Consider the following 72,089-nt stretch of genomic DNA (forward strand, 5'->3'; position numbering starts at 1 on the left):
TTAGTTTAAAATTTTTTTATTTTAAGAGACATTTAGCACTTGTGATCTTTAAATATTTATTTTTTATCTGTTTGTACCTTGTTTGGCAACTCCATATTAAATTTTTGTATTATTATGCTACTTATGTGAAGTTATATAAACATATTTTTCTTTATAAATATCTTTTCTCAAATAAGTGCGGGTAATGGGTACAAAATAGGTATGCGGGTTTCTAGAGGGTACGGATACAGGAATTAATGTTCATACTCACGCGGGTATGGGGCTAGATACGGGCATTTTTTTAAAACGCGGGTATAGGGATGAGTACTATAGTACCCTACTCATTGTCATCCCTATAAGGAAGTAATCATGGTCGCTCTCATAAGACTAATGGTGATTGTCGCTAACATTTTAAGTGTGGCCTAATGGGACCCCAAATAGCAATGAAGGCCTCTGGAATACAAGCCTTACAAGGCCCACTGTGTGGCGAGTCTACTCCCGTAGGAAGAAAGCCAATAATCAATAATTAGAAGTCTGTTATTATTCTGTTCTATTATTATTCTGTCTTTAGGATGCTATTTTGAATCTGAATAAGTCAGTTAGGATATTCTATTATTAGATTAGGTTTGAATAAGTCAATTAGGATATTCTGTTATTAGATTAGGTTAGTTTCATTGTTCTTTATTTAAATTGTTAGTTTGAGGAATTGAGGGGAGAGTTTTTTGGCTAGACTTAGGAGAGGAGAATAACATTCTCTGAGAGGAGCTTTGGTTCGAGGGATTATTGTAATCCTAATTCCTATCATAATCAATAAAATATTATTTCCTTTTTCTTATATTACCTGAACTTAGATTCTGGACCCTAACAATTGGTCCAACCTGCCGAATCACCTTTCTATGCACATGAGATCAGCGGAGAGGATGGAGGCATTAGAGGCAAGAGTTCAGGGCATGGAGACAGCCTTTGCAAACTATCGAGCGCTGATGAGAGAAGAGATGAAAGAAAGAGATGTGAAGCTCTTGGAGGACATACAAAGGTTATTCCAAACCAGAAACGAGGAGGGTCCGAATCTGAATTTGCGTCCTCCCAGAATTGTACCCAGTGACGGGACGATTACCGAGCTTCAATCAAGAAGGTAGAATTGCCTCAATTTGACGAGGTTGACCCCGTTGGGTGGATTTGCAAGGCTGAAACTTACTTCGATGCCCATGGCACTTCGGAGGAGATGAAAATTCGCCTCTTAAAGTTGAGCATGGGTGGTAATACTATCCATTGGTTTGATCTATGGTGTGATGAAGAAGACAATGCAATGTGGGAGCGCTTGAAGAGGTCCATGGTAATAAGATTTGGGGTCAGGAGGCTCGACAATCCCATTGAAGAGTTGGCTGCGGTTAAGCAAACCGGTTCGGTTGAGGAATACATAGAAGCCTTCGAAATCCTTGCGTCACAGATGTCACCACCATTATCGGATATTCATTTTTTTGGCTTCTTTATGATTGGTCTCCGGCCAGAAATCTAGAGAAAGGTGCTGTTGCTGTCCCCAACCTCCTGGACAGCCATGATACGCGTTGCTCGCTGGGTGGAGGAAGATCTGGTCACTAATGGAAGGTTAGAAGCGCCAGAAGCAAAGAACAGGGGGTATTATGCACTTACTCCCTCGGGGAATCGACTACTTAATAGGGATCGAAGTATCACGCTCTTCGTCTGTGACAACCTCAAGGTTGGAGAGAATCTGCATGCAAGAAACTCGATGATGGGGCCCTTGGGTTCCTTGGGAGAGCCAAATTCAAAAGGAAATTTCATGCACGGTTCCCAAACAAACGGGGGACGATCTCGTGGTGTAAGACACCTCCCTTTGGAGGAATGGATTGTAAAAACAAAGGACTTTGTTTCCACTGTGGAGAGAAATTCAGCCCTCGCCATCAATGCCCTGAAAAATCGTTGAGGGTAATGCTCTTAGATGAAGGAGAGGACGGTGTTGTTGCGACTCTGCTAGCGGAAGAAGAGGAAAGTGAGGCCCCAATAACGTGATCGTCATCAAAAGTCAGTTTCCTTCATTCACTCTTGAGGACGAGAGTGGAAGTTCAGGGCAATGTTGTCAAGATCGGAATCTTACCTAGGATCGGAAGAAGGGTAAAAAATCGTAAATCGTGGGATCGTAAGATAAATCTTAAGATCCTTTAGAAAGTGTAAAATTATACTTATATATATAAACTGAGAAAATTACATAGATATAAACTTAAAAATCCTATATTTAAGATTCAATATAACACAGTTAAACTATCCATGCTAAGGTGAGAGAACACATAATAGAAAATAAATAGAAGAATATTTTTTTAAAAATTAAAAAGATCAACAAGGTATCCAACTTATAATACTTTGCAATAAATAATATTAAAGTATTAGCTATAGTTAACAGTGTTTAGATTTATAGTTAAATACGTGAAACTTAAATGCTTTATAATGTTTAATAGGTTTTTTATAAAATATGATATTCATTAATTTTTAAAAAAATTAGAAAAAATAATTTTATACCATTTTACATATAAGTTAATGTCTTATTACACTATTTTATTTTAATATATAATATATTATTAATAAAATTGAAAATTAATTTTAATAAAATTATTTTTAGGTAGTAACACTATTAAAATGTTTATTTAAATTAACCTCACTCGCAGGTTTATATTGAAAGGTGTATTTATTACAAGACATAAAAATTCGTCTCTACTGGGAAACAAAACTGAAACAGTAGCTCACGGTATATCTAGAGAATAGAAAACACTCAAAAAACTTGAACCACCAATTAAAACAGGCAAACAGCAGCTCAAGAAACACCAAAAAAGAAAACGCAAACCACCCACGTAGAGAATGGAATGATGGGTGTCGCAGAAGAGAGAGAAAATGGAAGGATGTGTGTCGCGGAAGAGAAGAGAGAATGGGTGTCGAGGATAAGAGCATCAGTGGGGCGGAAGAGAGAAGAGAGAATGGGCGTCGCGGAAGAGAGTGGGAAAGAATTTGGGGAAAAATAACCTAAATAGGTTTTTTAAAATCGGGTCAGAAAAACCCGACCTGGAAACCCAACCCCCCTAGAAGCCCAACCCAAAAAACCCAACCCAGAACCGACCCAAAAAACCTGCCCCTTTGATCAAATCAGATCGAAGATCCTGCGATCCTGACAGAAAAGATCGGGATCTCATCCGATCTTCCATATAAGCGATCCCAAGTTCGATTAAGATCGTCCAAGGGGTATAAGATCGTAAAATTGTACGATCCTGTGATTTTAATCGCGATTTTAACAACAATGGTTCAGGAGGTGGTATTGATGAGACCCCAAACAGCAATGAAGGCCTCCGGAATACAAGCCTACAAGGCCCACTATGTAGTGGGTCTACTCCTGTAGGAAGAAAGCCAATAATCAATAATTAGGATATACAATACTACATAATAAACAACAAAGATTCAATATACAATACAACATAGATCACAAAATAGAGACTAATTTAATTTGATAGTAATTATAATTAGTTACCTTTTCTTAACACCATTAAAAGCAATTTGAATATTCTCTTTAGTTTGATCCATTGCTTCATAAATAAAGCCCATAGTTTTCTCATCTGAATCAACCATTCGAAGATCTTTGATAAGAGGAAATGTTGCCTTCAAACAAGTGATTATATTCTTCCAAAACTCTTTATCCAAAGTCAATTCTTCTATAACTCTCCCATCCTTTGTCTTAGCAAACTTAGAGGATTTCCATTCATTAGATGTGAACATTCTTATCAAAGCAGCTATATTTTCTTGAAGGCACCCTAGAGTCAAATAAAATGTAACAAAACGAGTAATTCCTAACCTTATCAAATCTTTGCCTTTGGTAAAATGTTGCAATAGAGAAATAAGACCTGTCCTTGAATAGATGTAGGTTATAATTTTTCTACCTTTTGGAATTGTCTCTTCATGAATCTGTATCTTCTTCTCAAAGTACTCCAACATCAAATCAATACAATGTGCTGCACAAGGGGTCCAATACAAGTGTTTTCTTTTTTGCATCAACATCTCCCTTGCAGCCTTATAATTTGCTGCATTATCAGTCACAACTTGGACTACATTTTTCTCACCAATTTCTTCAACAACATCATCAATCATTTTAAATATTTTATCAGCTGTTTTTTCTATATGAGATGCATCAATAGATTTCAAAAAAATAGTTCCTTTAGGACTATTCACCAAGAAGTTTAATATTGTTCTCCTCCTCTTATCAGTCCACCCATCAGTCATTAATGTGCATCCAACAGAATTCCATTCAGCTCTATGTTCTTCTAATCTCTCCTTTGTTAACTCTATTTCCTTTTTCAAGTACTTTACTCTAATTTCATGATAGCTTGGTGGTTTAAATCTAGGACCATGGCTAGCAATTAAATTACACATAACAGAAAATTCATCACTTCTTGCCACATTGAATGATATGGCATTATTATAAAAAAACCTTCCAATAGCTTGACAAGCCTCCTCTCTTCTAGTTTTGTTGAATATGTTGTTGATTGTTACTTGAGTGGTCCTTCTCCTAAAAATATTTCCTCCTCCAGTCACCTCATTCTCACTTGATTTTCTTTTGCTTCCATCACTTGTATCTAAAGTCTCTCTCTTAGCAAAGGAATTTGATTTTTTATTCAAATTTTCTTGCATGCTTATAAGTAAATTCCACATTTGATTTTTGACCTCATCTGGAACAGATTTGCATGCTCCAACATCTTTGGCTGTTTGAGCCAAGTGATGCTTCAATCGATAAGCACCTCCCCTTACAATTTTTTGACAATATTTGCATTGAAATTTTTTTGTACTTTCAATTGCAATCCCATGTTGCCATGCTACATCACTTTTGTTTCTTGATGCATTCTTTGGTAATGACTTGGAGGGAGGAGCTTGACTACTACTTGAAGCCATTTTATCTAATGGTAGTAGACAGCAATAGCACAGAAAGCAGAGAACAGAAGCAAAAAAAATGAACAAAATCCCAATCACACGCAGCAGCCAAGATGATGAAGAAAAAAACAGAGCACAGGAAGCAGAAAATCCCAAACCAAATCAGAAACAATTCAGTCGCCGAAGCTAAGCCCAGTTGCCGGAGCTGAATGAATTGCAATCGTCGGAACCAAATCACACTCGTCGGAGCCTCGCAGTCGCAGTCGTACAACAGAGACGCAATTGTCGGAGCCGAATCGCAGTTGTTGGAACCAATCGCAGTCGTCGGAGCCTCGCAGAGAAGTCGCACAGAGACGCCCAATCTCCCAGAACAAAGTGAAGAAGAAAGGAAGAAGCACAGTGACGAGTTATGGGATTTTAGGGTTCCAAAAGCTTAGATGATGCCGGGTCGGGTCGCGGGTCGCTGGCTCAAACAGCCTTCTCCTCTGCGCGTCGGAATCGCACGTCTTCAACGAGTTTACGACCCAGCACGTACGATCCCACCGCTTCAACCAATTCGCGTTCCCAGCACCCACTCAACACGGAAGCATGGATGGAGATCGTAGAATCGTACGATTCTACGATCCAACACGCGATTTTGACTACCTTGCACCAAAGGTCCCCCCCTCCTCTAGATGACCATCCTCTCCATTTGTTATAGGTGTACCATTGTCAACCACCAGCTTATTCTTCAACCACCATTGACATACCATGTGACCGTCTGTCAACTTGAATGCATGTACCTCCTCTCACCCTACCACCTAACATTGATCTCCTTATTGCCCTTCAAAAAGGTATATGTTCCATTTGTAACCCCTCTCCTGACTCCTCTCTATGCTGCATTATCCTATCATTGTCTATCTTATTCTTAGCATACGTGTCTTTCTTTTTTGTCCCTTGTTTCTATTCCTAAAAATATAACATATACTCTCATATCCCCGCTTGGCATGAAGCAATATTTGATGAAATGTGTGTGGTTCATAGAAATGGCACTTGGGACCTTATTCCTTATTCCTCTTTCTTCAGGAAAATCTATTGTGGTTTGCAAGTAGATATATACAGTCAAAGTTTATCTTAATGATCAAGTGGATTGCCTTAAAATTCCTCTTGTGGCCAAAGGTTATACTCAGATTTTTAGCTTGCATTATAGTGACAATTCTCTTTGGTAGCTAAAATGACTTATTTGATCTTGTCCATAGCTGTCATTCGCCATTGGACTCTTCATCTACTTGATATTAAGAATGCATTTTTTCATGGCAACCTCGTTGAGGAAGTTTATATGGAGCAACCTCCTAAATTTGTTGCTCAAGAAGAGTTTTTAGGATTAGTTTGTCATCTTCAAAAATCCTTGTATGGTCTTAAACAATCTCTAAGGGTTTGGTTTGATAGATTTAGTATTGTTGTTCAATCGTTTGGGATGATTCAGAGTGAAGTTGATCACTCGGTCTTTTATCACCATTCAGCCATTAGATGCATTTACATGATTGTGTATATGAAAGATATTGTTATTACTGGCAGTGACCATCACAGCACTACACAATTGATGAACCATTTATGTCACTAGTTTTAAACAAAAGACCTTGGTAGACTTTGATATTTCTTGAGAATAGAGGTGGCACAATCTAAGTTTGACATTCTTAAAGGAGGTATACATTGGATATATTAGAAGAAACAAGTTTAATGGGGGCCAAATCTATGGATATTCCTATGGATCTTAATTCTAAACTTCTACTAAGTCAAGGGGAGCCTCTTGCTGATCTAGAAAAGTATAGGAGATTGGTTGGAAAACTGTGAACACCCCAGGTACCAATGAGAGTGGTTCCTGGCTGAGTATGTGATATCCTAGGTGCTGATGAGGTCGTGAAGTAATCACCGGTACAATGAGGCATGAACAAGGAGTGACTCCTAGCAGGCTTCCAGTAGAAGGAACATATGAATAAATTGAACATACATCAGAATAAGAGAGATCCAAAGGCTGTATAGATATGGGACAATATAATTGAGAATAACTTAAAAGAATTAATTAGTAGTACCTATACCAACAAAATGTTTTTACTTTTTGATAGCCTATCACTTAAGAACTTCAAGGTTAAGTGTGCTTAACTTTGAGCTATTATGGGATGAGTGACTTTCTGAAAAGTTCTCAAGAAGTGTGTAAGTAAGGACAAAACATACTGAAAAAGTCTTGTGTTGGTTTGTGGGGACAATAGTCAATCCCAATGCAGGTTACACATGCTCTCATAACAATAGGTTCATTTTTGGTTATTGTATTTGTCAATTCAAATGATCATCTAGCAGATGTGTTTACAAAGTCTTTAAGAGGTCCTCGCATTAAGTACATATGTGACAAGCTTAGTGCATATGATTTATATGCTCTAACTTGAGGGGGAATGTAAATATATATAAATATGCTATTTAGGAAAACAGAATCTGTATAATTATAGTAATTAGGTAGCTATATATTTACTCTTGATTATGTAGCTATGATTGTGATTACCTTTCTTAATATAAATATACAACCCGTGGTGTAGTTGAAACACAGAATTTATCTCATGGTTTCTAATTTTCTCTCATCTTAACATTAACTATGAAAAATATCCTATCTTTTTTTCAAGTGGTTTAACTTTATCCTCAGCCCCTGCTGTGCTTAAGTTGATTTCCTGTGTTATTCATTCGAAAAGCAGTTCCAATTTTTTGTGCGTTACATGGTGTAAGTACTTTGTCCTCAGTCCCTGCCGTGCTTAAGTTGATTTCCTGTGTGATTTCATTGCTGTTGCAGATAACAGGACTGGCTTTCTCAGCAATTGATCCTGACTATATCTATATTCAAGGGGTTGATTATGAGGTAATATTTTTCTCATTTTTAAGCAATGTATAAATATATTGTCAATCAAGATAATGGAGGCATAAGAAAATGATGGATGGGTGGAGGATGTGCAAGCTTTACATGAAATTATGGGAAAGAATAATTGACTGTATATTGAGACAAGAGATCTGTATATCAAAGTATAAAATTTGGTTTTATTCCATGGAGTTCAATTACGGAGGTTATATTTGATAGGGTAATTAGTTTTGCGTATAGCAGAATTTTTTTAAACCTTGATTTGCACCAAGGGCTAATTGGATTCCATACCTTTCTATCTTGTAATTGGACATACTTAGGACTCATTTGGATTAGCTTATGTAAAAATCGTGTTTTTAGTAGTGCTATTTTAGAGGGGAAAAGGTAATTTGCACTTGAATGCAATATTTAAGAAATAGTTATAGCTACAAAAGCACTCTTTAGTTTGTTTGGATAAAAAAGAAAATAAGTGCTTTGTTATAATAAAATTACTGAGATGGAGTTCCAAAACAATTTAAAAAATATTATGCTAAAATAATGCATAGGTGCATGAAACATGCTATAGCATTCTTAGACCCTCATAGAGATTTATTTTTTACATTTGTAGCCTAGAGAATTCTATAACTTTGAAGAAGAATTTAAACTCTAGAATGTGCCAGCATTGTAGAACTTCTATAACTTGCTGGAAGCTTATTGCGTTTTCATGTAAATATCCTGGATGTTTAGAGTAAAGAGGTGAGAATCTGAAAGCATGACATCAACCATTATATGACAGTAAAGTGAGACAACTTGCAACTGCAACATCTAAAGTGCTAACATATATGCTGTTAGAGACCAACGTGCATTTGGGCCTAATGATCTGCTAGTGCAAGATAGTGGACCTGGCCCAAAACAATGGGTAGTTTATGTGAGAAAGAAAAAGAGAGGCACGGGATATGTGGGTGGAAAAGAGGGTGAGATGGCTAGTTAGTTATGCCAAAAGAGAGAGAATCGTTTGTTATATGGGGGAATGATTTGTTTAGAGGGGTATCTTTTGCAGTTAGCCAATTTGTAAAAATGGAGAGCCTCTAAGGTTCTTCAACGGAACTAGGCTCTGAGGGTAGGGAGAGAGTCTCTCCTTGCATTTCTTCTTGTTTCAGTAATTAAATACAATCTTCCAATATTTTTCTTCTTTCATTTGTTGCTGCTGTTCTGTGTTTTCTATTCTGATTCTTAACAATGGTCCGACCTGCCGGATTCTAATACGCCGGGAAATGACAAACAACAGGAAAGGGGGAAATTCGAAGAAAGGAGGATCAGCGACATCGGTAGACATGGATGACCGAGTAGAGGAGGTAGAGCGTGAATTAGCTCTGGTGCGTGAAGCGGTGGAAACTTTAAAAACCAAAACAGAATAGAGTCGTATAGCTATGGAGGTTATGAGACGTGAGAATGCGGAAAATCAATCCAAGATCCTTTCCCTTTTGACCAAGAATTCTGAGAAGGAAAAGGGTGCAGACGAAGGGTCAAAGAAGTTTTCGGAGGAAGAGGGAGATAATTCCGGTGACCCAAAAACACTGTGGAGCAAGACACGGAACTCCATTCTGCACAAGCTTGATGGCAACGCGTTGATGGAATTTCATCAGTCCGTAAAGAAAATCGAACTTTTGATGTTCAATGGAGAGGATCCTGCTGGGTGGATATCTCGGGCAGAGGTATATTTTCGTGTCCAAGAGACGAGCGATTCCGTTCGGGTAAATCTGGCGCAACTCTGTATGGAGGGGGGAACCATCCATTTTTTTAACGCGCTGATTAATGAGGAAGAAGACCTGTCTTAGGAGGGTCTAAAGAGGGCTTTGATCGAAAGATATGGTGGCTTTGGTGAAGGGAGTGTGTGCGAACAGATTACGTCGTTGTTTCAGATAGGAAGCGTAGATGAGTACATCTCCAGTTTTGAGTATTTAATAGCGCAAATGGAGAAAATCCCAGATGAGCACTATGAAGCCTTTTTCCTTCGCAGGTTGAAGGATGAAATTCGAGGTCGTGCGCGTAGTCTGTTGGCAGTGGGTCCGTTTTCTCGCGGGCGGTTGCTGAATGTAGCTCGCTCTGTAGAATCAGAGCTACGTAACAAGGAGAAGATGACGAACGCATTTGGAAGAAGGGATTTCAGGGCCGGATCGGGATCGGGTACAACTTGGACAATAAGGTCTAACCCGATTCATCAAACCTGCAATTTGGTAGGTCAAGAAAAAGGGTTTGGGCAAGGAAATGGGCCTGTTAAGGGGGGTGTTAATGCTAGGCCCAATTTCCATGATGGAGTGATAGAGCAAAACAAATATGGGCCTAGAGACAGGGGAGTGAAGCATCTGTCATACCAACAAGTCTTAGAGAGGCGCCAAAAAGGCTTGTGTTTCAAATGTGGGGGCCCGTATCATTCTATGCACAAATGTCCTGATAAACAATTGAAAGTTATGATGATAGATGATGAGGATGAAAGTGACGGAGGTGTGGATGAGTCACCAAACCCTTACGCTGAAAACATGTTTGACGGAGAGTGCAGTACTCTTTGCTTGCAAAGTCTAGAAGAGGGCAAACGGGAGAATCCAAAAACCTTGAAGATCGCGGGTTCAATTCATGAAATTCCTTTGGGCATGCTGGTGGATAGTGGGGCAACTCACAATTTCATCTCTAAAAAGCTTGTTGACGCTATGGGATGGAAAGTAGAGAAGACCCAAGACCTGCGAATCCTAATGGGTGATGGACATAAAGTAGTCACGCAAGGGGTATGTCAGAATCTGCCGATGCAGATCGAGAATGAGGTATATCTGATTGATGCCTATCTTTTTTATTTATCCGATATAGACATAGTATTGGGCGTGTCTTGGTTAGCATCACTTGGAGAGATGTCGGTGGATTGGCTCAAACAGAGCATTCGTTTTAACAGATATGGTCGCGAGGTGTTGTTGCTGGGAGCGAAGCAACGTGAAAGATCCCCATTTTCCCTTGAGACCTTGGTACAAATGGTGGAAGAAAAATCAGAAACGGGAGAAGAGTTGCCTGATAACTTACAGAGGGAGTTGGAAGCTTTGCTTGGAAGATTCAAGGTAGTCTTTCAAGAACCAAAGGACCTGCCTCTCAAGAGGTCCAACGCTCATGCAATCACTTTACTGCCAGGACAAGGGCCGATAAATGTTCGTCCATACCGTTACCCACACCACCAGAAAGATGAAATTGAGAAACAAGTGCGTGAAATGCTAGAAAATGGGTGGATAAGGAGAAGCAACAGCCCCTATTCAAGCCCGGTAATTTTGGTGAGGAAGAAAGACACTTCATGGAGAATGTGTGTGGACTATAGAGCTCTAAACAAAGTCACAGTGCCTGACAAATTCCCTATTCCGGTGATAGAAGAACTCCTTGATGAGTTGAGTGGGGCTACCTTCTTTTCAAAGTTAGATCTAAAATTCGGATATCACCAACTCAGGATGCGCGAAGAAGATATTTTAAAGACTGCATTCCGCACACACGAGGGCCATTATGAATATTTGGTGATGGCTTTCGGATTAATGAATGCGCCATCAACTTTTCAGGCTTTAATGAATGACATCTTCCGTGAGTTCATGAGGAGGTTCGTGCTTGTATTTTTCGATGATATTTTAGTATATAGCACGGGCTGGGAGAATCATGTGCAGCATTTGACAAAGGTACTGGAAGTTCTGGAAAAACAGCAACTATTTGCCAACAAGAAGTGTCAATTCACATAGAGGAAGGTGGAGTACTTGGGGCATCTGATATCCGAGGAAGGAGTGTCAGTGGATCCTTCGAAAGTGGAAAGTGTTGTAAAATGGCCAATACTTACAAATGTGAAGGGTGTCAGGGGTTTCTTGGGATTGATAGAATATTATCGTAAATTTATTAAAAATTATGGGCTGATAGCTAAGCCACTCACGGAGCTTACAAGGAAAGACGGATTTCACTGGACTGATAAAGCACAATCTGCTTTTGATGAGTTGAAACAAAGATTAACTACAGTTCCTGTATTGGCACTTCCGAAATTCACTGAAGAATTTGTAGTCGAGTGTGATGCATCGGGATTGGGTGTTGGGGCCATTTTAATGCAAAATCAACGTCCTGTGGCTTATTACAGCAAGGCTTTAAGCGAGATGAATTTGGCCAAGTCTACGTATGAAAAGGAGTTGATGGCATTGGTACTCGCCATTCAACATTGGAGACCGTATCTCATTGGGAGGCATTTCACAATTCGTACTGACCATCGAAGCTTGAAACAACTTTTACAGCAAAAAGTGTTGACGGAGAATCAACAGAACTGGGTGGCAAAGCTCCTAAGGTACAGTTTTGATATACAGTACAAGCTTGGGGCATAGAATAAAGGAGCCGATGCTCTATCACGTCTTGCAGAAGAGGGGCAATTGTTTTCCTTAGTCTATTATCCTTTTTGGATGGACATTCAGGCAGTAGTGGCAGAAGTTCACAATGATCAGAAATTGCAGAAAATCATATCTGATTTGCAGCAAGGTACAGTGATTCCTGCTGAATTTTCGTACAGAAATGGAATTTTGTTGTTTGAGGATCGATTGGTGGTATCTGATACCTCTCCGTGGATTGAAAAATTAATGAAGGAGTACCATGAAACACCTCAAGGAGGTCATTCGGGGTATTTTCGAACTTACAGGAGATTGGCTGAAAATTTGTATTGGAAAGGTATGAAAGGGTCAATACAGAAATTTGTGCGTGGTTGTGATGTGTGTCAAAGGCAGAAGTACTTGACTTCTTCCCCCGGGGGTCTTCTCCAACCCCTTCCTATACCGGATAGAGTATGGGAAGACATATCAATGGACTTCATCATTGGTTTACCACGATCCAAGGGGTATGAGGCAGTATTTGTAGTGGTGGATCGTTTGTCTAAGTATAGCCACTTTATCCCGTTAAAGCATCCTTACACAGCTCGGTCGTTAGCTGAAATTTTCACCAAGGAAGTGGTGCGTTTACATGGAGTGCCAAGCTCAATAGTGAGTGATCGTGATCCGATATTTATGAGCAACTTTTGGAAGGAATTCTTTCGTTTGCAAGGGACTAAGCTTCAAATGAGCACCGCGTATCATCTGGAAACGGATGGCCAAACGGAGGTCATTAATAGGTGCTTGGAAACGTATCTTCGTTGCTTTATAGCGGAACAGCCAAAGGGGTGGGTGAATTGGCTGTCCTGGGCTGAATATTGGTTCAACACAACATTCAACGGGTCAATTAAAATGACCCCTTTTGAAGCTGTTTACGGGCGCAAACCACCTACTCTCATTCATAGCATTAAGGGAGAGATTCGTGTTGAGGCGGTGCAAAGAGATTTGAAAGATCAAGATGAAGCATTGAAGCAATTAAAGACTCATTTAGCCAGAGCCCAAAACAGGATGAAGGCAATTGCTGATGGCAAAAGAACTGAGAGGAGCTTTGCAGTTGGGGAGTGGGTATTTTTGAAGCTTCGCCCACATCGACAACAGTCGGTAATGACGCGCATTAATCAGAAACTGGCTGCTCGTTTCTATGGTCCGTTCGAAATTCTGGAGCGTGTAGGGGCTATGGCCTATCGTTTGAAGCTACCTGAAAATGCGAAGATACACCCGGTGTTTCACGTGTCTTTACTGAAGACGGCCATTGGTAATTATCAAGCACAACCAGAATTACCTGAAGATTTGGCAGCAGATGGGTCTGCACCATTAGAACCGGAATGTCATTTAGCTTCAAGGAAGGTTGTGAAGCACGGGGAACAGATTGTGCAATGCCTAATACAGTGGAAGGGAAAATCAAGCGAGGAGGCCACTTGGGAAGATGAATCTCAGATCCGTAGTCAATTTCCTGAATTCTGTCTTGAGGACAAGACATTTTTTGAGGAAGGTGGAATTGTTAGAGACCAACGTGCATTTGGGCCTAATGAGCTGCTAGTGCAAGATAGTGGACCTGGCCCAAAACAATGGGCAGTTTATGTGAGAAAGAAAAAGAGAGGCACGGGATATGTGGGTGGAAAAGAGGGTGAGCTGGCTAGTTAGTTATGCCAAAAGAGAGAGAATCGTTTGTTATATGGGGGAATGATTTGTTTAGAGGGGTATCTTTTGCAGTTAGCCAATTTGTAAGAATGGAGAGCCTCTAAGGTTCTTCAACGGAGCTAGGCTCTGAGGGTAGGGAGAGAGTCTCTCCTTGCATTTCTTCTTGTTTCAGTAATTAAATACAATCTTCCAATATTTTTCTTCTTTCATTTGTTGCTGCTGTTCTGTGTTTTCTATTCTGATTCTTAACATATGCACATATAAAATAAGTTATGAAGTTGTTGAACTCTTACCCATTGATTCTCTAATCAATAGGTATTGCTGTGAGCCAAATCCTTCAATAAGAATGGGCTCTGTTTGGAAAAGGCTTCTAAGTTAAAGAGGAGTAAACAGTAAAAGTGATGGACTTAACTGTAGTATTGGAACTCAGGATAGGGCTTTCTATCGTTAATGATTGTAACTTGCAAGAAACAAAATAGTTGGTAAACTATTATTCTGTACTACAACTGATTTAGTAAGAACTTATCACAGGGATACCTTCACTATTATTAGAAACTTCAGACATAGCTCTTCCATGAAAAAATAGAAATGTTTAATATCTAGTGTAGCAAATGTATTTGAGCACTTAGTACAGAGATAATATTGCGACTCTTTTTAAACTGAATTTGCTTTTTATGAAAGGGTTTTGTTAATGTGTTTCCTTTCGGAACAACTTCAGATATTAAAAACAAAAAATAGTAAATGAATAGTTCATGCATTTAATAACTTAAAATTCTAAAAAGTACACTCAATACTTTAGTCTTTAAAATAATTAAGATGAGTAACGAATGCTTATTTTGTTCAACAAAATATTTTTTGGATTATATTTTTTGTTCATATTCATGTAGATGGTAATAATGCTCTTCAATTTGGAGTAACCAATGCAGGTTTTTTGTGGACAATGGAAAGATAACATTAAATCATTTTCATTTAGAGGAGACTCAAACTGGCTTGGGTTTAGTAAGGTACTGTATATAAAGGTCATATAAAGATATGGATTGCAGATATGAATGCATTTGTGTTTCTTGCCAAAATTTCATTTTCCTCCTACTGTAAAATATTCGTAATGATGACATATATATTCTTGTTTAAGAAAAGGAATCTCTCGTATTTTTCTTGTGTTTTCAGTAATCCTTTCTTATATTTGCTAGAGTTGCATATTTCAGGTCTATATTTAACCTGTTTATGATTTGTCACATCGGTGCGGTATCTAACCGATATATAAATGTTGCTTTTGGGTCTGCTTTTACATAATATTTTCAAATTTATTTAAACTAACTTTTCCATATGAATGATGAAGTTTGCACTTTCTGCTTTTTTGTAACTTAATTGTGCAGTTACTTCATAACAGTTTTTATCTTGAGTATATCCACTGATAAAAGTATATTTCTACAGCTTAATGTTGATTTCATTTTATAAACTTCTAAAATCACCTATATTAGTGTGCCTTTGGCCATCACTATCCACTTGTAGTCCTAACCAGATATATTCAAGTCAAATAATACAGCTTTAAAGTATAAAACCTATCTTGTGTCTTTACCTAACAGCTTAAGCTTTGAGTAGAGTTGTTCTTTGACATGATATCAAAGCCTATGTGACTAAGTGATCAGTAGTTTCTTCCTTACTAATTCCTTTCTGTTAAGAAAAAAATTAAATTTCAACTCTTATATAATGTGGGCTAGATTCTATTTTCTTCTTCCAAAGCTTCCTCTATTTTATTTCTTTTCAGTGTTACCGATATAGCTTTTAATATTTTTGTATGTTACATTGCAGTGCTCCGACAAAGATGTATTGGCTGGATGGTGTGATACGGGTAGCATATTTGTAGCTGATGTTGTGAATGAAATTGATATGCTAGTGTCTGTCCAGTAATCTTCCCATCTTTGTAGATGTTTTTGATACTTCAACGTATGTCTGTAACCATGCTTGAGTCTTATCATGTTTGAAGGGAAAAAGAAAAATGGTAAAATTTTTGTGTGGATAGATTCCATATGGCAAACATGTTATAATGCTTTTAGCCTCAGAACATGAGTTCAGATTATGGAATGCATTATCTTTCTGCGCTGTATCAATCTTGTCATGCTCATTTCAAGTTTCTATTTTAACATATTAATTATTGAATATAAAGCTAATTCTATGGTGTTTACAAAGAGGGCCATTATAGTGTTATAGCATTGAACATGATCATATGATCATTCAATGAGCAACTGTACTTTTGGTACCCAAGATTCTAAGATTTTCTGGCTTTCCCTTGCATGTTTGTACTTGGTTAAACCTTTTGCATCTTGTCATACTTTTGTCATGATATTGATACTGTTACCGCGTTTCATGGAGCTTCTCGCTCCTCTCTCAATATAGCTTTCTTGTCTCCCATGCTTTAATTCCTATGGAAAAGGAAGCCTAAATTATTGTGGAGTTGCCATGGTCGGTGAGATTCCGTATTTTGGGCTTTTCCTTTTACTGTTCTTTGTTATTTTCCTCTTCAAGACCATTATTATGCTCAAGCTAAATTAAGACATTTAGATCCGTTTAATGGACTAAAATATGAAAGTTGTGTAAGAACAAAATAAGAGTATGATACCCTCTTTTTGTATTTTTCTGTTGATGCACGTCAAATAACAAACTGAATAACATAACGTTATTTTATCCTTTTAATTTTTTACTTAGCTTACCTACAAGATAAAATGTACATTACAAAGATAAGATAAATTTATACGATAGATTGATTATATTACTTTAGTTAAACATAAAAATAAAAATAAAATAGAATAGGAAAAGTTATATCAATATATTTTATATTGTATGTGAAACAAATCCTTAAAACACAGTAGTTGAAATTTAAATGGAAATGCTTGTGTGGTCCCATTTTGAGTGCTTCAACGCCAGGAATCTTTCAAAGGTCATGGGTCTAGAGCTTGCTGCCACAAGGATGGTAAAATTGTATGATGCTGTCTTGTTGGGGGACTATAGGGATCACTAGGTATTGGACCTATTGGTTGTTCCGTGTAGGGGACATGCAAGAAAAGGGTCCTACAATTGAGACCCTCTTTTGGGAAAGCAACTAATCAACTACCTATTAAAAACTCCAACGTCAGAGTGATCAAACACTACCTTATCCAGGCACCGCCACCACTTTTATCTTGTGGCCTAAGAAACTGCATTAAATAAAAAGTTATGAAGCTAACATTTGAACTGACACTACCTTAGCTCTCATTTGTTTTTAAGTTACAAAATCTTTTTTGTACATTCTAATGAAACATTAAATAGATTATTCAATTTTAAACCAAAGGAACGTTTAAACATTATTGGAGGTTTCGTCCTCCAGTACCCTCCTCCTTGTTTAGGTGCCTTTGCAACTGTCATGGAACTCATCATTAATTAGTATTTTAATTGGTAATCCATACATAAGACTGACTCTTAATGCAGAAGAAATAAAGTAAAAGTAAATTTCCTGAAAGAAATATAATAACTTAAAATGATATTATGTTAGTAACGTAAGATGATCCGAATTTATCAAAAGGTGACATGTAATTTACGTTTTTTCCTAATTTATACGAATAGACCTCTAAATTGTCAAGCTTTATTTGCATAAATGAACTGATTTAATATTTCAAACCTCCAATCAAGAAACTTTATACAAATTGAGTCCCATGATATAACTCTAATCAAAATTGTAATGTTTAACGACATATAATAAGAAATTTAAATTTATGAAAATTACAGTATTTAATTTTATTAATGCATTAATATATATATATTGTTTTTTCACCATCAAAGAGAAGGCTAACGGAATTGAATCAGATGAGGATAGCATTGGTTTTTCACAAGAGAACTTCTGGTGTGCCATGAAATTGAGCTGAGCTATGCAGTAGAAGTTTGACCTCCGCAAACCATGGAGAACAAGTCCAATTCCAAAAGCAATTATTGTCCAATACATTGACAAGTTTAAATATAAATTGTATAAAAGTAAAAGGTATATTTGATTTATTTATTTCTTGTCAACAAGATATCTTTGATATTTAACATGCCTACAATTTTTTTTCCTCTTTGAAAAGATGATCCTGCCATAGGCACAGACTCATACGTAATGAGTTACATATACATTTCTCGAACAATCTTAAAGGAAAACAAGTAGAATATAAATTCTCAAATATCATAAATAAATAAATCTTCTGGAAGAAGCGATTTTTAAAAATTGTGTTTTTTTTAGAATTTCTGTGTATTTTAAAAACTTATGTAATTATTTCAATTTTTTAACCATAATATTTTATAATAAAAAAACATTTCCATCTCCAAAAACATACACACAAGCAAACCATGAAAACATAAACAAAGTAATGTAACCCATTATTCACTATGCTTGAGTTATGTTGAAAATTAATGCACATAAAGATTTTGAGGATAGAATTCTTTCTCTGCTGGCTAAGACTGCACTGTCATATGGTTGAGACCCACCATCATATAATTGATTTAAAATCAGTTCAATACCAAAATGTTTGATAGTTAATCATATCATATCATATCTGCATCACAACTGAGCTTATGCTTAATTTGAGGGATAATGTTTGATGGTGGATCATTAGTACCCATCATTTGACATACTTGTATTAATCATGCAATCATGCATGTTATCGAGCAACTCAAATTTCCAAGTAGATATTGAATTGAACAAAATCTTTGTATGCCAAACTCAATTTTTTTTTATTTTACTTTAAACCGTAAAATTTAAAAAAAAAAGAAAAAAAAAAAAAGGAGGAAACAAGTGAATATATTAGAATAAGGTCAAACACTGGGTGACAACCTATTTTGCTTTTCTCTATGATTAAGGATACGTGTCGTTAACTAGTATTTTAAGGATGTTGTTAAAAAATTATTATTTTTTATTTATTTTATAAAGAACTTTTAACTAAATTATATTTTTATAGTCTTTTATATAAATTCCATTTAATTAAATTATATAAACCAATAAAAATTAAAATTGATTGAATTTTTTATTTTAAAAATATTATAATACAATAATTTTACTTCATTACAATTAAAATTAACTCTATTCCTTATTAGTTTATCCTTCTTAATAAATAAATGATTGATAAAAATTATAATTAAAATACCATTAAAATATTTTAAATGATACATTATAAAAAGTGTAATGATAAATAAATACCATTGAAAGTTTTATTAAAACATTAATTTTGTTATTAAAAAAGTAATTATTATATAATTATTTTTATATAATAAATAAATTTAATAAAATTTTATTATTTTTAATGTTTAAGCTATTCTCTAAACAATAAAATTTGACAAACATTACAGAGTTAAAATTTTAAATTAATTATAAAATAGTACAAAAAATATTTGTAATACTACAGATAAGTCTTGTCCTTTATCCATTTGTACAAAAGGTCAGAATAATATTAATTACTATTATTAATATCTTTTTGTTCTTATAAAAATTCTAAGTATAACAAATTTACATTTATACCAATTGAGTAGTCAAAAGATTAAAGAGATTTACTAACAAAAGTTAAATTAAAAAAGTTATTAAATAATCATAACAAAGTAATTAATTTTTAAAAAAAATAATATAATATAAAAAACATGATAAAAATAAATACATGTGTAACACTTATTAAAAAAAATTATCTTTAATATTTTAATCAGAGCATTTTTTTTAAAAAAAAAGTTTAAAAGAGTTGAGTTTTAAAAATTTATGAAGGTTAAATATGCGAATTTGAATCATCCATAGTTTAAGTGGAAACTCAGCCTACGATTTAAATTCATTTAAGCGAATCTAGAAAAAAAGTAATTTTTACTTAAGCTAAACAAATTTACTTAAGCAAATTGGTGAAAAATTAATTTTTACTTAAGTTAAAAAAATTCATTTAAGTAAAAAATTCGCTTAAGCTAAAATTGCAAAAAAAATTAAAACTTTATTTTTTTTCCCTCTCTAAACTATAAAAATTTTGAGAAATCTTTGTATAAGATTATATGATCACACATTATAGTCATGCTACAAAAACTTAAAAGTTTTAAAATATGTAATATTTTAACTATTTCTTTGTAAATTTCTCAAAGTCATTATTCCTGTAATTTTTATTATCATTCTCAACAATTTAACTCAATTCTAAATGACTATATCTCACTTATGTTTAGTACAAATAGCACACTAAACAATACATTTAAAATATTTGATAGGATGATATATGTAAATATCTTTAGTAACTAGGTAATTATTGATGAGAAACAATTAGTTCTCAAATTTTCTATAGTTTAAAGAGAAAAAAAATAAAGTTTTAAAATTTTTTATAATTTTAATTTAAATGAATTTTTTTAACTTAAACAAAAATTACTTTTTGTCAAAAATTTATTTAAACAAATTTAGAGTACAGACTAACTACAGTTCCTATTAAAATTACAGAAATTCAAATCCTAAACATATTTCTAAGACTCAAAGAATATTCTCATAAACACTTGCATTTCATATTATCCACTAACAAATTCTTCGCATTAGCAGTGAAATATTTTAATCAATACTTTAAAAAAATATTTTGTGGAAATATTGTCCCAACTACTCAACGGAGAGACATTATATGACGTCTATATTTCTTTTAAACTTTTAGTATAATATTAAAAGAAAAATAAATAAATAAATATAATAAAATATAAATTATAAATGTTTTAAAAAGATATTTAAATAAGGATTTTGTAGATCAGTATTTTAAAGACTTGATTAAGGAATTTAAAGTAATTTTTTATTCAAAATTGCATTAAACTGCATAATAGTAAAAAAAAAATTTTCTGAAAACAATTTTCTTTTAATTTTTTAGTGTGGATCGTAAAAATAGGGCTTTGGCTTCTTTTTAAGTTGTGAGTCTTGACTTTCAAAATAAAATTGGAGTCTTAAGAATTTGCGTTCCTCGAAAAATGGAATGAGATTTTTATCAACAATTTGGAGAGCTGCCAGCGAAGTCACTGTATCCAATTTGTCATATATCCTTGAAATTGGAGAAGTGTATCTCTCAAAGTTCGTGATCAATATTTCAAATTATATTTTTATGTAATAAAAAATTTATTAATTTCAGCATTTAAGATTAAATTTAAATAAATTAATAATAATAAATTTTGATTTAAAATATTAATTTTTATAATTTAATAAAGCAAATATATTTTATACTTATACATTTTAAATATTTGAAATCAGTTTTAAAAATTAATAATAATTTTATTAGTTTAAATTCTTAAGAAACCTCTTAAGCATTTAAAAACAATAATATTTATTGATTTTTATAACTAATTAATAAAGATTAGTACTTCTATGACACTAAATTTACCTAAATTTTAAAAAATACATTAAAAATTATTGATATAATAAATACATTATTTTTTATGAAAAATTATTGTTTAATATCTTAGGATACCCTTGTAAAATTCATGATGAAAATCACATTGCTCAAGAGTGAATGAGTTTATAGATTTTAAGAATATGCACAGATGATGAGAAACCAATTTATAATTGTTTAATAATCTCAAAGTTGATTTTCTAAATAAAACAAAGAAGTTTCTTTCTGAATAATTTTGATTCAGATTCTTTTCTCTAAAGTGTGTTTCTTCTTCCTGTAAATGTGGGGCTATATTCAATCTTTACAATTTGATTTAAACTAGAATATGTAAAATCAGGTTGAACCCGTATAGATTAAATTTGGGTTAATGAATTCAACAGATCCACTTTAATAATTAATATTAACTTTTATTGTATGATTTATTGAAATAAATTTTTAATTTTGATTAAATAGTGTAAAAAATATTTAAAATATTATATTTATATTTTATTTTAACAAAAATTTATTATATAATTCTTTTAATTGTGAATAAAGACACTTTAAGATGTAACTTTTTTTTTATCACTATAAGTATTTGTCCTCTAATTTTTTAAAATTTTATTTTAATATTTGAAGTTAAATTTTAATGTTAATATTTTATTATGTAATATGATTTTTTATAATTTATTTTTAAAAAAATTATGACTGTTCATAAAATTATGCTAGGGTGATAGAGAATACATATGGTCTAGATAAAAAATAAAATTATAAATTTTTATAATTTATTTTTAAATTACTAATAATTATAATTTAAATTTTTTAAAAAAATATAAAAATTATATAATATAATAAAAAGTTTAAGTAACAATTTTAATTTTATAAATTAAAATTAAAATTAATAAGTATATGAATAAAAAATAAAATAATTACAATAAAATAGAAAATTATACATTATTTTTAATTAATTTAAATCTTAAAATATATACATAACAAATTAAGAAGGAGAATAACTTTACTGAATATTTAATTTTTAAACAAAAATTTCATTTATAATATAAAAATTAATTATTAAGTATTAATTTTTTATTAAAATCAGTAATTATTTTTTAAATAGCATTTTTATTCATTAAAATTTTTTTTTGTCAATTATTTATTAAAATAACTCTAAAATTAATCATCACCTTATTGGAATAGCTTTTATACCACATAGTATTTTTTAAGATATTAATTAAAAAAATACATAAAAATAATATCAGTAAATTTTTTATACTTTTGAATAAAAATGTTTTAAATTTCTTAACTAATAATTACAAGAAGAATAGCTTGATGGAGGAAGAAGAGCATGATGATGACTATGAAAGAGAAAGTGACACGTAATTGTAGAATGCAACCACGTGACCCACTCTCTTGAAACCACGTGACCCACTCTATGATCCTCCACGCATAACAGTTCCCCAACTTGTGTACACGCAGTCCCCTCACTGCCCACACCCCCTTAGACAACTGTACTGCCTCTCATCCCCACTTATTCAACACTTCAACAAAACCATTTTTATATTTATTCATTTAATGCTATCACTATTTTTCAAATATAATAAAAATAAAATATCTTTACTCTTTATAAATATATTTTTAGCTCATATTTTTTATAAAAATAAAAAAATATTTTTGTTCTTTGAATATAAAATATGTGCTTCATTTTAAATATACAATTCAAATTAATTGAAGTAAATATATAGTTTAAATTAATTTACGAATATATTTTAACTATACTTAATAATTTTAAATTATTTTTACTATAATATCGAGTGTTTAGTTCAAAATATGTCATTTAATAATGAATAAAATAAATTAATTACCAGGAATGATTTTATTAATTTTTATTTAGTAAACTTAAACCATTAATGTCAATAGTAAAATAATCGATGATTTTAAAACGATATGTGATGTAATTTAATCGAAAATAGATCATGTTATTATTAAATAATAATAAATATTAATTTAAATATATGAAAAATGTATTTTAGCATATTTATTTATTTATACTCATATACTAGATATTGAGAATATCAATAATAAAAAATTAATATTAGATTATAATGATGGTGTGTGGTTCATATCAACTTTTTTTTTTCTTTTTATTCCTTTCTTCTGCTTAATGATAGTGTGGGGTCATGTTATATATATATATATATATAATATACGATTTTTGAACCATATATTTATAAAATGAAAAATCTTATCGAAAATTATTTTTAAATAGGATAATATGGAATATGGTTTTTTAAATTCAATTTTAGATTTAAGTATTCAAAATAAAAAAAAAACAAATACTATGATTTTTTTTTTTGTATGTATGATTGGTGTTTAAAGTATTTTTTGAATATTAAGATATTTTACCAATCAAGTATTATTTTTATATATAAAAAACGATACACGTCTTAAAAAGTTTATTGAAATGATAATTATTTCAAAAAATGGAGGAAAAATTTTTATTGTATGAAGTTATCTGTCTTTCTCCCTTATTTGATATGTGCACTTTTTCTGTTAAAAATTCTTTTAAAATTCATCATATACTTTAAACTATAAAATATAATTAAAATTGAAAAATGAATTTACTCATAAGTAAGCCTAAAAATATTTGCAAAAAGAAAAATTAAAACATTAAAATTAAAATAACAAATAAATTTAATATTTTTAATTTGATTTATCTCATTTAGACTTTAATCCACATAGATTTAGATGGGCTAGCTTAGCCTGCCATAGCTTTAATTACTTTTTCTTTTCAAGGGAATATACTTTTTTAAAATATTATTTTAAATTAAAATTATTAATTTATTTTTATTAAAATTTATTAAAATAATTAATATTTAATTCAAAAGTATGAGTTAAAATGTTAAGATAATTATAATTAAAAATACAAAAATTTTCACAAAGAAGTTAAACAATTGACAGATGAGTTAAAATGTTTATTTTAAATATTTAAACTATTTTTTTAAATATCCTAAAAGAAGTCAATTACTTAGGCTATATTTTAAAGGCTTGATTTATTCCAAGCTTTTTAAACATAATAATTGTCAATGTGTTATCCTATTTGAGTCGGTTTAAAATGGGATAGATAATTCGAATTGACACTTCTAATTATAATATTAAAGATCATTATTCGACAAGGTTAATAATTTAAATTTTAATATTATATGCAAAATTATTTATATCCAAATATTAAATTTCCTTTTAGTTTTTCATAAGTAATTGTAGCTTAAAATTTATTCAATAAAATATATTAACCATTTTCATCGAGGATTCAAAGTAAGTCAATTTAGTTAATTATGTTACATGATATGAGCTGTGAGTGCGTAGGTTTAATTTCATGCAATGCATTTCACTCGTTTTTATTCTCGTTTTTCTTGTCTTACTCGTTGAGTTAATTTAATTTTTTAAAGATATAATTTATAAGATAAAATTATTAAATTATACATAAAAGTAGTTATATTATTACGTGATATAATCATATATATATATATATACACACACACGTAATTTAAAAATTTATATAGTATATTATTTTTATTTTAAATAACACACTATATGTTAAAATAATGTGAAATATGAAAATATTAATTAAATTCAATTCATTTGAAATTCATATATTTAATTTATTTTATCAGAGTTTAAGTTTAATAGTTGAATTGATAATTTTGTAATAAAAAATTATTCAGAGTATCATTTTGCTAAGTTTAATAGTTAATACCATTTGATCTAATTTTTTTAACTTCTTATTTTTCATACGACTTTTTAAAATAAAAAAATATTACTTTTGTGTTGCTGTTTTAAAAATAAGCAAACAATTGACTAAAAAATATTATTAGTTTTAACTCTTAAAATCAATTTTAAATATATAAAAATAATATTATATTGAAAATACATAAATATAATAAAAATAAAATTTTATTGTTATTAATTATTTAAACTCAATTTTAATAATTAAAATTAAAATTTTAAAAAATTATCAGAGTCAGTAGTAGTATGTTGGAGGGTAACATCGTTTTTTGGAGGACGTTGATCCTGTGAATCCCTTCCCTCAGAAACCAGTATTCATGCTCTTGGCACCGTGTCCGAAACGTGTGAAGTGCGAGAAGAAGCTTGTCATGCACGCAACCTTAATTTTCACTAATCACCTAGAATTTAAGTTATCCGAGTTTTCACTTCCGCTTATGGAAGTAACTTTTAAGAAAATTAATATTTTATTTTATTATCTTTAAAGCTTTTTCTTTTTTTCGTTTTCCAACAACCATAAAACGCGGTCCCATTATCCCCCAATATATCCCCTCTCTGCAGGGTTCCAAAGCACACCACCTCGTCTCATTCCCTCTCTTTCTCTTCTTCTCTCCCAAGTTTCTCACTTTTTGCTGCATTCTCAATTCACTCTCCAATTCCTTCGTGGGTCCGAACCCAATTTGGATTTTCTTTTCTGGTGTTTTTCCAATTTGAAGTGCTACACTTTCCCTTTCTGAGTTAGATTCCACTTTCTGGGAAATGGGTCTGTGAAATTTTCCCTGGCTTTCAAACTGAAGCGATTAAAGTTTTCAAATTGGAAAGAAAAACTCAAACTTTTTGATCCAATTTTAGATTTTGACAACTGGGTCTGTGAAACTGTGTTGGGTGTAGTTTATAGAAAGAAAGAGAGAGAGAGAGAGTAAAAGGGTTGTGTGTGATCCTGTTGTGTATGTGAGAATGCGCACTACCGCAGAATACCAAGGTTCTGTTCTGAATCTTCGTGGAGTTCAGATTCACTCCATGGAAGGTTCAAGCATGGAACAAGAACTTGATATGTTTCAGAGACAAGTAACTGAACGATTCTTGGTGCTATCTTCTGTTGGGAGTGAAGAATTGCTTTCACTCTCATGGGTGAGGAAGCTCCTTGATTCGTTCCTTTGTTGCCAAGAGGAGTTCAGGGTGATTCTCCAGAAGCACAAGGAACATGTGTTGAAAACCCCTTTAGATCGCATGGTGGCTGAGTTTTTTGAGCGGAGTGTGAAGGCACTTGATGTGTGCAACGCGATCCGTGATGGGGTTGAACAGATTAGGCAATGGCAGAAGCAGTTGGAGATTGTTCTTTGTGCATTGGACCACAAGAGGAGCATTGGTGAAGGCCAATTTCGCCGTGCCAAGAAGGCACTTGTTGATTTGGCCATTGCCATGCTTGATGATAAGGACTCTAATAGTTCTATAGCGCATAGAAACAGGTCATTTGGTAGAAACAATGGTTCCAAGGATCATCACCATAATAACCATCAAAGCAATAGCTTTAGTCATTTTAGATCACTTTCTTGGAGTGTGTCAAGGAATTGGTCTGCTGCTAGGCAGCTCCAAGCAATTGGGAACAACTTGGTTCCTCCTAAGACTAATGATCTTGTGGCCACTAACGGCCTTGCATTGCCTGTTTATACAATGAGTTGCATCCTGGTTTTTGTGATTTGGGCCCTTGTGGCTGCAATTCCCTGCCAGGACCGCGGGTTGCACCTCCATTTTTCGGTTTCACGGCAGTTTTCGTGGGCTGCCCCGGTGACCTCGCTCCACGAGCGGATCTTGGAGGAGTCCAAGAAGAGGGAGAGGAAGAACTCTTGTGGCTTGTTGAGGGAGATTCAGAAGATTGAGAAGTGTGCTAGGGTGATCAATGAGTTGGCTGATTCAGTGCAGTTTCCTTTGAGTGAGGAGAAAGGAGAGGAGATTAGGCTCAGAGTGCAAGATGTTTCGCGTGTTTGCGAAGCATTGAAGGATGGATTGGACCCTTTGGAACGCCAAGTTAGGGAGGTGTTCCATAGAATTGTGCGAAGCCGAACTGAGGGGCTTGACTCTCATGGTCGAGGGTAAAAGCATAATTTGTTTGTTGATGCTTAACATAGCCTGATTTTGCTTCCAAAGATAACTGAATTTTGGGAAGAACCAAAAGAACAAGAAGTACAAAGAGAGAATGGTGATTTGAATTAAGGATCATGATAACAATATGGTAAGTTAATGGGAGGATTTTGGTATCTTTAAACCACACAGAATGTATAGGGTTTAGGATATTTGAAATGGACCTTTGTGGTCTATGCTGTTTGATTTTCTCCCTTTTTTTTAGTGTTGTGATGTGGCTTATTGTATAATCAATTTTCTGTGTTTTTGCTGCATCCTCATTATAGCTGATTTTGTTCTTGATGAGTATGTGTAATTCAATACATTTTCCCTATGTAGCTCCTTCAGCATGCAGTTGCTGTTATTGCAGCCACTGCCTCCAGATTGCAACCATTGTGAAAAGAATTTTTTTAATGTTTACATAAATGTAAACAATTTCTATTATTGTAATGAATAATTTTAAATCCTCCTATTCTTTCCTCTTACAAATTTTCTTAATTACTAAATAAAGAAAATATTTAATATATTTTATATTTTCAAGATAATAAATGTAAGTCAAGAAACTTTGCATTTTCTGCTTCATAGCTATGGCTCTAGCGGCAAGAAGTTTGGTTATTTCTTGAATTCTAGTATCGTAAATAAAAAATGAGGTGTGGAGAGTTTGTTTTCCCCCAAATGGATTTATCCTCTTCCAGTGTTCATTTGGGTGCTGCATTCTGTGCAGTGCTAGTAAACTAGCTTCGTTATGGTCCATTTGGCTACTTTACCTTCATAACCTTTCCTTATGTCTACCTACCCACTTGTTTCAAGATTTTCAATTATTCAGAAACCAACTCCAAGCATGCCAAATGGCGGTAAACTTACAATATGATGAGAAAAAGGGAACTTAGCTAAGCTAATGCCAAGTGGCACTAAATGCACTGATACTTTAAAATTGGTGGTATATCTGCGTGCATTACTCTTATGTGACACTTTTTTTTGTCACTTTAGTATTTTTTTTTTTCTTAATTTGTTTGTCATTTTAGAATATTAAAGTAAAATTTTTTTTTTCTAATTTTACCCTACCTAATTAATTATCATGCGAATTACAAAAAATTATATTTTTCTAGCAACTACTCTTTCTGCATTATTCTCTCTTCATTTGTGGAGAGACAAGGAATATTTTATTTTTTAAAGATACCTCACTTTTACATTATTGGTGGAATATTTCTATTTTTTGGAGGTAAGTAATCATATATTTTTTATTAAAACAAATTTTGTTTTATTGAAGTAAACAAGGATGATTGCATTTAGTGGAGATGAATGACTGATCACTGGGACGATATCACTGAGAACTACATTAAATTGATTATGACATGAGAAAAGTTGCAGAAAGAGAATAATAAGTGAGAGAGAAAAATTAATGTTGAGGGAGAAAGGATATAATAAAAAAAATTCTTTTCTAATTTTTATAAAATTTAAAATAATGATTAGATTCTTAATTTTTATACTAAAACCTTAAACAACAACAAAAAATGGGAAGGAGGAACTAATAAAAACTTAAATATATGCATAGTCTCTTCGGTTCTTTAATTAGAAATAAATAATTCATTTATCAAGATAAATAAATAGTAGTTATGTATCATAAATTAAATATTATATTTTACAAAATATTTAGTGTTAAATAATGATTACTTTTATTTTATATTAAATGAGTTTGTGTGTTAAGTAACAACTGGAAATAAATCGTGTTGAGGCTTCTTGCTGCTCGACTATAATTGTTCTGATGTCTTGTGTGTGATATTTTATTGTGCTTTATCTTTATATTTTAAATCACCCTACAATTGCGACACGATTGTTGACAGAGTCACTATTATAAATGCAATATCACAAGTGCTTGAGACGATGCTATTTTACTATTTTGGAACATACTAGCAAATGTAACTTATAGTGTTATAAAAAACTCATGAGATTGTTTTGTTTTCACCAAGGATAATAAACTTGACAAAGTTCTATTTTATAGTCTTTTTTTTTTCTCTATGTTCTAGCATTTGGACTAAGAAATTTAAAAATAAATGCATTTAATATACTCAAAATTAAGTATTGAACAAAAAAAATCCCTAGAGCCAAATTATTTAAGAAAAATGTGAATCAGTGATTTAAAGATACTAATTAACGAATCAAAAAGAATTTTTTTTTATCATAATATGTTATTAGTACAATCTTACTTCAAATTTTAATACAGTGACAACATAATAAATTCGTTATTTAAAAAGGAAAATAAAAATCCAATGATAACAATAACAAAAATCAATGTATTCTTTGTCTTATTTGGTCCTTTGATTCCAAGTTGTGATTGGGTATTTTAGATTTAGATGTGACGCGAAGAGATGAATCAGTTATTAAGGGATTTAATTTGCAGTCAAAGTAAATAAGGTAGTTTGACGTTGACTTGGTCCTTTCCTTCATGTATCATCTAGAGCTATAATTCAAGTTAGATCTTGGATCTGGTCAAGGTTTGACCTCTTCATCTCAAAGTCAATATCAGGATTTGCCTTTTGGAAGCGTTCCAGTTCTGCTGAATGTATTGTGCTGCTCTTTCCAATTTTCTGCAATATAATGTCGTTATAACAAGACTTACAAAAACAAGTAAGCTTAATAAAAATCTATCTGTAATGTATAATTGCAATTTTAGTTTTGATTATTTATATTTTATCTCTCTAATTTCCGAATTGTCCAAATCAAGTCTTTTATTTTAAAATTTTACTTAATAATTAACAAAAATATAATGAATGTGTGACATATGATTAAGTTGTATAAATTAATACAGATGTTTAAAATATTTAAATATAATAAATTGTATTTTTTTATTTAAATATTTTATATGTTTTTAAATTTATATAAATTAATTATATATTATATTTTTTGTTTTTATATTAATTATTAAATAAAATTTTAAGAGTGAACAACTTAATTTGAATAATTAAAAAACTAAATATGAACAATTAAAATTAAATAAATTAAAATTATATATAAACTAAAATATAAAGATTAAAAATGCATTAATACTATAAATTTTAAAATATATAAATATTTAATACATATATATTTTGAATTATACAGGCGAATCTTCATAATGAAGTTTGGAAGCCACACAAATTCCTTAAATTCTTTTACAAATACATTTGGTTCCACACATATAAATAATTATTAAAAAATAATTTATTTTAATAATTATTTGTGATTCACATTAGTACTCAGTAAAATTTTTAAAAAAATCTTGTTAGTTCTTAAAAATGATAAGTATAGGTCATATTAGTTCTTAAAATTGACTCTTTTTTTTTTATAATAATGATTAAATATTTTGGGTTCAGAATAAAGGAGAGATTATGAAAAGTATTAGCAATAAAAACAAAATAATACTTTCAGTTAGAGTTGAAAAGTTGAAATGCTGCTTAAAATAGAATTTTGGTTAACAATTTTAAAATTTACTTGAAGTTGCATTTCAACTCTATGTGTGTTCAGCGTTTGATTTGGTTCGGTTTTTATAAAAAAGAAACTCAAATCAAATATATTTTAATTATGTGATTCAATTTAAATATAATATCAAATTCAAACCAAATTAAATTGATCTTTAAAATTTACAGAGAAGGAGTGGCTGAAAAAAAACACTGATAAATCATTCTCAAATATACTTTATGTAAAGATAACACATGTTGTGTAAATTTTTTAATTAAATTAAAAAATTTTTTATATTGTAATTTTAAAGATTGAATCTTACAACTGAACTGATGTTTGGGAGAGATCATATTATAATGTTTTCTTGTTTTCTTTGCTTTTCTTTACTAAAAAAATTGATTTTTTGTATTTAGTTTGAATTTATTTATTTATTTAATTTTATAACTTTTTTTTAAAAATATTTATTTTTACATAGATTTTAATTTAAATTAAATTAGTAACTCAATAAGGTTACAAATTGAAGTTGATTTGTTGAAATATAAGAACAAAGAAAAAATATTAATCAAAAGAGTGAACTGGTAAAAAGAGAGTGAATTTGTTAGTAAATAAGTGAAAATAAAAGATACCGAATTGAGGAAATAGTGTAAGAGTCTAGAGTAAACAAGAGTACCTCATATTTAAGCAAAGTGACGATAAGATTAATTTTTTTTAAAATTTTATATAGGAGTAAAATATAAAAACTAATATAAATATATTATAGGTAAGATTTAGTTCAATTTTAATATTATGAATTAAAAATAAAACTAAATCTATGAATTTTTCATTTTTTTTAGTCTCAATTTAATTGACTTTCAATTTGTATAAATCGATTTATCAATTTAAAAATAATTTAATTTAATTTTAAACACTTCTGTATCAGCTTGGAGTTGAAGATGACTTAAAATAACGTTTCAGAAAATATTAATAACTACTCATTTTAGTTACTTTATCTAACAATATTATTTTGAATAAATAAACATTCTAGCAAGTAAAATAAGCTCTTATTAAAGCAAAAAGTCTTATTAAACATACTTTTATCCATATTTTATTTTATAACTCATTGAAATAAAAAAAAGTAATATGAAATAAAGTGATATATTGTAACAAATTGATAAAGTTTTTTTTTTAAATGAAACATTAAACATTAAATTTTTTTAACCATTGACTTTAAGAATATAATTAACAAAATTGCTTTTGTAATCAACAGTAAAAACAAAATAAAAATTTCCAGAGGAGTGTCTTAGAACATCATTAGCTAAACTTATCCTTGTTCATACCTTCCAAGTTTTTCTTTTGTTAAGAGAAACTTATAATTCAGGTGAGAAAGAACTTTGTTTTCCTTAAACTTTTAATTAAAATTAAATCTTTTACTAGGTTGAAGGTTAGAGTTTGATAAAACTCGTTATGTATCATCATATCTTTTACTCAACAAATATTTTCATAATTATAAATAACTGAACATTAAAGATTTAATTGTATTTTTATTTATATACTTTAATCTTTGTGTGATTTTAGTCTCCTTCTAATTTAATTGCTTATATTTAGTTTATCTTTATCTCAAACTTTTATCTATTTTTTAATAAAAATATAATAAAGGTGTGATGTGTTGTTGATTTGTATAAATTAAAGAAGAAGAATGTATAAATTATTTAAATAAAATATATAAATTATTGTTGATGCAGCATTCCTTAAGATTTTGCAAAGGTGGTGTTGCTAGGGATTCCAGTGACGTTGACTTAGTCCACTATCATCGTCCAGAACATTCGCTTTTGGATCTTGGATCTGGTCAAGGTTTGACTTATTTATCACAACCTCAACATTTTCTTTGTAGCGATTTCGGGATTTGTCTTTTCGGGCGGCGTCAAAGTTCTGCATAATGTTGCGCTGATCTCTCCAATTTTATGCAGAAAATATGTCACACAAGTTACTCCCTTCTTCCATCTCATTTTAAATGGTATTTAAGATTAGTGTGCCTATCTTAAGCAAATTAATTTTTATCAATTGTTATAATAAAATAAATTAATTTCATTACTTCTATTAAAAATATTAAAAGTTATTACAGTGATTGATGGATTAGAAACTATTCCTAAAGTAATAATGTTGACAAAAATTATCATTAATAAATTAAAATATTATTAAAAAATATTTAATATTTTTTCATATTCAAAATATAAATAAATAAAGACAAATAAATAAATTTAAAAAAAAAAAAATATATATATATATATATATATATATATATATTACGGATGAAACATGTGAAATTATTGTGATATAAATTATATGTATTATTATACGTAAATAATGTAATTTTTATTAATTTAACTGTTAAATTATAAATATAGATTATGTGCCAAATTTAGAGTTGTCAAAAAGCCATTATTTCAAAGGTTCGCAACAAGCTAATTATGTGTGTTCTGACTCTTTGCTTTAAAGGTTTACAGATTAGGCAAAAATTCGGATTAAGACTTTAAAAAATTAAGATTAGAGTTTGTATAATTTAAGTAAGATTTAGGAGTCTTTAGAGGGAATTAGAATTTGAGTTCGTGACTGAGAATAAAATTTAGGAGTTTTTTAAGGAGTGGGGTGGGCTAACTCGTGAATATCCTCCTTAACTGACCCATATATTATAGGCAAAACAGTGTAGGGCTTAATTAATTATTTTTCATTAATATTAGAATAAAGTTGGATGGATTATTTTAGGATTAGGTAGGATTGGCACTGAGGCTTTAACCCCCTTTTTGCCAATTTTAGTCAAATTTTCTTAAATTTAAACAATTTTAAGAATATAATTAAATAGTTTTATTTTTACATATTTTAAAATTTTATATTATAATAGTCTTGAGATATAAAAATAATTTTAAATTAATGCAAAATTTTGTCGACTTAAAACTAATAATCCAACATTTAATTTTTAAATTAAATCATCTAATAAAAATTTATTAAATGATATATATATATATATATATATATATATTATACACAATTAATTAATACACACTATAAGTATGAATTTTAAATTAATTATTATAATTGTCACTAATATAATATTTGAAGATTTAATTTCTATAAAAAAACTTAATGTATTTAAATTAAATATATAATGTATGTATTTGTATAATTATTAACAGAATAAAAAACTTAATTTATTTTAATAAATTTAATATGATACACATTAGTACTAAATAAAATAAAAAATTCATGTTAGTTTTTAAATTTTTTATAATTTTAAATTTTTATAAATAAAGATTAAATATTTTAGATTTAGAGTAAAGGATATATTGTGAAAAATATCAGGATAAAAATAAATTTGGATAGGAATTAAAAAGTTGAAATACTCCTTAGAGTAATTTTTTTAAAAGTAACTATTAATATTAGTTACTTTATGAAACAAGGTTATTTTGATTATATAAGTATTTTAGCTTGCTAGTAGCTAAGAAATCTTATAACACACTCTTACATATATTTTACTGCATAAGTTATTGAAATCAGAAAATAGTATGAAATAAAGGGATATTTTTGTTAATTTTTAGTAAAATTTTTATTTAAAAGTGTAGCATCAGATATTATCAATACATTCTTATAGAAAATTTAATAAAAAAAATTATTTAATTTTTTAACAATTAACTTTAAGAAAATAATTGACAAAAATATTTCTGTAATCAACATTAAAAAATAAAATAAAAACTTTCTAGGAGTGTTTTAGATCATTATTAGCTAAACTAATCCTTCTGAACTCCGAACTATATAAGATTTGTTCTAAGGCTGAATTATAGTCACGACTAAAAAAAGAAAGGGCTGAATTCTAGTAGATTTCTTAAATTTCTAACGTTTAGTCATTTAATGTATTAAAATTGGCATTTGGTCCTTTACAAGATTGAAGGTTAGTTCAAGAATTTTTTTCATATGGACCAAAATTAAAATGTGATACACTTTGGGGGATAAAAACAGATATATTTAGCCAATTTAATATTAGCAAACTTTTATTCTGACTAGAGAAAATACTTTCGGCATTATGAACAGTTCTTTGGAAGCTTCTTAGCTCTGACCTGTAATCAGAAAAAAATTGTTTCCAACTTTAAAAATCACATCTTCCTTTCTATTTGCATTACCATATGCATATGCATACAGCAAGATATATGAAGCCAACTTCAACAATATTCAAGCCTAAAACAATAATTTTTGGCCACCCAATGTTTAAGGGCCTAAAGGCTTTGCATGGCTGTAAACAACAACGCCTAGTTATTACTAGGGCCTATTCAATACTTAAATTACTAATCATGGCATCTTTTTATGAGAATTGTACATGAAGAAAAGCTTTGAACATGTTCTAGTTCTATCTTGAAACCAATACATTCATAAATAAGTCCAGATGAACATCGTAAACACGAGTTCTTTTGACAATCTACTTCTGATGTAGTAGCTAACTAGCTTAGACACATTATTTTTACTTAATGAGTTGTATTTGCATGATTGCAATGAAAGAACAAATTTAATTAAAGCCAAGCATCTTGCTTCCATTACACCCTCCATATATGATTAACTCAACATTGTATGTGACAAGAAAATAATCCTCCCCCAGTTACATTTGATGAATTTCTATTCCACAAGGCCACTATTTGCTACCCAGTTACTACTGAGAGGACATGCCTAAACCTGCCACGATTGTATATTTTGCATGTGCATAGTAGATACACATACCCACAAATGGTTTTTTGACTTCAAGGGTACAGTGGTTTTTATATATGCTATATTTGTGTGTGATTAAATGGTAATGTAACAGCAAGTGTTTAAAGTTTTGTCAATGGTACCTTAGCCAATGCCCATATGCTGAAATAGGCATGATATTCTTCTGTGGTCATGCTTCCGTTTTCAACTTGGAGCATGTCAAAATCTAATATTCAAAGAACAATGACATATATCAGGATCTAATATTTGATTTAATTGCCATATTTTGAAGTTCAGTGGCACGCATAACCATGGATAACCTCTCATTCCTTCTAATTAAACGCACAAAACAAGATGCAAAATGAACCATAGAAACCAACGTAATTTGTGTATGATATAATTTGTCATTTTTTACATTATTCTCACAGGACCTCCTTTAAAGAGAACTTGATACACGGAATGTGATAAGATGAATTCAGTATGCGGTGTGCAAGTTCATTGGTAGAATATCGCATGAATATTATGGAATGGTAAATTTTCGACCAGTGCAATTTCTTAGTTAAAGAAAAAATTTAAAGAAAATTGAAAAAAATATTAGATGGCAGAAACAGAAGAGCCTAACTGTCACTACATAGTTAAAAACAATTAATAAAATCTTAACCAAATGCTAGAAGGAAACTGAGTTCATCTACAGCAAAGAATTTCAGAAAATAATTCAAGTAATTTATGCGCAAAATCACTAGTAGCTTGAGCACCTACAGGACAAGGGCAGTAAACAAAAAAGATAATAAGATCATCAACCTAACCATAGATATACAACACATGAAATGAGCATACATGTTTCAATACAAGGCTGGGGGCCCAAATATGACTTAAACACTTAGGTTTGCATGTGATGCTGATGCACATATATGGACAATACATAGCTCTATTAAATCCTATACAGTGAAGAAATATAAGTATTATTATTATTATTATTATCAGAAAGTTAGATGCACACGAGGAAAAAATGATTTTGAAAGAATAATAGAATTCCCATAAAACAAACAAGGCACTAGTAAGAACAAACAAATTAGTTACCAGGTACAAGCCCTCCTTTCAGCAAAGCAACTGACAACCAGAACACATCCTCCTCACTCAGACAAGGAAGCAACAGTCCTATTAAAAACTCCATTCCCAAGATTTTCAACATGATCAGCATTACGAATGGATTTGCTATGCTACTAACATAAAAGATTTATCAACTACATGAATGAAGAAAATTTAAGAATAAATCAATATTTCTTTTTACCAGTCACAGTGGGACTATAATAAGAATCAGTATTCTTTGTGCAAGGTTGATTAAGGGGATGTTGGACTGTATTTTTGGTTTTCAGTTTTTAAAACTATATTGTAAAACAATTTATATAAACTGTTTTTTAAAGGAAGTGAAGGGGAGTATCTGGAGATAAAAGATAGATTAATAAAAAAAAGTTTTTGATGAAAACAGCTCTAGTTTTCGAAAACAGATTTAAGAAATTACACTTACCAAACAAGTTTTTTTTTTTTAATTTTTTTAAAAACAAAAAACCATTTTTAAAAAGAAGAAACAAACAACCCCTAAACTTGCTGTTATATTTTTCTTTTTCACAACATCAAACATGAGAAAACCCAAGTCATGTGTAACAATTTGCTTACCAAAAGAACAAAGATGTAGCTTTCATTATCATCCCCAGCGGTCATGAGCAGAAACAAACAACCACATGCACTTCTCCACACAATTTGCTTGAGTTCAAAATTGGTATGTAATATTAATTAACTTCATTTCACTTCGAGTATTACTTAGCACTGCTAGCAAAACAAGCACACTATATAAGGTTTTCTTAGTAAAATGGAAAACTAGATTTTAGTAAACACAAATTACCTTTTTGTGGATCTTCTTTGACGAATAAACATAAATATTCCAGAAGCTAAAAGGGCTGATCCTGCTATGATCAAAGAAACAAACATTTTCTTTGACCTCTTTGTGTCTTCCTTTTTCCCTCTAGTGGATTCCTCTTTACTTTCTTTTTGCTCATCTAATACTTGAGAATCTTCATGGGCTTCATCTCCTTGCTCATAGGTTTTTTCTTCTTCAATTTTGTATATTCCATGGAATTCTTCCTGATCTTTGCTTATGCATTGTTGATCTGCAAGGGACTCTGGTTGTACTGTTTCTCTTTGTTCAACTTCTTGGTCTGTTTTACCTTCGGTTGACTCTTGAACATCTTCTTCAGAGTCCTTCTTTGAATCTTGAGATTCTTGGCCTCCAACTTCATAACGAGCATTTGTTTTGTCTTTTCCTTCAACTCCAAATTGTTGGGTGGATGATGTGCTTGATAAGTTTGATGGTTCAACAACTTCATCTGCTACTACTTCTGATGCTGTAGTGCCTTCTGTGGGATCCTTTGATTCTTTTCTACCTTGCATTTTCACGAAACTCTTGTCCTTTGAATCATTTTCTTTCTTTCTAAATTTATCTAATTCACATGGCTCTATGATCAACATTTCTTCAGATGGAGATGGCAGTTGATTTACTTGTGGCTTATCAATCTCATCTTTCAGTTCAACATTGCATTTTGCTTTTAAATGCGTAGCCGTAGCTTGTGCAAATTCTTCTTTGGAAATAGTTGGTTTCAGTGCATGAATGGCCCTTTCCCCCTCCTCCTTTTCTTGTCGTACATTCTCTATCTTTAGAATTTTGTAGTCCTTGCTTGGCCACGATGATTCATGAGGTTCTTTTCTGTGGATTGCCGTAGGCATAGATGACATCTCTTCCTTCTTTGATTTTTCAACTCCTTTTTTTGCAGTTAGTTCAATTGTTGGTGGAGGTTTCACCTCCATTTTAGGTGTGACGACTTCTAATTCAATTTGATGATCTTTCTCCCGAGTTTCTTGCATTTTAGGTATCTTGTTTTCTTCTTGTATCCTGTGTTTCTCATCTTTAACATTTTGAGTTGTCATGTATTTTTTTCTTTCAGGAGTTGTTTTCAAGTCTCTTTTGGTTTCCATCCTTTCAGCTATAGTGCTTTCTGTCTGTTCTCCTTCTACTTCTTTTGGTTTCTTTGGCTTCATGATATCTTGGTTCTTGCTTTCAGTTTTTGAATCACGAGTCTTCTTGGTTTGAACTTTTGGAGGTAGCATCTTTGTCTCCTGTGTCTTCTCCTTTGCTTTTCCTTTTTCAACCTCCACATATCCCATACTTAATACTTTTGGTTGTGTGGTTGGCCCTTTTGTAGACTCTGGTTTTCTTTCAAAAGTTCCTTTTTCTATTACTTTTGGATGTTTATCCTCTGGTTCTTCATGAAAAGCCAGGAGGATTTTTTCACTCTTAGGCTCTTGAATTTTTTCCTTTGGGGTAGACTCAGCAGCTTTTGTTTTCTCTCTCTTTGTTTTAGTGTCCTCTTCTGCTTCTATTTGTTTATCCCTTGGCCCCTCTCTTGTATTTGCAACTGAATCTACTATTTGCATAGGAAACTCTCTCGCTGTTTTGCTCTCTTCGTATCTTCCTTCACTAATATCTTCCTGCAAAGAAAGTTGGCCTTTTCCCTTTGTTTGGATCTTAGGACCCTCTCTTTCAGGCCGAGCAGACTCTTCATATTTGTCTTCATCTACTTTCTTCACATACTCTTCAATTTTTCCACCCTCTTCTTTGACATCCGCTGTTTCCCCTATCTCCAGAAACTTTGGTTTGTTTCCATCACATATTCCAACATAAACAGTTTCTTTCTCATTTATTTGGTCACCTTTAAGTTTTGGCTTTATAATTTCTTTTTCAATTGTGTCCTCATCAAAAGCCTTATTTGGTTCAACATGCATCTTTATGGATCCTTCTCCTTTGAATTTCACAATAGCATATTCATTTTTATCCTTCTTATCTTGGGCAATTGCCTCAACCAATTGCTTGGGAAGCTTTGCTTGGAAAGTCCCTGACATTTCAAATACTCCTTTGACCATAGTGTCAGGTACATATGGTCCATCTCCGGGCTTCCTTTCAATGATAGACTCCTCGGCTTCCTTTTGTAAGGTCTCAATTACTGGGTTTTTGCCAATAACCCTGCCTGCCTTCTCAGTCCTCTCCTTGGATTCTTCCCCTTCCACCTTTTCCATTGAACTTTCAGTTTCAGCCATTGCTTTTTTTATCAACTTTTTTTGTTCTTCCATCTTTGCAACCTTGAAGCCTTTACTTCCATCTTCCTCCCTTACTTGCTTGGGCAACTCTTCAGTTGTACATTTTGATACTTCAAATCTTCCTTTAACAGTTTTCTCTAATACATTCTGCTGATCACTATCCTCATTTCCCTTTCCAATTTCCTCTTGCATTGTCTCTTTTATATCTTTCTTTGTTTCCATGTACACCCTTTTAAATTCTTCACCTCCCCCCTTATCCACAAAATAATCACTTTCTTTGTCTTTTCTTTTGACCAGTGCTTCTTTGACATCTTTAGTTTCTTGCATTGTCTCTTTTGTTAGGTCCTCCTTTGCTTCCTTATGCATAGTTTGGTGTTCTTCACCTTCACCATCCTTATCTTCCAAAAGTTGAACCCCCTTCCCTTTTCTTTTGACCACTGCTTCTTTTACATCTTCTGTTTCTGGCATTATCTCTTTTGTTAAGTCTTTCTTTGTTTCCATATGCATCCTTTTGGGTTCTTCACCTTCACCCTTATCAGCAAAATATTTAGTCTCTTTGCCTTTTCTTTTGACCATTGCTTCGTTGAGATTTTCAGTTTCTTGCATTGTCTCTTTTGTTAGGTCCTCCTTTGCTTCCTTATGCATAGTTTGGTGTTCTTCACCTTCACCATCCTTATCTTCCAAAAGTTGAACCCCCTTGCCTTTTCTGTTGACCACTGCTTCTTTTACATCTTCAGTTTCTGGCATTATCTCTTTTGTTAAGTCTTTCTTTGTTTCCATATGCATCCTTTCGGGTTCTTCACCTTCACCCTTATCAGCAAAATATTTAGTCTCTTTGCCTTTTCTTTTGACCATTGCTTCGTTGAGATTTTCAGTTTCTTGCATTGTCTCTTTTGTTGAGTCCTTCTTTGCTTCCATATGCATCATTTTGGGTTCCTCACCTTCACCCTTATCTGCTAAAAGTTGAACTTCCTTGCCTTTTCTTTTAACCATTGCTTCTTTGGCATCTTCAGTTTGTTGCATTGTCTCTTTTGTTGAGTCCTTCTTTGCTTGCATATGCCTCCATTTTGTTTGTTCACCTTCATTCTTATCTGCTAAAAGTTGAACAGCCTTGCCTTTTCTTTTAACCGTTGCTTCTTTGACATCTTCAGTTTCTTGCATCGTCTCTTTTGTTGAGTCCTTCCTAGCTTCCGTATGCATTCTTTTGGGTTCTTTACCTTCACCATTTTCTGCAAGATACTCAATATCTTTGTCTTTTCTTTTGACAATTGCTTCTTTGACATCTTTAGTGTTTTGTATTGTCCCTTCGTCTTTTTCTTCCTTATGCATCCTTTTGAGTTCTTCACCATCACCTTTATCAGCAAAACATTCAATTTCTTTTCTCTTTCTTTTTACCATTGGTTCTTTGACACCTTCTGTTTCATGCATTTGTTCTTTCGGAAAAGCTTTCTTTGCTTTCATATGCATCCTCTTGAGTTCTTCACCTTCACCCTTACCCACAAAATGTTGAATCTCTTTGCCTTTTCTTTTGATCATTGCTTCTTTGACTTCTTCAGTTTCTTGCATTTTTGAAACGCTCAACCCTTTGTTTTCCTCAGTAGTTACTGCATTTGGTAACTGCTTAGGAAACTCTTCCCTCACTGTTACCATTGCATCAAATCCTTCCTTATCAGCTTTTCCTTCGAAACATTCTTGATCTCCATCTTCAGTATCAGTCTTACGCTTTTTGATGTCCTTTGGGATGCTATCTATGAATCTGTTTTTCTGACTATCCTCATCGGCTTGAAAAGGCATCCTTTCAGATTCCCCTACCTCCATCTTCTCTTCTATGCTTTCAGTTTTCTCCTTTTGTTGAATCCTAGATTTTTTAAAATTTTCTTGGCTTATACCCCCAATGTTTCTAGGAATATGATCAGCTACATTTTGGTCAGGTTCTGATGTCTTCGTTGTTTCCAGTAGTTCCATACTACTTCCTTTCACATTTTCTGCAAGTCTATTCTCAGTTTCAGACTTAGGTTCTCCAAATGGTTTTTGATTTGACTTGGTAGACACATTGTCCTCAGCAAGCATCTTTCTAGATTCCTCTCTCCCCATCTTCTCAACAGTACTTTTAGCTTCCCCCATTTGTTCAATAACAGGCTCTTTAGAACCCCCTTGGATTGTATCTCCAGCTATCTTTGTGATATGTGCACCTACATTTGGCTCCATTTCTGATGTCTTCATTGCTATATATCCTGCATTACCAATTTTTTCTTTCACATTTTCTCCATCTCTATCCTCAATTCCTAACTTGGATTCTTCTATTTCTTTCTTGATCACCACTCCAATTGTGTTCCTGTTGGCATCATCAAGCATCTTTTCATATACCATTTTTTCCTTCTCTACAAAACCTCCATTGTCTTCCATTTCCTGAACCTCGTACTCTTTATCTTGACTTGTATCTCCAACATTCTTCTGGATAGTTGTACCTACTTGTTTCTCTATTTCTGATGGCTTCACTGCTTCATTTGCTACCTTGTCAACCTCTTCTATCATGCTTTCAACCTTTCCATCCTCAATCCTCAACTTAGATTCTTCTTTTTCTTTTTGGATAGTATCTCCAATTTTTTGTGAGATGCCTACACCAACATTTTGCTCTACTTCTGACATCTTCTTTACTTCATTTCCTTCCTTGCCAATCTTTTCTCTCACACTTTCTCCATTTCCATCTTCAATTCCCAACTTATATTTTTCTACTACTTCATCTATTGTCTCTTTACTCATTTCCCTATTGGAATCCTCAAGCTTCTTGTCAGATACTCCTCCTTCCTTTTTCTCCTTAAAATCTTCACTGTCCTTCATTGCTTGAACTTCAGATTCTTTAGATTCCTTTTGGCTTGTCTCTCCAACACCATCAACAATGTGATCAGCTTCACTTTTGTCTAGTTCTAATCTTCCTCCATTAGATTTTTCTTCTTCCTTGATTTCTTCAATCCTAGCCCCACAGATCCCTTTTACCAATTTTGGCATGACGATATGCAATATCCATTCCTCCTCATCATAATTAGCTTTGATTCTATCCAAATTCACCCCATCAGGAATTTTGAAAACCTTAGTGAACCCCGTAACATCAATTTCTTTCTTATGCATTGTCCATCCCATCATCAAAATTTCCTTAACTGGCTTTTCTCCACTAATTGATATCTTACTACCATCTTCACTAATCTTGATGTTAATGTTATTCTTCTTATAACCTGTGTTTGCATGTATAATTACGATGGTATATGAAATAAAGGATAAAAGACAAAAAAGAAAAAAAAAAGGAAAGATAGAAAATAAATAAAAATAAATTAGTTATATGAGAATGTGACAAGTGGACTAACCTTTAAGATGGGCACTGAGGATGAACATAGTGTTTGTTTCTCTAGATTGAAAGATGGGTCCTGCTCTGTCCTTTGCTAATCGATACTCAGAGATGGAAGCAATGTCATCTCTAGTTTTAGTGATTTTGAGTCCCAATTCCAGATCCATCTATGTTAGTGCTATAATATTTTCTTACCAGAACAAGGATTAAAAAATTATGGTGCAAAGGGGTAAAATAAAAAAGGTTAAATTTTTAAATGAGTAATAGAACAGAAACATAAAGTTTGAAGCTTCTACCGATGTCTCATTAATAATTGTGTGGTTTCAACAAATGGGATAAGTATTTATACTTTTCTTGTGGGCTACAAACTTGAGGCTGCTTATACGGTTTGTATCTGTTCTTTCTTTGGCGGGAAGCTAACAGTTAAAGATATCAAAACCTTACAATCATCCAAGCTTTAAAGCTCTCTTGACTAAAGCCAAACTTTTGTTGAATAAAGTGAAAGCTTATCATGTGAGCTTCATGATTTTGTCTTACACAGTGTGGGCCTCTTGAAATGGAATTCCACTACTATTTGTGTCACTTACCAATGTTATTCTTTTCCCATCAATTAACAAAGGTTTGTCTCCACTTGATTGAGTAAAATCCACTTCTAGTAAACCACGCCCAATTTATTTCTATAAGACTTCACCCAATTTCATTTTCATTGTGTTAAACTGTTACTGGTTTCTACTTGCTTGGATGATTTAATTAACACCCATTAGCCTAAGTCTCCACAAACACGAAGCAATAAGCATGGAATTATGTTTCTGTGCATAGCCAATCCTATCTCATGAAAAAGCACAAAACATACTACAACTTTAAGATACATAAAAATTTTCTAAGTATATAGATCAAAAGGGGATTTCTCCCACTAACAAAAATTTCTAGGTCCGTTGTTTATTTTGGTTTGCTCTGTTTTCTTATTTAAATTCTTTGAACAGAGGCCACTTTTAACATTCTTCAAGGAATGACCAATTAAAACTATAGTGTATATATATATATACACACAGAGAGAGAGAGAGAGATTAAGCTTACAGAAAAAGCAGAAAAAAAATTCAACATCAGTATAAAGTGCTGCCAGTGTTTGGAATGTGATTACTTTTGTCCAATAAACTCTGTTTTAAACATGGTGAAGTATGTTTTTTTTAAATATTTATGCTCAAAAGATTATAAAAAAATGTTTATGTTAAATGATGAATTTGACCTTTTGTATCATAAAAGAATATTCCAAGGAAAAGTGAATAAAAACATTTCATAAATTGGTTTGCATTCATTTTCTGAGTATATCTTAGGATTTATGGATATATAGAATTTCACCAAATAAATATGCTTCCACATTTTGTAATCAGGAGTCAATTAATCAGTACTAATGTATATACTCAATTATCATATTTATTAACAGTGACAGTTGTCAAAGTGGATTCCCAGCATCTGCTTTATAGATAATGAATTCATTATTCCCCAATTCTCATGATTTTCCTATGGTACAAACCAGAAATTTAGTAATGTAAACATCTTAATTATTTTAGGATAAGGTATAATGGGTACTAGTATACTTTGAAATAAGCTAAATGGAAAGAAATGGGATACATTTAAATTATGGCAGTTATGGTAGGTAACTAGTTATTCTTCAGTTAGAGTAGTAGAAAACTCCTATTAGTGTTAGGTGTATCATTTTATTTTCAGTAATGAAAAATAATCTTTCTTTCCTCCAAATATCTGTTTTTCATTACTTCTGTCTAATAAACAGCAACATAAGTCTTATTATCAGCATCTTGTCTTGCTGGTGAAGATAGAATTCATTATTTTCTTTAATTTTTTTTTCCCATTTTGATCCTTTAAACTCTGACATAGGCCAGAAGCTAGCTAGCTAGACATGGTTATTTGGATATTAAAGGCATATTAAATTTGATTGCCAAGAAGATAGCTCCTCTGTCTTGTCCTTCTTTCCCAAAATGTATTCTCATGCCAATTGCTTTTATTACCATGATATGACTAATGTGCTCAGAAGATAAGGATAGATTCATAATTTACACTAAGAAATACATGATTTTGTTTTGATATGCTCTAATTTGAAACTCGTTATGATTAATGTTTATAAGAAGGCTTTATATGGGCTGTTTAATGGCTTCCACCTAATAAAGTTTGCTTTTATGAGAAGGAGTTGCCTAGCTTCAGTTTCCATTCAATAAGCAATCTATTCCTTCAAATCCGGTTGAGTTGTGTACTTGTATGTAAACAAATATATTTCTTCCAATCTATGACTTGAATTGAGTTAAGCCTCCTGGTTATAGATGTATACAAGATATAATAAAATGTTTCTGTTTATAATAATTTAAAGGATTTTATTAACCTAAAGATTGAGTTTAAGCATTCATAAATAAAAAAATTTTATTAAAAAAATATATAATTATTTTATTAAAGTTATAAAAATATAATAAATACTTTTCTTTCTAATAAAATTTTATTATTATTAGTTGTTTATCCTCAATTCTAAAGGCTGAGTTTAACAAAAACTTAATTTAAAATTTGTTATATAAATTTATTTAGGTTAATAATTTAATACGTTTTTTATTTTTATTCTAACATCAAATATTTAATCTTGGTTAAATTAGTATAAATGTCATCATTCTACTAAGATCCACCATAAAAGTGTAGCTCCCCAGCAATCTCACAATCAACTGTCATCATTCAAGTATTTTTTATCTTCATTAAATGCATATGATTTTTTTTCTGTATTAAGTATTTAATTTAATTTTAATTATAATTTTTTTATTATTTATTTTTAATTTTAATTTTTTTAATACAATAGAATTAGCATTATTGTTAATAAAAAATTTGCTCTTTTAAAATTTATAAAATTTAAAATAATCAAATAATTTTTTATTTTTGTATAGACTTTAAGTATCTTTCACAAGAAACGATTTTGTTTGAGTTAAATAGAACTATTATGAACAACAAAACTCTTCGTTCAAATATTTAATACAGTTGTATTTATCAAAACTCAAAGTTAAGACTACATTTTTTATTCTACATTGCATTTCTTCTGAATATTTAATTTTATAGTTTTTTATTTTAATTTTTATATTTTAAAATTATTAATTTTAGTTTCTCTCACTAATAAAATTGAAAAAGTTAAATAACACAAAAAATGTCATGTAGTAACATTTAAATTAATATGTTTAAAAATAAAAATAACAATTTTAAGAATATATGAAATAAAATAAAAAATTAATTTTATAAGGAATAAAATAAAAATTTAATATATTTTGAAGAATTAAGAATATATTAAATCCTAATTTTTATTATTTATACATTACTTAAGTTATTTATTCTCATCTAATGTGAAATTTCTCTCTAATTTTTTATAGGTATTAAATTTATTGGTCAGCCAACCATTAAAGATTAATTTCTTAAAGTCTTGAAAATTTGCTCTCTTACACTTGACACTAACACTTAGCCACATATATTCTTCCAATAGAAGTGTTGTGTAAATTTAATTTATATAAATTCAAAAATAAAATATGAAAATAAAAATAAATCATTTACATTTTTTTTATTAATTCAAATATTTTACACAATTTTTTATTAATTTATAAAAATAAATAATATAAAAAATTATATATATATATATATATATATATTTTGCTAATAATTTGATATATAAATTAATTATTAGAAAGAATATAAAATGAGAAATCTGATTTTAATGAAGTTTAAAATTATAACAACTCAAAACTAAAAAAAAAATATTTATAATTAAATTAAAATATAAAAACTAAAATATATTTAAATTTTTATTCTTAGGACAAACTAATTAACAGCCAATTAAATGTTACCAGTATATTTATTTGAAGCCACAAGCAAACGTTAAAACGATTTCTTTTATAAAATAAAAATAAAAAATGCACACAGAAAGGTTTCCGCGCGCTTGGGATCACAGCTATGCTAAAGTTTTGATGGCTAAACGCAAACGTTGAACGTGCAAGTGGGTCCCACCAGTAGGTGACCTGTCTCAGTTATGCACTCCCAGCTAAGTGCATCTATTGCAAGGTTAATACTACTCTAACTTTTCCATTAGTAAAAAAAATATTATTATACCATTATATCTATATTTTTAATAATTCTATACTATTTTACAACATAAATATTCAATAAAAAATTTCAAAAATACATATATTTATTATTTTAAAAATATAATAAATATTTCATAATTTAATTTAATAACAAACATAATTATAAAAGTAAAAGTAAAATAACTTAATATTATTTTTTAAAAATGTTAATAACACATTCCTTTAAACATATTCTTTATAATTAATTCCTTTTTAAAAAAAATAGGATTTTAATTTTTAAATATAAACTAATAAAGTTACATTTATTAAAAAGTTGTATTACTATTCACTTTTCAAAAATATCTATCACACAGCACTAGTAGATAACATTTCCAATTCAACCACTACTTTTTGCACCACTTGCTGCACATTCTAAGAGTGATTGGGAACAATAACTTTCCAATTTCATACATACTAATCATTCATGCTGCCAAGTATCATATCATTTTTTTTTATTTGTAAATATGCTCCTTGCTTTTTAAGTCTACATGAATTGATGATGATGATGATTATTATTATTATTATTATTATAAGGCAATGATTTAGTATTTTACTAGCAGCACTCTTCATGATAAGTTGTAATGTTTATAATCTTTCAATCGAATTTACACACTTCACTATTTAAAAGCAACTTTTAAACCAACATCACAAGTTTTTCCTCATAAAAAAATAGAATTTAGATGAGTTTACAAACATGGAATTAATTATAAGAAATATATAAGAAAATTAAATTATTAATGAAGAAAAATACTAGTTTGTTCACTTGTAACAAATAATCACTTAATAACAAATAATAGTTTGTATAATGGATATAAAATTGTAATTGGATTCTTGTTATGAATAGTTGGTACTTGGAACTATTCATATAATGTTTGTTTAAAAATTTATATAACATAAGAAAAAAAATATATAAATGTAAATATAAAGGTTAAAAAAATAAATTTTTTTATGAAAAGTATAAAAGAAAATTAAGTAGCAATTTTATATATTTAAAGTTTATAATAAAATTAATAAAATAATTGACAAAAAGTAAATCACTACAGTGGAAATAGTATAAGTCACACATTATTTTTAAAATAATTTTAATCATAAAAAATAATGTGAAAGAAAATAGCTTTAGAGAATACTTCATTTTTTAAATAAAGAACTTTTATTTATTCTATAAAATTAACTCTTATATTAATATATAATTATTCAACATATTCTCATTTACATTTACATAAGAGTTAATTATCAGCTGGAAAAATATTGTTGAAAATTATATTGAGATTTACTTTGAATAAATAATGGAAAAAGCATTCAACCTCAAGTTACACAAATTTGTAAACGTCACATTCGAGTCTCTCACCTATCATTTCCATATATAACCCAACCGCTGCTAGACAACCACGCTGAAGACCTTCCATTGAGAGATCTTAATTCAATAACTAGCATTGTTTGTTGTTTATACAGACGGGTTAGACTCAATTGAGATTATTAAAACAATCTTTTTAAATTTCATTAATGTAATCATTTAATTTAAAACTCTTATGTGAGGAATTGGATTTATAAATACCTCAAATGCATAATTTTTTTTTATGAAATTTGACATTGATATAAGTTTAATGTTAGGGAAAGAGAAATCACTTAACTGCATTCAGGGAGACTTAATTGAACTTGAAATTTCAAGTAAAATTAGAACAACCTCTACCAATTGATCTATATGTAGAGTTCATATTTACTGGATGGATGATGAGGACATGACCATGAGCAAGGGCAAGGATCCTCTTGAAGGACTTGGAGGACCTATGACAAGGGCTAGAGCAAGGAGAGCAAAAGAAGCTCTTCAACAAGTGTTGTCCATATTAATTGAATACAAGCCCAAGTTTCAAGGAGAAAAGACCAAGGTTGTGAATTGCATCATGGCCCAAATGGAGGAGAACTAAGGCGCCACTTTGCTTCAGTTTTTAAGTTTTTAGTTTGTTTTAAATAATGGCCCAATCCTTTGTAAAGTTGGCTGACCAAATTATGTTTTGTGGTTAATCAACTAATGGGCTTTGGTTTGGTTTTATTTCAAGTTGTAATAAGGGCCCAATTGGCAACTTAGGCATCAGCCTTTGGAAGACCAAGAGGCGCATAGCTAGTGGCTGTTGGGTGACTTTTTGGTTGCCACAATTTCAGTTACAATCCGCCTTTGGAAGACCAAGAGGCGCATAGTGGCTGTTGGGTGACTTTTTGGTTGCCACAATTTCAGTTACAATCAGCCATCAAGTAGTTTCATTTTCCGTTACGGAACCTTTGTAATTCTGATGGTAAAGCTTCTATATAAGCTGAACCATTCTTATCAATAAGACAAGTTAAGTTTGATTCAGAAATATTAGAGTTTATCTCTTTTATCTTAGTGAGAGTGATTCTCCTAAGTTCTTGAGTGATTCAAGAACACCTTGGCTGTATCAAAGGGCTTTCACATCCCTTTGTGTGTTGCCTTCCTTGGAAAGAGTGATTCTTTCCTTCCCCCATTCAATTCTTCACCAAAGTTCCAAAAAAAACTCAAATCTGCCCAGAATTATCTCGTTATCATAACTCTCGTTCTACTCAGCCAAATTGAGTGATTCTTGAGCCTAAATTGCATTTCAGAACGAGAACTTTCACCTCGTTTTGGAATCACCTCAATTGGAGTTCTATAACTCGAGATACCGTCATTTCTAAAATTCTGTCCAGCCACCACCAAACCAGCGTTTTTGCTTCCTTTTTCACTCATTTTTAACACCATGGACCAACACCTAATTTGCCCAGAAATTCATCACTAAATTTTCAAATTTTTCTACAAGGTTCTAACCCTAAAGATCCTAAGTCAGCCCTTGTGCAAATGGGGTTCATATCATTTGGTATCAGAGCTCCGGTTTAAGGGTTTGAACGTGAAATTGGTAACATCCTTCCTTCATTCTCTTTTTTCCAATTGATTACCTTATTGTTCATATTATTTGTGATTGTACTGAATCATTGCAAAAGTTAGGCCCTTGTGAAAATTCAAAAAAAAAAAAATCGTATAAAAAAAAAAAGAAGAAATTTTTGGGCTGAATGATTCATGCTTTTCAACAATTTGTTATAAGGTAATATATTGGTGTTCTTAAAGGATTGTTGCTAATTCTCTTGTTTACCAATTTTTCTTTACCCCTTTGTTTTTGTGATTTGTTAGCCTTTTCTTTGTCTACCTAGCCTTACCTTGCACATATTGGTGGATTGTTCTTTGTTGTGGCCATAATATCTTGAATTGCCTAAGAACCCAAGGAGAATTTTAGTGGTAAAAGGCAAGAGTGTTTTCATTAGAGAAAAAGCCATAATTGTGTGATACACTTGAGTGTGGTGAGGTTTCAAATTCTACTTTCTATTTGCTTGTTACGTTTGAATTTGTTTGTTTGTGATGGCTGAAGGAAATCCTAATCAAGGAGGAGGACTTTCTCCTTTCCAAATGCAAGCCTTGACACAACATTTGGAGAGATTGATGAGGCAACAAAATGATGAGCTCCATGAAAGATTGGACCAATTGGAGAATAGAGGTCATGATGAAGAAGAAAAGAGGAGAAGAGGTAATGACGGTGCTCCTAGACAAAACCGAATTGATGGAGTCAAAATTTCTATTCCTCCATTCAAAGGAAGAAGTGACCCGGAAGCTTATTTGGAGTGGGAGATCAAAATAGAGCATATTTTCACTTGTAATACCTATGAAGAGGCCCAAAAGGTAAAGCTTGCAGCTATGGAGTTTTCCGATTATGCTCTTGTGTGGTGGAACAAATTGCAAAAAGAGAGAGTTAGGAATGAGGAGCCATTGGTGGATACATGGGTTGAAATGAAAAGAATCATGAGGAAGAGATATGTGCCGGCAAGCTATTCTAGGGACTTAAAATTCAAACTTCAAAAGTTGTCCCAAGGTAGCAAAGGCGTTGAGGAGTACTACAAGGAAATGGAGGTGCTCATGATTCAAGCCAAGATAGAAGAGGATGAGGAGGTAACTATGGCTAGATTTCTTAGTGGTTTGAATAATGATATTCGTGATATTGTTGAACTGCAGGAATTTGTTGAAATGGAGGACTTGCTTCACAAAGTAATCCAAGTGGAGCAACAATTGAAAAGGAAAGGTGTGGCCAAAAGGAGCTCCACTAATTTTGGTTTTTCTAGTTGGAAGGATAAGGGAAAAGGGGCTGCCACTTCTAGTGCAGCGCCTACACCAACAAAAACTCCTCTAAAAACTCAAGAGCAACCCTCTAAAAGGAGTCGGGATGTGAAGTGCTTTAAGTGCCAAGGCTTAGGACACTATGCATATGAGTGCCCTAACAAAAAAACCATGATTCTTAGAGATGGAGAGTATATAAGTGAGTCCGAAATTGAAGAGGGAGAGGAGAATGAGGACGTGGAGGAGGAGGTGGAGAAAACACCAGAGGGAGACTTGTTGATGATAAGGCGGTTACTTGGTAGCCAATTGAAGCCTTTGGAGGAGAGCCAAAGAGAAAACATCTTCCATACTAGATGTTTGATCAATGATAAACTTTGCATGGTGATCATTGATGGAGGGAGTTGCACCAATGTGGCGAGTGCAAGACTTGTGTCTAAATTGAATTTAGTTACAAAGCCACATCCTAGGACATATAGGCTTCAATGGCTTAGTGAGGATGGAGAGGTGCAAGTAAGGAAGCAAGTAGAGTTGGATATTTCCATTGGAAGATACAATGATAAGGTGCTTTGTGATGTTGTTCCTATGGAGGCCAGCCACTTAATCTTGGGGAGACCATGGCAATTTGATAAAAAAGCCAATCATGATGGTTTCACCAACAAAATCTCATTCATGCACCAAGACAAGAAGATAGTGCTCAAACCTTTAAGTCTGCAAGAGGTGTGTGAGGATCAAAGAAAAATGAGAGAAAAGATTGTCCAAGAAAAGAAAGAAAAAGAAAGCCAAACACTTGAGAGCTCAAAAAGTGAGGACAAAAAGAGAGAAACACATGAGAGGAAAAAGAAGAGTGAAACACTTGAGGTGAAGGAGAGCTTTTTAGCTACAAAAAGTGAGGTCAAGAGCTTGTTTCTATCTAAACAGCCCCTATTTTTGTTAATTTGCAAAAACTATGTTTTGACCACTAACACTTTTGATAACCTTGATTTGCCTTCTAGAGTGAAGTCTCTTTTACAGGAATTTGGAGATATGTTTCCAACAAGTGTACCAAGTGGGTTGCCACCATTAAGAGGCATTGAGCATCAAATTGATCTCATTCCAGGAGCTTCTTTGCCTAATAGGCCAGCCTATAGAAGCAACCCTCAAGAGACCAAGGAGATCCAAAGACAAGTGGATGAACTCATTGTTTTTAAGCATAAAGAAGGTCAAGCAAAGGCGGACTATGTGAAGAAGCTTCATGAGAGAGTCAAAAATCAAATTGAGAAGAGAAATGAAAGCTATGCTAAACAAGCCAACAAAGGGAGAAAGAAGGTTATCTTCGAACCCGGAGATTGGGTTTGGGTGCACATGAGAAAGGAAAGGTTTCCGGAACAAAGGAAGTCAAAGCTTCAACCAAGGGGAGATGGTCCATTCCAAGTGCTTGAAAGAATCAATGACAATGCTTACAAAATTGAGCTGCCGGGTGAGTATAATGTTAGTTCCACCTTCAATGTGTCTGACTTATCTCTTTTTGATGTAGATGGAGAATCCGATTTGAGGACAAATCCTTCTCAAGAGGGAGAGAATGATGAGGACATGACCATGAGCAAGGGCAAGGATCCTCTTGAAGGACTTGGAGGACCTATGACAAGGGCTAGAGCAAGGAGAGCAAAAGAAGCTCTTCAACAAGTGTTGTCCATATTAATTGAATACAAGCCCAAGTTTCAAGGAGAAAAGACCAAGGTTGTGAATTGCATCATGGCCCAAATGGAGGAGAACTAAGGCGCCACTTTGCTTCAGTTTTTAAGTTTTTAGTTTGTTTTAAATAATGGCCCAATCCTTTGTAAAGTTGGCTGACCAAATTATGTTTTGTGGTTAATCAACTAATGGGCTTTGGTTTGGTTTTATTTCAAGTTGTAATAAGGGCCCAATTGGCAACTTAGGCATCAGCCTTTGGAAGACCAAGAGGCGCATAGCTAGTGGCTGTTGGGTGACTTTTTGGTTGCCACAATTTCAGTTACAATCAGCCATCAAGTAGTTTCATTTTCCGTTACGGAACCTTTGTAATTCTGATGGTAAAGCTTCTATATAAGCTGAACCATTCTTATCAATAAGACAAGTTAAGTTTGATTCAGAAATATTAGAGTTTATCTCTTTTATCTTAGTGAGAGTGATTCTCCTAAGTTCTTGAGTGATTCAAGAACACCTTGGCTGTATCAAAGGGCTTTCACATCCCTTTGTGTGTTGCCTTCCTTGGAAAGAGTGATTCTTTCCTTCCCCCATTCAATTCTTCACCAAAGTTCCAAAAAAAACTCAAATCTGCCCAGAATTATCTCGTTATCATAACTCTCGTTCTACTCAGCCAAATTGAGTGATTCTTGAGCCTAAATTGCATTTCAGAACGAGAACTTTCACCTCGTTTTGGAATCACCTCAATTGGAGTTCTATAACTCGAGATACCGTCATTTCTAAAATTCTGTCCAGCCACCACCAAACCAGCGTTTTTGCTTCCTTTTTCACTCATTTTTAACACCATGGACCAACACCTAATTTGCCCAGAAATTCATCACTAAATTTTCAAATTTTTCTACAAGGTTCTAACCCTAAAGATCCTAAGTCAGCCCTTGTGCAAATGGGGTTCATATCAATGGAGGTGTTAAGTCATGCCTAGTTAAAAAAGCCCGAGATAATCTCAAATTACTTTACAATATTATTATTAATATAACGAAGATATAGCAAACATTACATATGCAAATATACGAAGTAATCCATGGAATTAAACACTCTCCAAACTGGCTCAAAAGTTATTTAGAGACACACTGGAATAGGAAGATAAAGATACACATTCTGAGCTTAATTGATTATATTTGTTATCTTCAGCCAAACAGATGGTGGTGCTTCTTTCCATGAGCTTCCTTATCTTCCTTCTTAGTTTCCTTTTTCTCATGGTGTTCATGGAAGGCAAAACCACCGGCTCCAACAGCAGTTGCTGCCGCAACCTCCTCTTCTATCTTGTGCTTGTGAGCATGTTCTGGATCTTTCTTTGCTTGGTGCTTCTCATGCTATAATAAAACAGCATAGAGAATCAACCTTACTTTTCTTTTGAAGCCTTATGAAAAGTGAAAAATCTTTATACTCAGTAGTTCTAATTTAAGACTAAACAAATAATTTCTTTTTTTTAGTACAGTTTACATGGAGATGGAGTGAATCAATACTATCTTGCTCCACTACTTCTATATTTATTACAATTAAGGATTTGATAGACAGAACAAGAGAATAATGCATAATATTTTTCTTATCTTATTTTTTGACCAAATTTAAAACACATGCATATGATCAGTTTTTTCTTTCTTTTTGTGCAATGATATATATATATATATATATGAAAATCAAGCAACTTGCACTAGCTCGAAGTGTCAACGATGATGTCAACAAAAAAGAATGTATAAATAATTTTCAAATTAGGATAAAAGATTGAGATGAAAACAGTAGTCTTTTCAGCAAGGATATATAATTAATTAATTACCAAGGCATAAGCACCAGCAGCGGCAGCACCAAGTTCCCCAATGTGCTCAAGATGCTTGTGATGCTTCTCCTCTTTCTTATAGTCAACCTCATCAGCATAGCCAGTCTCTATAGGCCTATCCTCATCCTTGTCATGGTGGAAGAGGTGGTGATGGTGCTTCTCCTCAGCCATGATGATAGCTAGCAAGGGGTTAATTGAGGTATATAGATCTAAGATATCAATATGAAAATGTATATGGAAATAGATTGAAGAGTTGGGAAGCTTAGGTGAGCTATTTATAAATTGATAATTGTGTTAAAACGTGTGATTGGTTGGTCAAGTGCAACTTTCTTGGTAGCCATGATAAATGATTTTACGAACGATTTAAAAATCTGGGTCCCCTAACTATCTATATTTTTTATATTTATTTAATTTATAACTTTAAACTAGTAGTATTTGCGATTGTGTAAAATGACATAAAAAAATAATCAATGGATTCTTGAATTTAGTCACCCAATTAACTCAAAGATATATGGAGATGACGATTTTCCGCGATGGGCCTGGACACTGCCTACAGAAACTTTTTGGCTGTTTAGCAAATGGAGCACGTTGAAGCACAGAGCATGATATTTGTCCTGCTGCAGAGTGAGTATAGATTGTGATTAATAAGATAAAAGTGTTTTGTGAACAAAATAAAATGAATATATAAATTTTGAAAGTTAGTTTTGAAAAATTATTTAGAGTAATATTTAGCTTTTAATAATTTAATTCTTATTTTTTAAAAGTAAAATTAGTCTTTTAATTCTTTAATTTTCTTTTGTTTTGCTTTAGTTTTTTAACAATTTTTTGTTTTAATTTGATTTTTTTTTTATTAACTTCTAACTTTAATAGTTAATCAAATAAGTTATTTTCTGTTAATAGAATTATTGATATTATTACATTATTTTTTTCTCTTCCTTCTTCAATTTGATAGGTGTAATTAAATCTAGATAATGAAAAGTAACTTATTCAAGTTAGAAGATTAGGTTTAAATAAAGAAGTTAAACGATTAAATTTTAAAAAATAAATTAAAACTAAAGTAAAACAAAAAAAATAAAATAGCGAATTACATTAAAATGATAAAATAACTAAATACTAATTTTATTTTATTTTAATTGTTAATATTTTTTAATTTCTCTCGGTATTCTATTGTGGCAACACTTACCACCGCAAATGTTGAGATTTCTTTTTAAATGTCCCTTATATTAAAGGCGATTTCTATGATACCTTATAAATTGAGAGAGTGTATAGAATTCTCTCTCACACAGATGAATCACAACCATCAATTTAGAAAAGGTATACAATGTTTTCTTAAGTTAGCAAACATCTAACTTAAAAGGTCCGTGACAAAATTATGGTAAAAAAGTTTGTGAAAATTTTAATTTTTTATTATTTAATTCTTTAAATAATTAATTGATAATAAATAAATAATATTTAATTTTAATATTATATTTATATAATATTATATATTATTTTTAATCATTTAATGCAATTTAGTTAGCTGTATAATTAGTTTTATTAAATAATTATAATTTAATTAATTAGATATACAATTATACGTTAAATATTTATTTATAAATTAGAAATTTTTACTTAATTAATTTCATAATTACAAACTAAAAACTCAGTTAGATTTAAAATTTAGAGTAGCGAAAATATATGCATTAGTTACGTTTTAAGATAAAACAACTATTGAATAAAAACTATTTTTAAATACAAAATTATTCGTATTTATTGTGTGTTTATTCAGCAAGTTAAATATTTAAGATTTTGTTTATGAATTATAATTGCATTGGTCGGAAAAAAGTTATGATACAACCGTTGTCAAATTTTAAATTACCTTTACATTATTAAAAAATTAAACTTGATTTATTTTAAAAAATCCAAGTTCATGGAAGAGAGATTATCTTTAAATATAACTTTATTTTTAGTCTTGATGTGTATAAATTAGCTTTGGGGTTAGCTCCAAGCAAGAGGTTAACGTTCAATTAGGAGTTAGAACAAATAACCTTTTTCAATAATTTACATGTCATTTAATGCTTCTTTAAAGTGATAGAACAACTTTTTAGAGTGAATTATAATTACACTAGCTCGTGTTGCAGAAAGACAATTATGGTAAAATTGATTGCCCATTACAACTTAAACATTTCAATTTGAAGTTTTTTTTTAAGAAATTGCTTCTTAGAGGAATAAGTCGTGTATAAACATGTATAGAAATAAGTTATTGCATTATATTCATGTTTAAAGAAAGATCTTACCACCTTGAAATGATTAGCTACTCAAATTCAAAATATGCTGAGTGTGTATACTTGAGAAAATCGACCTTTAGTTATATCTTCTTATTAGCTGGAGGTGCAATTTCATGAAAGAAGAAAAATAAATTCATTATTGCTACATCTACCATGGAGACAGAATTTGTGGCATGCTTTGAGGCCACTGTTCATGCTTTGTTGCTGCAAACCTTTGTCTTAGAGATTAATATAGTTGACAATATAAAAAAGCTGTGAAGGATGTATTGTAATAATTTTGCAGTTGTTTTATCTCTAAGAATGATAAGTACTCAAGGGAGCAAAATATATGGACTTGAAGTACTTATTAGTCAAAGAAGAAGTACAAAACCAGAGAGTGTCTATTGAGTATGTTGGTACTAATTGGATCCACAAATTAAGAGATTGTTGCTTAAAACGTTTTCTTGCCATGTTAAAAGAATGAACATTATAGACAAGTCCTTGTTAGCATGATTGTATGGTTTACATATATGTATGAATTGTTTTCGCTCGTATTATGTAGACATTTGGAAATTCAATAAAAGTATTGTTTTTACTTGTTTACTTATTATTTGATTTATGTTATATACATGTATGATTTAAATATGATAACACGTTGAGTGTTGAAAACACATTATTTAATATCCTCATTTTCATTATTCATTAAATGATGCTTTGTTTAATATTAAGTAATATTAGAATGCATTTAGAGGTGAATTATGAGAGTTTTGGAAGAAGTCTAGTGCAGAGGGTCTCGCTTAGGTGAGACAAATCTTACTCAAGCGAGACTGAACGCCCAAAACCATAAGGTTTCAAGGCAATCTCGCTCAGGTGAAATGATTCTTTCTTAAGTGAGATAGGATAAATCCAACTCAACTTTCACCTTGTCCAGACGAGCTGAGTTGCTTAGGCGAAAACTTATAGGAAAAGCATCTTGCTCTCTCTCTGGACGTCATCTCGCTCAGCCAAGATGGGGCTCACTCAAACGAGCATATCAGAAAATCATTTAGAAAATCACTGTCTGCATATCTTGTTCAGGCGAGATGGAGCTCGCCCAGGTGAGAAGTCTATCGCTCAAGCGAAATCGCGCGGGGCTAAGGGGTATTTAAGAAATTTTCAATATAGAAATTTTATTTCATTCCAAACCTCACATTCTCTTCTCATTCTCTCTGAACTCTCACTTCCTTTACTCAGATAAAATTCTCTCAAACTCCGGTTACTCTTAAAATCCGAGCTTGGACGTTAAATCTAAACAACTCTAAGTAAGTTCCTCTGGATTAAACTTTGTTTTCTCTGATTGTTTTTTGTATTTTTCCTTTCTCATGGATATCTCTTAGTACTCAAGAGAACTTTCAAAGTTGAACTTTAATCTTCGTTAATATCTCTCCACATACTCACGTCAAGGTAAGAAGAGCTTTGTTTTATCATTCTATTAAAATCTTTGTTTTGTGCTTATTGGAGCACTATTATATAAGGATTTTTATGACAGTATAAGTTTGAAATATATTCTGCATGAATGATAGCTGAGAATATACAAGTTTGATTGTCTGGGTTAATTGGCTGTGATATGTTCACGTGAAATATGTGATGAGTGATCATGATGTGATAACATGAAAAATGTATATGAGTAGTCGTGGTTGTAATAAAATATGATATTGGCTTGAAGAACATGATGTTTGAAATTATATTCTAATGGTGTGAGTGAGATGGACTTAGTTTGGAAGTGCTTTACTACGAACAATCTTGTGAGTAAAGAAGGAAATGATTTCAGAATGACTAGAAGTATCGAATGGAATAAATATAGTGTGAATAGTTACAGAAATACATTGGGATATGAAGTCCAGAGACGATGGAAAAATCTGAAAGAAACGTAGGGTGGTGAGCGAATTTGCGAATGTGTATACATTCTTTCTGAGAGTGAATGCATCACATGGCTTTATACTCATTTCCTGACTAGACTCTTGACTATACCCTTACTAAGGGGCTCGACTATTATATACGTTGTATCTGTGTGCATGAGCTAACTAACGATTATTTACCTATTTGAGTAAGACCTCAAGAAATGCGGGAGGCATTGATACATAGTGCACTGAGAATGCATATTGGAAAGAGAAGTTGGATAACATATAATAAATTGTTGAGTTGTTTATATGTGAATATGTTTGCAATGTGAATGGGTTGTGAAAATGAATTTTTTTTTATATTACAACTATGATTCTATGATGTAATGATTTATAAATGATAGAATAAACGTTCATCCTTACTAACATTTTCAGAAAACTAGGACGGCGGTGCCTCACGAGTATAAGAGGACATGTTATTTTAAGTTTGCTGTCCATGTTTATGATGTACCTAGGAATATTATCATGTTAAAGATGGACTTATTTTTTAGCATTCCTTTTGACTTTCCTGTAAGTAGAATATACCACACTATATGTATCTATATCTATAGAGGCACGTTTAGGATTCCAGTAGCCTTCACATATCTATTTACATATCATGACCATAACAATCATGGAAGGCTAACTCTAGTTATCGGTGAGCGAATCAAACGTGTTGAGGTTGCAGCTGACTCTCGAGATTTATATCTCGGATTAGATGATGACCTTGACTTCGAGGACTTAGAGGAGATAGAGAGCTAGCATGGAAATGACTAGCACCGGGTCCTCAGTGCTGAGATGTATTTTGAGGTTGCTCTGGGACTTAAATTGTTTACGTGATGTAATTATTTTGGTTATGTAAATATCATTTTAAGTCTCATATATTTTGACAAACAGTTTGTAAATTATTATACTTGATATACGTAATGCATATTAAACTTTTCAACTAAAAATAATTGATTCTGGCTTATTATAGTCTTTAAATGTATTGTTGTTTCCATTAATATTGCATAGTTTGAAAATTTTGTATAATAAACTCATTTATATAGAGACTTTTATTAACTTGTAATAATAAGGCTTATCATATACGAAAATCGGCATTTGATCCTGAATTGGTATAAATAAAGTATGCAATCTACGATTAAAAATTTTAGGATGTTACACATTAAAGTTACACTTTGTAATACAACTAATTAAAGCTATTTGATTTAAGTTGATTTTGTGATGCTTGGAAGGATTTATGTTATTGAATGACTTATGACCTCCATTATCCAATCATTTCAAATTAATTAAAGATGATGACTTGATAATTTCAATGTATGTTGCACACTTATAGTTTGTTGAATCTTCAAGTTGTCACGTGGGTTAAGTAGAGATTGTTAGATTATTTTAATAATTCATTTAATGACTCATGTAACTTATGATTTGACTCTAATTAAATTATATAATATGATTATTGTTAATTATAAAAGATATAGTCAGTGGAGGTATGATTGAAAATAAAATTAAAAGGAAACTCCCCATCTTCCTTCAAATAGATAAAAAAGTGGTTATAATCTTTTTTTTCATTTTTACGGTTTTATGGTAATCAAAATAGAACCTTTTCTCTCAATGATCAAAGGCAAACTAAAAAAGGAAAGAAGAGTTATAAAAAATCCTAAGAGATCAAGAACATCAAAAGAGAGACCACATTAAGACTAATGAATCTAGGTTAGTGCTCTATAATTCTTTGATTGATTGAGAATCATAATAAAAGTGAGAATCATGTAATTCAAAATTATTGAGTAATAGTAATTTTAGAATAGCAAATAATCGGAGATAAAAATTACATCGGAAAAATTTAACACAGTAGACCAACCATAAGAAACTATTAACTATCAACATGAATAACAACTTGGATTCATGGGATGCAAATTGCATGATATGCGTAGGACATTAGGAAATTGTATTGCATGTGTTGCGGGACTGTGTAAAAGCTACTTAGGTTTGGTTTGGTTGTTGTCGCTAAAATCTTTAGAGATCAATAGCTTCTATATATTGTTATTATAATTCGTTACATGAATTCAAAAAACTAATTAAATAATTATTTATTTCATTTAAAAACAGAAACATAAGAGAGTATATAATTTGAAGAATTTTATTTAACTTTAATACAAATATTTGTTTATTTTATTACTATTATTAACTGTTGAATGGTGTTAAAACATAAGATTTTTTTTCTTTTACATTCTTTGTGAGTAATCTAGAAGAAGAAAAAATAAATTACTAATTGATCTCATTACTTTTATTATGTATGAAGTTCAGCTGAGAAGGTGATAAATAGTTATTATATTCATGAAAATATATAATGATAATAATAATGAAAATGACAACTAAAAAATAGAAAAAAAATGCTTGAATTGACACATTTATTTATGCTGCTTGAGATAGTTTAATTTTGAAAATAAAAGAAAAGGCTCTAGCCTAATATTACAACTCATACAAATTAGCTCAATTCCCACTAAAACTACAGTCACTAAAGACAAATAAATATAAATGTCATTTGGTCATCATTTAGTAATTTTTGTTATTATTAAAATTATTATTGTTGTTGATTAACAAATTACTACACAGGTTATAAAAATAAAGTGGCTTACACTGTCCACTAAACCAAGCAATTACCTATTCACTTTCTTCATAAATTTAATAAGAATTATACGAACGTAGTGATGATTTACTTACAATGTGGTTTAATTCAAACCCACACAAAATTCTTGATAAAAAATAGAGGAAAAAGAAATAAAATTAAAATTATCTAAAATAAAATGAAAGCTATTATCAATGTGAGTTTGATTTATTCAAAATTAATTATGTAATTTTACTAAAACTTTAAAATCAATTACATAAATTTTATAAAAAGCTACGATGTAAGGAAGATATTTTCTCAGCTCTTCGTTAGATTATATTTTTATGATGAAGAAAATAGAAAAAAGAATAAATTACATTTTTGCTCATTTCTTATTTTATGTTTTATGATACCGATTATCACATATCCTTTCTTTTGTAAACTCGAACAACATTTTTATTTCAAATGTGCATTAGTTTTATCTCCCTAGAAACTGTGTTGGAAGAAAAAAGTGATTTAGAACATAACGGCTTTTATCAAAATTGATAGACAAAACATATTTATTCAAGATCCGATAACTTCAACGTCAAATATATATGTATACACCCGATCACGAGATACCAAATAAAGAAAGGAAAGTAAATAATTGCAAATATTTCGATCATCATGTCTAAATTCACACATTTATTCCTTTTCGATACTTGGATGCAAGAAAGGAAAGAGAAATCTTAACGATAAGCATAAACAAAGGAAAAGGAATTAATGCTAAAAAGTATATTGAATTATTGTGATAAGCATAAAATACAGAGAATGATTTAAGGGCCTTATATAGGCAACAAGTAACAGAATGAGTCTAATAGAGCTCTATCTTACAACTAATGACAGTTAAGGTAACTAATCATAGCTAAGCAAATGATCTTATCATAACAGAATTAGTTTATTCTAACTAACTTTACTATCCTTGACACTCCCCTCAAACTTATGTCACGTGATGAAGTGACCATAAGTTTGCGTTGAAAGCTTCCAAATTGAGGGCCAGTGATGGACTTTGCAACCTGATATTGTGATGGCAGATGAAAGACCCGAATGGCTCCAGTAAGTACCTTATGTCTGACAAAGTATAGACCAAGTTCAAAATGTTTAGTCTGAGAGTGCATGATGGGGTTAGCAGCCAACAACACAGCACTAAGATTGTCACATAGATTGTTGGAGCAGCAGTATTCACTTGAAGTTCACTAAGAAGTGATTTGATCCATACAATTTTAGCAGTAACAGCAGCTAAAACTTCGGTACTGCTTCTAGAGATGGCACGTTGTTTCTTTGATGACCAAGACACAAGATTATTCCCAAAGTACACATAGTAGCCAGTTGTAGACTTTCGATCATTTAAGTCAGAACCCCAATCAGAATCTAAGAAGGCCATTAAGTTCAGAGTAGTGGTCTTCTGAAGTGAAGATCATGAGTGATAGTTCCTTGTAGGTATCTCAGTATCCGCATTAATGGAAAAAGACAATTCTGGTCCGGTGATGGTGATGTATTGTAAGCCACCAACAATTGATCTATAAAAGGAAAGATCGGAGACAGATGCAGAGCCATTGGCAGTGAGTTTTAGGGAGAAGTCATAGGTGTAAGTTGTGGTTTAGAATCATCTATCTTGGCTCTATGAAGTAAATCTCAAATATCCTGTGTTTGAGAAAGAAAAAGGCCTCCATTAGAAGTATGGGATACCTAAATACCTAAGAAATGATGGAGGAGGCCAAGATCTTTTAGGCTAAAGTTTGTGTGCAGAGTAAAAATTAAGGAATTCACCTCAGGCTGTGAGCTGCCAGTGATTATTATGTCATCCACATAGATCAAAATTAGGATGTTGGATGTTGAAATATTCCATACAAATAGAGAAGTGTCACTCTTTGTCGGACGAAATCCCATGTGAATGAGAGTAGTACTGAGCTTCTGAAACCATGACTGTGGTGCTTGCTTGAGCCTATAAATTGCTTTATGTAACTTGCACACTTTACCTTTGAGAGTAGTGTTAAAGCTAGGGGATTGATTCATGTACACCGTCTCTGTCAGTTCTCTATGCAGAAATGCATTGTTGATGTCAATTTTGTGAATATGCCTCTGCTTGAATAGAGCCAAAGTAAGTACAACCAGCACCGTTGTGGATTTAACAACAGGAATGAATGTCTCATGAAAATCAAAACCTTCTCTCTGATGGTAGCCTTTGGCGACTAGCGTCACTTTATGTCTTTGGAAGCTGCCATCAACATTGTGTTGCTTTTAAATATCCACTTGCAGCCTATAGTATGACAACCAAGAGGTAAGTCTACTAAACTCTAAGTGCCATTCTTTTGTTGTGCAGAATACTCATCTTGCATAGCTTTATACCATTCCGGTTTAGAGAGTGTCTCCTTTACTGATGTAGGTTCGATAGTGTGATCATATATTTCTGATGAAGCAGCAGCTGTATAGGACTTTGGTTTGAAAATACCCGCCTTGGCCCTTGTGGTCTTAGGGTGAGTATTAGATGAAGGCTGCTGTGATGAACCTGTAATAGCAACAGAACTAGGCAAGATACAAATATAATTAGAAACATCAGTAGAAGTGGCACAGAAACATCAGTAGTAGTGGCATCAGTGTGAATGGCTGTAACAGGCATAACAACATCATTATGATCATTCATAAGAATAGAGTTGACTATGGTGAGAGATGGATTAGAAGTAGAAGGACTATTTTCACAGACTGACTCAGATAAGAAAGGATTGGTTTTCGCTTTGTATAGAAAGAAGTTTTCATCGAACTTAACATGCCTAGACACATATTTTCGTGGATGGAGACATACACTTGTAACCTTTCTGCTAATTGCCATAGCCCAAGAAGAGACACTATTGAGTTCGGAAATCCAATTTATTGGTTGTATGGTCTAAGTAAAGAATATTATGCACAACCAAAAATTCAGAGGAAGTTATAGTCTGAGGTGAAGCCTTCCTTACTCCCACAACCAAAAATTCAGAGGAATTTATATTTTTTTTTGTTTAATTTATCTTTTATTTTCTTTTTATTTTTAGTTTATTTAATATTAAAAAATATGTTATTTATTTTATCCATATCTTTAAATTTTTTTTTATTAAAAAAAATATATGTAATTCTTTTTTATCATTGGACCAGGGTAATGTAAGCCCAGAAACCAAACTTTTTTTTTATGTATATTTTCATATTGGGTACAAGAGCCCAATATAGCTTCCTATTATTTTTGAGGAAACTGACCCAGACTTTTTGAAAAATAAAATAATAAATAAATGCAGATAAAGAAACCTTAGCCCGTCTTTAGAATTTTTTTAAAAATTTAGAGTTTCTCAATGAAAGGGAGAGAGAGGGCAACGGTGGTTTAGGAGTAGCGGCTGGGGGCTTGCAAAGACAGGAGTAAGGTGATGGCAGCTCACCTGGGGTGTGGTGGTTGCGATTGGGGTTTGGGTTTGCAAAGGAGAAGAGAGGGGGAGGAAGAAAGAAAAAGAGGCGTGATATGGAAAAGAATGAGGGAAATCGAGATGATCGAAACAAAGAATGAAGGAGAACGAGAAGAAATACTTGCAATAACAGCGAAGACGAAAAAGAACTTAGGAAGATTCGCAACTCCGATTTTTAGTATTCAAATCCTGATTTTTTTGTTTATATCTTCTCCCTTTTTAGTTTCTTCGTCACTCATCCCATTCCTTTCTCTGTTTCTTCTTGGTTTTTTTTTGTTTTCTAATTGTTATCTTTTGTTTCTTACTTTTCTTCTTCTTCTTTTTTTTTTTTTTTTACCAATCTCTGTTTTATTGTTCTAGTGTCCCTCTCTGTTGTCAGGTTCCTCCCCTCTCTCTCGAGTGCTCTTTTTTTTTTTTTTTTATCCCCTCCTTTGTTCTAGTTTTGAATCCTCCATGTGTTTATATTTTTTTTGCCTCTAATTCACATCCTTTCACCTCAGTTCATACACAATATTCCTTTTTTGTGTAACTTCAATCCTGTAGATGTTTGCAGGCAGCGGGAGTTTGCTTGCTTTTCATTTCACAGAGTCCCCTTTTCTTTTAGCATTATTTAATTAAAATAAGGAAGAAAAAAAATATGTATTCACACAGAATTAATTTAATCTAGCTAACTTTACTATCCTTGACAAGAAAAAAAAATGTGCACAAGATTAGTTGCATATCTCTAAGGCTGTATTTCCAAGAAGAGAGTCCTTTGATAAAAAACAAAATGTTGCTTCTAAAAGGAGGAGTTAAGTAGAACTCATTAATCCTTTTTCTCCTTAGCGTGTGCTTTTCTTTTAGTTCCCCTCAAAATTTCTGATCTTAATAGAATTAGCAAGCTAAAACCCTCGTGTGATCTCTTCTTCTGTGACAAAATTGCGTAAGAAAAAAAAATCTTGTGTCAAACTCTCTTTTTCTAGAGCAATCTCAGTGACTCCCAAGAGCATTGAGTAGAAGAAATGTTATGTCCTCCTTTGGTGAAAGAACATCAAAGAGAATATGTGTCTAACCTTGATACTGAAAAAATCAAGAGAGATCAAAGATTTACTAATAGAAGGTCAAAAGCTTGAAAAAGGTCTCAGTCCAAAAAGACGTGTCCTTACAAGTTGAAGCCAGCAAGAAAGAAGGAAAAATTGACTCGCTAAAAAAAATTTTCCTCCTTCTGAGCAAAAAAAACATGAAAAAATCTCTAATAAAATGCCACTTTAAAGTCCTCAAAAGCCCTTTTATATAGCTTATTTTAAATTTGTTATAAAATGTCGAAGTTGGTTGTAAATTTGTTATTAGCATTCTATGTTGAATTATTTTATATATTAGAAAATCACTTTTATCTCCATTTTTAATTTTCATATGTATTTATTTTAGTATTTTAATTATCATAATTTTAATTTTTCTTACTTTATGTTATTTTCTTAAAAAAATTATATATTTTACAAATCTTATTTAAAATATTATTCTTATTTTGAACTAAGAACACATTTAAATTTTTTATTTAAATTAGTTAAATTAATTATTTTAAACAAACAAATTGAGTGTTCAAAGTCAATTTGAATTTCTTTTTAAGTATCCTCACTCACAAGTGTATCACTCTTGTTGTTTCACTCAATGTTAGACTCTTTATCTAATGTGATTCTCTTACATTTTACCACTTAATCTCTAACTTAAAATTCTTATAAGTTTCTCTAATCACCAATAAGAGACAAGTGACTATCAAGAAAGACTCTAAATTAAAATTATGGCATCACACAAAGAAGTAGTAAAAAATAATTTTATTATCTAATAAAAACAAAAAGACAAGCAAACAAGGAATTATTTGGACAAATTAAGACAAGAAAGAACAACACAAGTAAAAGAGGAGGGATTAAGAATAAAGACAAAGGTAACTAAGAACAATAAACCAAGACTTAACAAATAGACGAGAAGGTTAAAGACATTTGTTTTTAAAACAAAGAACAAGAAAATGATTTAGTAAATATGAATGAATGTGAATTTGAGTGACTTAGTTTCTTATAGGTCCTACAATTAACAGGCTTCAACTCTTCTATAATTTAGTAAACTACACTTCAAGTCAATTGAACTTTTCAGCCACACTATAAGTCACTCAAACAAGAAAGTACATTAATCTTTGCACTTGAATTTAAGTCTCAAACAACCAACACAAACACTCCTCCCCCTTTTTTAAATACACTTTTTTTTTTTTATAAAATTTCATATAAGCAAAATAACCACAAACTTCAATTTCACCTTTGCAAGTACCTAAATCTAGCACACAATCCCAACAACTTATGTGCACAAACAAAATTTAACTGCATTCACAAAGTTCTAAAATACAATTACAACTTATGGTAAATAGAACACCTACTTAGTTTTCAAGTGAAGAACAAATGAAGCCAACTCACAAGCCAAATTCTGCACCTCTAATTTAGCTTATTGCACGTTTAAAATTAGGGTTTTTGTTTACCTTAGCCACCACTACACTTTCTTTTGCTATTCTATAAGTATAGCCTTCTTGTTTTAATTGCTGCACAAAATTAAAGACAACCACACACATACACATAACCAGTCACAAGCACTTTCAAATTTGACTTAAAACTAGCCCTAGTTAACTAGCTTTGATGGCAAATGATAAGGTTTCTTAAATCCCCTTATAGAAAAGGACCTAACTAGGACCAAGAACACTCAAATTAAAAGAGAAAATTAGAGTTTCTAATGTATACCTTGAACTCTAAAAATTGGGAGGACAGAATTAAATTGAGTAAAGAAAACAAACAAGAACACGAAAAGGATTACATAGTTGTAGATGAAATAAAAATGGATCGTATCTCACACTACAAAATTCAGATTATAGTGTTTCTAAAATGAGAAGAAAGCTCAAGTTTTGGAATACAATTTTGGCTCAAGAATCACAAAAAAAATATTGTATAATAGGAGATACAATCTACACTAATTTGAAACAAAAATTTATGATTAAGATGAAAATTGACATATCTTTAAACCTATTTTAGATTTTGACTTCTTATTGTTAATGCAAAAAAATTAAAAAAAACCAAAGAATTAAAAGAAGAAAACACAATGCATAGGCGCCACAAACCTATTTGGTTAATAAGCATACGATGATCGCTACAAGAATCCAAATTCTTGATAAAACCTTAGAAGTAAGGAAGAATGCTAGCATTGAGAGAAAAACTCACAATTCTGAAATTGTTTAATTTGAATCCTACCATTTTTCCATTCAGTTCTAGTGTTTTTAATACAATGCAAATTAAAAATTTGCATAATTTAAAATCAAACAAAAGAAAAGTACTTTTAGTATAAGTAATGTTCTATTAGTCATTTGCATCATGTTTAGCCATAATTACCTAGGTTCAACTCTTTCTATATATATATATATATACCAGAGAACCCGAAGTAGATCAAGGAAGAAAAATAAAGACTGAAAGGAAAGTAGGAAGTAGCAAGACTACTAAATTAAAGACAAAAAATGTAAATGTAGAATGTAAATGCAGAAATTTATAACATTAGAACTAGAATGGTGGTAGAACCAGCACAAATTTAGTGGAGGGAGAAGAGAAGAAAGCTGGACAACGGTAATCCGAATAGAACCAGCTAAGAGGGAGAAGGGAGAAAATTGTATAGAAACAAGATTTTATTAAAAACTAAAAGAAAAGCTTACAAAGGATTGTATCACTAGGAGCTTCTCTCTCTAAAACTCTCTTGAATCACTAAATGAAAGGGTACCTCACAACATGGTCGATGACTCCTTTTATAGAAAATTAAAATACTATTTCCACAGTTCCGGTCAATAACATGAACTATTGATTACAGTATATGTTGTAATTCTTGAATATCTATGCCGAAACAGTCATCTTCATTTTTGAACTGAGAATCCTTCTTTAAAGAAGTTTCAACTTCATCTTGGCTTTGAAGAAGAAGGAGAACATATTTAAGATTATCCTTCAATTCTTCTTTTGAATCACATCCAGATAATAAGGCTGCAATTCTGGATTTTTGGCTTAGAAATTGGAATGTTGCTAGATCAGCAAGCTTTAACAAAGTAGGATTAGCTCCGAAGAATTCATTGACTTCTGAAGGTCTTGCATGGTCTGCATTGAATTGGTTCCACCATTTCACAAAGAAATACCTGTGAAGGATGGGAAGTACTTCTTCTTTGTCTGTTTTGTTGTATTTGTATTGCTATGAGAATACCCAGGCTAGAGCAAAAGCAGAGAAATATTTAAGGTTTGCAGGGATTCTTGATTCCTGTGAATATCTGCTCTTGAAATGAGTATATCCTTCTTTTACTACAAAAGGAAAAATCTCTTCTATTGGTCCAAAGAAGTCCCATCATTGCAAGAACTAATTTGGAAAATCATAATTTTGATTCTTTTTGAAATAAACTAACCAAGAGTGCCGATTAAGTTTATTTTGAAACCAAAAAACTCTGGTCCAAGCATCAAAATAATCTCAATAGTTGTAACCTATTGGATCAAAGGGTTGGGAGAATTTTTTGTAAGAATTTAAATTTTTCCCAAAGTTCTTTGGACTTATTACTTTGAGAATTTGAATGGTTGAATGAATGATGATGGATGGAATCTTTTTTATCCTTGTAATGTTTAACGGAAACAGAATCTGAATCTATTAGGATGAATTCGTAAAATTGTCTGGTTTTATTCAAAGCATATGGTTTGAAATAAAAAGTATAACATCCTGCACTTTGATTTAAATAAAATGAGATTTATTAAAATATAATTAGAATAGATTTGGATGAAATTTATATTTAATTTTTTTTTAAAATTAAAAAAAAATAGTGACGCCATGCTCACGTCATCAATGACACCATGCTGACGTCATGTTGACACGTACAATCCGTGTACAATACGCATGCACAGTGTTTCTGGCGTGAACAATACCCCATGAACAGTGTTTCCGCATGAACAGTAAGGCGGTGAACAATAAATTTTAAAAAATTTCTATAAAAAGGGAGTTTTACATGAAATTTTTATTTATTCACTCTTATCCAATGTTCTCAAAGGTTCTAAGGCTATCTCACCATTTTCTCTCATACTAAACCCTCCTAAACTTAGATTTCTCTTCAGATCTGTGATTGTACGTCCGTTCTAAAGGATTTCAAGTAAATTTTACTAAGTTTGAAGTTAGATTTACTGTTCGTTTTTCTTCTTCTTCTTCTTATAGATGTTCATGGTGTTCTTAGGAAAAACTCTGTTCTAGAGTTAAATCTTCGGTTAAATCTTTGTAAAAGCTCTGTTTTGAGGTAAGGGGGCTCTACTTTATCATTTTGTTATGTTTATTACTTGTATTCTCATAGATCTTGTCATATATGTGATTATATGTGGAATAATCCTTGTTTCATGAAAAATAATCGGTGAAAAGTGAGAATAATTGGTTGTTTATGTGATTTTATGATGAATACATGGTGAAAATGTGATATTATGTTCAAATAGTGCATGAGAAGATATATTAAGGGTGGATGATATGATTTTATGATTTTGTGATATAAAATATACAAAAAGATGGATGTTTCATGTTTGAATATATTGTGGTTCATGTAAAAATGATGTGTATTATGAATATGCCATGGTTTGATGCATATGATGAAAATTATGTGAAAATATAATGAAAAATATGTGTGAACATAAGAAATGGCGCATGTGAACATGTGAATATACTTGAAAGAGGATGAGATGAAAAATGATATGATGTAAATAGTTACAGAGATACACTAGAGGAGTGAAAAATGGAGACGATATGGGATATCTTGGAAAAATGCAAGGTGGTGAGTGACATTCGGGGTTGTGTACTGAATATTGTGTATGAATGCACCACATGGCTGCACACTCATTTTCTGACTTGACTCCTGACCATTACCTTTGCTAAGGGGCTATCTATTGCATGCATTGTCTTTGTATTGCATTGGGCCATTCGACGACTATTTACATAGATGTGTAAGACCTCGAGATATAGGCATCAGATAACTGTGGCCACAGGGCACGATAAGCGCGGGTAAAAAGAAAAAAAATTGTGAATCTGTGGAATATAATATGTGTTTATGTATTAAGATGAGAACTTGCTTTATAAGACACTGTGATATATAATACCATGATATTTTATTTAATTGTGATAAGATATGTTTTATGATGAATATGTGTCATGTATGAGTGGTAGGGTAGAGGCTCACCCTTACACAACATTTTCAGGAAACCAGGACGAGTAGTACCAAACTCACAGTGAATGGATGGATGAGAACTGTTATAGGACTTAGTTATTTTGAGTTATGTAATGGATATTTTTAGTTCTGTAGCATTCTTTTGAAACAGTTGTAAAACTACTACTTCTTTTTTGTTGCTAATGAAAATTTTAAAATCTTTGTTTTTCTAAAGTACTTATGAATTAATAAAATTTTACTCTATAAACTTTATATCATTTCATTGTTTCTTTCTTATTAGAGAGTTTTTGAAAGAAAATTTACTTTACCATTTAAATCTTTATGAAAATTTATCATATATTGAGGAAAAAAATATAAGGCATTACAAAAACCAAGAAATAAGACTTTAGAAATAACTTTGTAAGGATTTTTATCCCAAAATTCAAGTTTCATCTATAATATTGAGGAAAATTTTTCTTTAACTATATAATCTGATGAATTTTGGGTTTTCTTGAAAGCTTGTATTTGTTTTCCTTCTTGGAAAGTAACAGTTTTACTAGTTTTTCTAGGGAGGCTAACTGTTCGGGTTAAGGATTGGATAATTGTGCTTGTTAAGTCTAATTCTATTTCATCTTCAGAGGCAATATCTACCCAGGATTTTTTAGGTAAACTACTTAAGCTTCCTTGTTGGATGGCTAAAAGTGTACTAATGAGTAAAGTATAGTATACTTTTGTTTGCTTGGATATTTTGGATTGGGATTGAGAAGAATCGGCCTTATTGGTTGATTCTTTTTTAGGAATTCTAGATTGTTAGGTAGATGACTCAACAATTTGGATAGCTTTCTGGGTTGATGACCTAGCCAGAGTAGATGACTCTGAAGAATCTGATTTGGAACCTGCAGAGGCAGACTTTGCTTTCACTTTGTTTAAAGTCAGAGCTAGTCTAACTCTTCCTCTAGATGTTTCTCCTCGTTTAGAAGGGGCTATAGCCTTTTTAGGCATCTTACTTATCCTGTAAAAATTCACAAGTAAGGTAATTAGGGAGGGAATTTGAAGTGCCTTTGAGGTATTCAATTTCAAAATAAAAAACACTTAAGATTGCTTGCCATCTTGCAAAAATTTGTTTG

General features: G+C 31.6%; 4 protein-coding genes across 4 annotated transcripts; 2 read left to right on the top strand and 2 right to left on the bottom strand.

The window, feature by feature from the left end:
• Nucleotides 1–25,472: 25,472 nt before the first annotated feature.
• On the top strand, nucleotides 25,473–27,551 carry LOC113867540. The gene has a single exon (XM_027502930.1). It carries the CDS (start codon nucleotides 25,911–25,913, stop codon nucleotides 27,048–27,050), a length of 1,140 nt encoding a protein of 379 aa, XP_027358731.1. The 5' UTR covers nucleotides 25,473–25,910; the 3' UTR covers nucleotides 27,051–27,551.
• A 1,991-nt stretch (nucleotides 27,552–29,542) lies between these two features.
• LOC113866849 (nuclear mitotic apparatus protein 1) lies at nucleotides 29,543–42,878 on the bottom strand. Its single transcript, XM_027501648.1, has 5 exons — nucleotides 42,731–42,878; nucleotides 37,123–42,601; nucleotides 36,300–36,439; nucleotides 35,363–35,445; nucleotides 29,543–29,662 (listed from the first exon to the last, which is right to left on the bottom strand). The coding sequence occupies exons 1-5, from the start codon at nucleotides 42,876–42,878 to the stop codon at nucleotides 29,543–29,545; spliced, it is 5,970 nt and encodes a 1,989-aa protein (XP_027357449.1).
• Nucleotides 42,879–50,271: 7,393 nt separating this feature from the next.
• LOC113866850 lies at nucleotides 50,272–52,552 on the top strand. Its single transcript, XM_027501649.1, has 3 exons — nucleotides 50,272–51,738; nucleotides 52,033–52,488; nucleotides 52,535–52,552. Exons 1-3 carry the CDS (start codon nucleotides 50,272–50,274, stop codon nucleotides 52,550–52,552), a joined length of 1,941 nt encoding a protein of 646 aa, XP_027357450.1.
• A 1,177-nt stretch (nucleotides 52,553–53,729) lies between these two features.
• Nucleotides 53,730–54,770, bottom strand: LOC113867436 (abscisic stress-ripening protein 3-like). Its single transcript, XM_027502762.1, has 2 exons — nucleotides 54,521–54,770; nucleotides 53,730–54,056 (listed from the first exon to the last, which is right to left on the bottom strand). Exons 1-2 carry the CDS (start codon nucleotides 54,689–54,691, stop codon nucleotides 53,871–53,873), a joined length of 357 nt encoding a protein of 118 aa, XP_027358563.1. The 5' UTR covers nucleotides 54,692–54,770; the 3' UTR covers nucleotides 53,730–53,870.
• Between the last annotated feature and the right edge of the window lie 17,319 nt (nucleotides 54,771–72,089).

The sequence above is a fragment of the Abrus precatorius genome, unplaced genomic scaffold, assembly GCF_003935025.1.
Source record: "Abrus precatorius isolate BTA unplaced genomic scaffold, Abrus_2018 Scaffold5, whole genome shotgun sequence".
Lineage (NCBI taxonomy): Eukaryota > Viridiplantae > Streptophyta > Magnoliopsida > Fabales > Fabaceae > Abrus > Abrus precatorius.

What these genes read in the sequence shown, in the direction of transcription:
- LOC113866849 (XM_027501648.1), bottom strand. Translation starts at nt 42,878, where the DNA reads ATGGATCTGGAATTGGGACTCAAAATCACTAAAACTAGAGATGACATT. An exon ending in CCTCAGTGCCCATCTTAAAG is followed by an intron (nt 42,602 to 42,730) that starts GTTAGTCCACTT and finishes ATGCAAACACAG; the next exon opens with GTTATAAGAAGAATAACATT. An exon ending in GAAAGGAGGGCTTGTACCTG is followed by an intron (nt 35,446 to 36,299) that starts GTAACTAATTTG and finishes TTTGAATATTAG; the next exon opens with ATTTTGACATGCTCCAAGTT.
- LOC113867436 (XM_027502762.1), bottom strand. Translation starts at nt 54,691, where the DNA reads ATGGCTGAGGAGAAGCACCATCACCACCTCTTCCACCATGACAAGGAT. An exon ending in CTGCTGGTGCTTATGCCTTG is followed by an intron (nt 54,057 to 54,520) that starts GTAATTAATTAA and finishes GTTTTATTATAG; the next exon opens with CATGAGAAGCACCAAGCAAA.
- LOC113866850 (XM_027501649.1), top strand. Translation starts at nt 50,272, where the DNA reads ATGGCTGAAGGAAATCCTAATCAAGGAGGAGGACTTTCTCCTTTCCAA. An exon ending in AACCTTTAAGTCTGCAAGAG is followed by an intron (nt 51,739 to 52,032) that starts GTGTGTGAGGAT and finishes TCTCTTTTACAG; the next exon opens with GAATTTGGAGATATGTTTCC.
- LOC113867540 (XM_027502930.1), top strand. Translation starts at nt 25,911, where the DNA reads ATGCGCACTACCGCAGAATACCAAGGTTCTGTTCTGAATCTTCGTGGA.